At 37.2% G+C, this 72,089-nt stretch overlaps 6 protein-coding genes across 6 annotated transcripts; 2 read left to right on the top strand and 4 right to left on the bottom strand.

The window, feature by feature from the left end:
- Positions 1 to 41,325: 41,325 nt before the first annotated feature.
- On the top strand, positions 41,326 to 43,167 carry LOC118491428. The gene is made up of 5 exons (XM_035989208.1): positions 41,326 to 41,466; positions 41,539 to 41,654; positions 41,734 to 41,887; positions 41,970 to 42,161; positions 42,977 to 43,167. Exons 1-5 carry the CDS (start codon positions 41,326 to 41,328, stop codon positions 43,055 to 43,057), a joined length of 684 nt encoding a protein of 227 aa, XP_035845101.1. The 3' UTR covers positions 43,058 to 43,167.
- A 601-nt stretch (positions 43,168 to 43,768) lies between these two features.
- Positions 43,769 to 46,816, bottom strand: LOC110932925 (receptor-like protein EIX2). Its single transcript, XM_022176177.1, has one exon. The coding sequence runs from the start codon at positions 46,814 to 46,816 to the stop codon at positions 43,769 to 43,771; it is 3,048 nt and encodes a 1,015-aa protein (XP_022031869.1).
- An 11,775-nt stretch (positions 46,817 to 58,591) lies between these two features.
- On the bottom strand, positions 58,592 to 59,638 carry LOC118491427 (LRR receptor-like serine/threonine-protein kinase GSO1). Its single transcript, XM_035989207.1, has one exon. It carries the CDS (start codon positions 59,636 to 59,638, stop codon positions 58,592 to 58,594), a length of 1,047 nt encoding a protein of 348 aa, XP_035845100.1.
- A 5-nt stretch (positions 59,639 to 59,643) lies between these two features.
- Positions 59,644 to 60,246, bottom strand: LOC118491426 (receptor-like protein EIX2). The gene has a single exon (XM_035989205.1). It carries the CDS (start codon positions 60,244 to 60,246, stop codon positions 59,644 to 59,646), a length of 603 nt encoding a protein of 200 aa, XP_035845098.1.
- A 4,064-nt stretch (positions 60,247 to 64,310) lies between these two features.
- LOC110935768 (probable CCR4-associated factor 1 homolog 6) lies at positions 64,311 to 66,120 on the bottom strand. Its single transcript, XM_022178115.2, has 3 exons — positions 65,982 to 66,120; positions 65,823 to 65,873; positions 64,311 to 65,368 (listed from the first exon to the last, which is right to left on the bottom strand). Exon 3 carries the CDS (start codon positions 65,261 to 65,263, stop codon positions 64,454 to 64,456), a length of 810 nt encoding a protein of 269 aa, XP_022033807.1. The 5' UTR covers positions 65,264 to 65,368; positions 65,823 to 65,873; positions 65,982 to 66,120; the 3' UTR covers positions 64,311 to 64,453.
- Positions 66,121 to 69,069: 2,949 nt separating this feature from the next.
- On the top strand, positions 69,070 to 71,889 carry LOC110935769 (40S ribosomal protein S12). The gene is made up of 5 exons (XM_022178117.2): positions 69,070 to 69,151; positions 70,307 to 70,345; positions 70,484 to 70,772; positions 71,520 to 71,585; positions 71,697 to 71,889. Exons 2-5 carry the CDS (start codon positions 70,338 to 70,340, stop codon positions 71,754 to 71,756), a joined length of 423 nt encoding a protein of 140 aa, XP_022033809.1. The 5' UTR covers positions 69,070 to 69,151; positions 70,307 to 70,337; the 3' UTR covers positions 71,757 to 71,889.
- Positions 71,890 to 72,089: the final 200 nt, after the last annotated feature.

The following is a 72,089-nucleotide window of genomic DNA, read 5'->3' as shown; positions in this document are numbered from 1 at the left end:
TCAACATATGAGATATATACCTTTTATAATCAACTATGCACCGTAGGGGCATTTTGGTAAATTTACATAAGCTTTTAAGGTCAAAAATAGACTTCTGAGTTTAAAACTTTAGCTTACTGTAATATTACATATATTAGTTTAAAACATCAGTAGGTAATGGGTTTTATAAGCCAAATATAGTTTTGACCCATACTAGGTGCTAAAAACGCTTAAAAGTCGATTTAAAGGGGTATTTGGGTTAAAATAGGAAATCTGAGTTTTTGATAAGTTTATAAGGTTCAAAATATTCTATTTATCATATAGAATCAGTAGCAAAAGGTTTGGCATTGAAAAGTTATGAAAAACTCATTTTATGTATGAAAAGGGTAAAACCGACAATAACCGAAATTAGGCTATAATCCTATGTTATGCTCAACCTAAAAATAAATAAAAATCTTTAAAAATCCCAAAATATTATTTAGCATCAGTAAGTAAAATGTTGGGTATCAAAAATCGGGTTTAGATAGGCCTTATGCTAAATACGCCTTTTAATTACTAAAAAGTTTCTTAATTACGCTATTGAGCATAATTCCTATTCTAGACCTCAAATTGATGTCAAATTTTCGAGACTTGTCTAAATATCAGTAACAAGGTTCTAGTCCATTCACATTGCTAAAAATCTCGGTTTTATACAAAAAGGGCGTTTTAGGCATTCTTAAGCATAATCACGATCAAGTGCATATAATTCAAACTATTAGGCACCATGCAATATAACTCTAGAGGGTTATACTACTAAGTAATGTGGTCCTAATGGAAGCTTAAAATGTGGAAGAATTAAGCTTGAACGGGTCAGAACTGGAAATCAAAGCAAAAGTCAAGCTTTTGCGACTTTCGGTTATAAACTGACCTTAGACTATTAATTGTCGGATTAGGACAGATAAAACATGATTAAATATTAATTACCAAGTCATTAGAAAGTTAAAATATAATTTAGAACTTCTGGTTAATTAATTTTAATAGTTTGCAACTTCAGTCCAGTTTGACTTCTTGTCAAACTACTTTGACCCGACAATTAACCGGTCAAACGAGATAATTAGGAGACACCCTTTTAAGGGTTAATCAGCTATACTAATGTGGTTCTATAACCACTTTCAATTTGATCAGATACTAATCCATGAGTGATTAATATGAAAGTCAAACTAAATTTATTCTAAGTTTGACTTTAAGGTAATTAAGCTAATTAAAAGGACTAATCAGGTAATTAGGGGCTTACTACAAGTCCAAGCAATCTTTTCTACACTTGAGAGTCTTCTCCAAGTCCTTGCAATGCTCCAGGTGATGTGGATTAGCAAAAGTTGCAAGTGAAGTATGAGAGTTCTTGTCCAAGGTCCTTTATATACTTGTTCACAAACTCTAGGATCAATCCCAGCTGTTATGGAAGGCCCTAGGATCACCCCAGGTGTCCTAGTGGTTTATTTTTACTGTCCAATGATCCATGGTTTCAAAACAAGTTACCTAGAGTCTGTTAAATGGCAAGAACATACATCTGTCCAAAATTCTGCCCAGCGACAAGCTTACGGACCGTAAGCTGAAAGTCTTGTGGTCCGTAACCGAACTTAATTTACAACGCCCAGTTACCACTTTACGGACCGTAAGCCTAGAGCCATACGGTCCGTAACCGATGACCAGAGGACAAAAATTCTCAAATTTTCATATACTTCACCATGCATTTCAATTGTCCGAATCTTGACCCATAATTCAGTGCAATAGTCCATATGACCAGTTCTGAATGCCCAATAACAATGCCATGCAATTGGGTTTCCTTGGGGTTAAAGAAGTTGTCCAAAACATGAAGGTTTGTCGGCTTTTCATATGAACTTCATATTCTTGAATTGAAGTATGAACTATTATTAATAGCCGAGGTTTAACTTCCCTAATAGCCATTTATCAATGTGTCTAATATGATTCATAAAGCCTTCGGGAAATGTTCAAAAAGGTCGCTCAGAGGTAAACTTAACATGTTGACACGTTTAATTCCCGTAGCCTTATCTTTTCATATATATATACACAATGGCTTCTTATATTCAATTAACCTTTCGATTAAGAATAAATCATCCACAAAGTGTCAATCAGAGGCTCAAGTTTGGGCGTGTTGACATTTTAAGTCCTTCACAAAATTTCCACATGTTTAAAGTTCATGACACGTGTTTATATATAATTGGACACGTTTTTACGTGGTGTTACATCCTCACCCCCTTAAAAGAAATCTCGACCCCGAGATTTACTGGAACAAGTGAGGGTACTTCTGTTTCATAGTGGACTCGACTTCCCACGTATATTCGGGACCTCTACGAGCGTCCCATTTAACCTTTATTATAGGTACATACTTTCTTCGGAGCTTTTTGACTTGCCGATCCTCGATCGATATAGGTTTCTCAATGAATCTCAAACTTTTATCAACTTGTACGTCTTTATGAGACATAGCTAGCGATTCATCGGCTAGGCATTTCTTAAGATTACAAACGTGGAACACATCATGAATTCCACTCAGCTCCTCTGGCAATCTTAGCTTATAAGCTACACTGCCGACACATTCGATGATCTTGAATGGTCCAATATATCTAGGGCTCAGCTTGCCCTTTTTACCAAAGTGCATCACACCCTTCCAGGGTGACACTTTCAATAAAACTTTATCGCCTACTTCAAACTTTAGAGGTTTTCGCCTCTTGTCAGCATAGCTTTTCTGCCTATCTCTGGCGGCTTTTAGGCGATCACGAATCTGGACAATCTTGTCCGTAGTCTCAAGGACTATATCAGGTCCTGATATCTGAGCTTCTCCTACTTCTGCCCAACAGACAGGTGTTCTGCATTTCCTACCATATAATGCTTCAAAAGGCGCAGCCTGAATGCTGGTATGATAACTATTGTTATAGGAGAACTCGATTAATGGCAGGTAGTCATCCCAACTACCACCCAAATCAATAACACATGCACGAAGCATGTCTTCCAAGGTTTGAATGGTACGCTCACTCCGTCAGTCTGAGGATGGTAAGCGGTAAAATTCAAACGAGTGGCCAAAGATTGTTGAAAACTTTTCCAAAAATGAGAGGTGTATCTAGTATCTCTATCCGAGATAATAGCTACCGGTACACCATGAAGAGCTACAATCTTATCTACGTACAACTAGGCTAGCTTATCGGAACTGTGAGTCTCCTTGATGGGCAAGAAATGTGCTGACTTGGTCAGTCTATCAACAATAACCCATATAGTGTCATTTCCGAGCCTCGTTCTAGGTAACTTGGTTATAAAATCCATGGTTACCATTTCCCATTTCCATGTAGGGAGTTCTGGCTGTTGTAGAAGACCTGATGGCTTTTGATGTTCAGCTTTAATCTGAGCACACGTCAGGCACTTAGCTACATGGGTGGCATAGATTTCTTCAAACCTATCCACCAATAATTAGCCTTCAAATCTTGATACATCTTGTCACCTCCAGGGTGAACCGAATACTTAGAGTTGTGGGCTTCCTGAAGGATCACATCTCAAAGTCCTCCTTGAATAGGAACCCAAATTCTTCCATTCATTCTAAGGATTCCATCCTTCCCAGGTGTTAACTGTTCAGCAGTTACACCTAGCTTTTCATTTGGAAAATTATCTTCCAAAACAGCATCTTTTTGTGCAGCTAATAGTCTTTCATTCAGACTATTCTTCAACTCAATACTCTTGGCATTGATCCTAATTGGTTTAACTCTTTCCTTTCGGCTTAAAGCGTCAGCAACCACATTTGCCTTACCCGGATGGTAGCGAATTTCACAATCATAATCATTCAGAGTTTCCATCCAATGGCGTTGTCTCATATTGAGCTCTTTTTGGTTGAACATATGTTGGAGACTTTTGTGGTCCGAGTAGATTACACATTTTATTCCATACAAATAGTGTCTCCACAACTTTAGTGAGATTAAAACGGCTCCCAACTCTAAATCGTGAGTGGTGTAATTCTTTTCATGCACCTTTAGCTGTCGCGATACATAGGCAATTACATTGCCCCGCTGCATAAGTACACACCCCATGCCGGTGTGTGATGCATCGCAGTATAAAACAAACTCTTCAATTCCTTCTGGTAAGGATAGAACCGGAGCATTGCTCAATCTTTGCTTTAGAGTCTCGAAAGATTCCTGTTGCTTGGGACCCAGACGAATTTTACATTCTTGCGGGTTAAGGAGGTTAATGGTGCAGCTATTCTTGAGAAGTTCTCAATGAACCTTCTATAATATCCTACTAAACCCAGAAAGCTGTGAATTTCTGTAGGTGTCTTAGGTGCTTCCCAATTCATAACAGCTTCTACCTTGGCAGGATCTACTTGAATACCTTGTTCACTGACAACATGTCCAAGGAACTAGACCTTACGAAGCCAGAATTCACACTTGGAGAATTTGGCATACAACTTCTCCTGTCGAAGCAGTCCTAAAATACACCGAAGGTGCTTTTCATGCTCCACTTGGCTACGTGAGTAAGTAAGTATGTCGTCTATAAAGACAATGATAAACTTATCTAAATATGGCTTGCAGACTCTATTCATGAGGTCCATAAATGCTGCAGGCGCATTTGTGAGTCTGAAGGGCATCACTAAAAACTAAAAATGTCCATACCTTGTTCTGAATGCCGTCATTGGGACATCTTCAGTTCGAACCTTGAGTTGATGATATCCAGATCTCAAATCAATCTTTGAGAAATAACTCGCTCCTTGGAGTTGATCAAACAAATCATCGATCCTGGGTAAAGGATAACGATTCTTGATCGTTACCTTGTTCAGTTCACGGTAATCAATGCATAAGCGCATCGATCCGTCCTTCTTTTTCACGAATAAAATAGGAGCTCCCCAAGGCGAAGAGCTGGGCCGAATGAAACCTTTTTCCAATAAATCATCCAATTGAGTCCTGAGCTCTTTCATTTTAGTAGGCGCTAGACGATACGGAGCTCGTGCAATAGGCGCAGATCCAGGGAGGATGTCTATCCTGAATTCTACTTTCCTCTCAGGAGGTAATCCAGGTAACTCATCAGGAAAGACATCAGTATACTCTGAAATGATCGGAATGTCTTCAATCTTCAGCTTTGGATCATTCACTGTCACCTGTGCCATGTAAATGACACATCCATCATTTTTCAAGCACTGAGATACTTTGAGAATAGACACATTGCTGGGTAATCCGTACTGTGTATCTCCTTGAATAGTGACTGATTCACCAGAAGGGGTTTTGATAATGACAAGCTTTTTATCACATGCAATTTGGGCTTGGTTATGCGACAACCAATCCATGCCTAAAACTATATCAAAACCAGCTAATTTCATTGGCAGAAGGGATAGCGGAATAGAATGATTCTTAATGGATATGGAACATCCATCCAACAGAGTTGAAGTTGTTTCTAAGGTACCATCCGCAAGTTCTACTTCATACTTTATGTCTAGAGTCTTAATAGGCAAATTCAACAACTTACAGAACTTATGGTCTACAAAGGACTTATCAGCACCGGAATCAAATAAGACTCTAGCATAATATTATTGATGAGGAAGGTACCTGTTATGACGTTCTCGTCATTCACCGCTTCCCCCGCCTGCATCTGGAACACCCTGGCGTTGTTCTTCTTAGCCTCCTCAGGCTTCTTCATATTCTTGGGGCAGATGTGCCCCTTTTCATTGCAACCGTAACAGGTTGCATCCTTAATATTCTGGCACTCGACAGAGTTGTGCCCCTTTTTCTTACAGATCCCACATGGTTTGGCCTGTGGGTCTTGGTTGCACTTACCAAAATGCCTCTTGTGGCAAGTTTTGCACCTGGTCTTATCGCCAGATTGCCCCTTCTTGGAACCAGAGTTCCCTTTACCTTTCTTGTTTGACTGAGAAGACTGATCATCCTCTCTCTTCCTCTTCCTCTTCCCTTCTTTAGAAGTCTTCCTCGCCCGAACGAAGAAATGATCGGGACTCACGAAGCAGGACACACCTCCACAGATCACGAATTGTTTGAAGGCACGAAAGATGTTGTAGGAAGGATGTGTTGTTCTCCGGCTCATGTCGGGGACAAGGGAGCCGAAGAAAGAAAACTCGAAGATACCCCCGAGATCGGAGAATATCCTGAAGTCTTCCTCGAAGACTAGCCAGAATTATCTCCTCAACGACAAGTTGAATTTCGCATCGATTTAATTCCAGACGCAGCGTCTGCTGTTGATGCACTTTAGCGACATACACCTTCGGAGATGCAGGGATTGCCAGTGTAACCTCAGTGGTTGCTAAAGAAGGAAGATAACAGACCAAGACTCCCTGTTGGGTAACCCCATTTCTGCTCGTCAAAAAGAAGGATGATGATTTTCAAGTAAACGTCAACTACCAGGAGCCGAACGAGCTAACCCACCAGAGTCAGTGACTCTTGCTAAGGATTAATGAACCTCTTACATAACTGACTATGAGGACCCAACTACTACTACACGACTGATCGACGATAGAACATCGTTAGCGGAGAAATTCAGGGAGTATACCAGGATGAAATTGTGGGACAATGACTGTGCTTAGACATAACCAAAATGGAGCTTCCTACCAGTGTATAAACCAGATCCACAAGGGATGTAGAATCCGGAGAAACTAGAAGCCTTACATCTAGGAACCATATCTGTCAACTCAATCAAACATCATTAACTTGACCAACTTGTCATTGCAGTTAACGAAACCGAAAGTACTTAAATTTGCTTCCGTTGAAGTCTTCACTTTCACTTCTAACAAGTAGAAATTTGCATTTCTACTCCCCTCAAGTAGTTGCATCACGTTGTTTTCCTTCGCTGAGAGCGAACGCACGTTTGCTTCGTATATTTGGTCACTTCTTCGTTTTGGTAAGAACGCATCGCTTCATCACTTGAAAACTTATGTATAACCCATGCACCGTTTGCTACGCATGCGGTTTCATTTCGAATAAACGCTCCATTAAAGTTCAGATATTACGTTGCCAAAGCTAATTACTAGTTTGTGATTCGAATGACCTACATTTTTGTCACTGTTGACTCTTTTGTTATCAAGTCAACACACTTTTGAAACTACCTTCTTTCAAGTTACATGTTTGCTATCATGCCAAGATTTCCTTGTTGATATGTATGTTTATTGTTTGGTTACGTTGAAACTAGGTTCAACTGCTTGAACTTATCCAGTTCACGTGTTTGATTTGAGACGCCATATGATGTATTGAGAGCATCATATTCTAATACTTTGGCACAGATTCTTTTGTTTCGAGTAGTAGTAGACTTGTTTGGTCTATGACTCCACTAAATCGCTGATAGATTTCGATACCTTACAGTGATACTTTCACAAAATTGAAGCTTGAGCTATTCTGACTACTCACTTCGTACACGGATTTAATTAATTATTTGACAACTTGCCCTAAATCCGTTTTGTTTATCACAATTAAACCACTCTCAATACACTTGCGTGCTGAGTCAAAGGTACATAAATTCATTTCATATCATGGTGTACCTCCTAACGATTCTTTCGTTATCAATCAAACGCCTTGCAGTACTTAGTTTCATCTTCCAGCTTGTTTCAGTACACCTTCATCTGGTCTCAAACTCGGTGAAATTGTTCAGTCACCGCTATTATGGAATCATGTCGTTGCGATACCTTGTGGTGTCATTACAAACTTACAGCTTGTGCTAATCATGGTCAACCGTTCTACACCAAACTGCATATCTTCTTGTTTGACCTGCCATTTAAACATTTCCGATGCAACTACAAACCAAAGCAAGAATACCCCAGATTCGTTTGTATTCATACGGTGTATTCCCGCAGTTCAAAATGTTCAACACACTAAACTTTACCATTCACCTACTCGGGAGTTGACAGATCAATATACCATTTCGTTTAAGTTGATAATTTTTGAATTTATATAGCAGGCGCTCTGTTTCGTGAAAACTCGCTTGGATACTGTGATCGATCGTTTGAGGATCTTATTAGTTGAAACTCCTCTCTTGTGGACCCCCCCTGCTATCTGGTTTACACTAGGCTATACGTCAAGTACGTCTTGTACCTCTGACACCAACCGCTATGAGCACACACCTTTTTAACCCTAGGGTAGGGGTTGTTATATATTCTTGGACTCACCAAGTGTGAGTAAGGTTTGATTCGGTTTGATGATTATCTACCTTGATGTTATTTATATATATACATGTGTGACGTGACCATAAGAAGTTAAGGCAGTACAAATTTCGGGGACGAAATTTCTTAAACGGGGGGAGAATGTGACAACCCTCACCAAACCAGGTATCCGTACGGATTAATTAGTATTTAATTACTGCTCAATTACTGTGCTTGCTTACAATTGTGGTTAAACTGTTTCTTGATTTCTGATACATACATGTACACTGTCACTCCATTATTTACACCCAAACATCAGTGACAACCTTGATGCACAAAAGCACAGTGAGCACACTATACGGATAACCCAGTAAACATGCTGACATAGCCAGCATCAGACAGACACTGTCTCTAAGGCCAGTATGAGCCGGGAATAGATTACTACACTAGTAGGGAGTGTAGGGAGGTGAGGATTGTAAAACTGCGTCACTAGGAGATAGTTATAGTGACCGGATGTGCCTAAAACGTACTTTAAGTACAAAATTCTGCACTTTAAACAAAAATTCAGCATTTAATATAACTATTATGGTGCGAAAACATGGGAAAATAATACTAGACACTTTCCAAAATGTCGGGAATTCATTGTGTCACTAAAACAAATATTAACGACACTTTAAATGCTTATGTAGCACTTTAACGGATTAATATCCAACCGAACAACCGGACTTTACCCGAAACATAAAAATATTGTCCATGACACTATTTTTCCTCTTCTGAGCCAGTTAGGGTCCCCGAATACCCTAACACCCGTTATAAATTACAACACACTAATAATTTGAGTAAAGTCCCTAATTAGTCTAACTAGTGCTTAACCTTGTCATCAAAATCCAACTACTAACCCACCCCCCATAACCAATCGGTTACCCCAAGGGGACATACCCCACCCATTTTTATTATTTTATTCCTTGGTTGTCTAGTATCTTGGCTACACATTACACTAAGGATAATTGTATGGAATGGTCAATAAGTATATTTAGGGGATTAGACTTTCAATTATATCAACAACACAAAAGAAAAATTTTCATCTTTCTCCTATCCTTTGATACCTACGGCTGAAACCCATCACCCACATCCACCCAACTTCAAATTCCAATCTTGCAATTTCACTTACATACAAAGGTGCACGAGTTCATACAAGGAGGCCCGGTTCTTACGGAATCTCAAGGACCTCTCTACATCGCTATTAACCACCTTGTTTTCTCTTCGATTCTTCCCTAGCCTCGAGCTAGTAGTAAGTGACTCTAAACGCCTTCTTGATCTATTCTAAAGTGGTTAAAATGAACTTTGTCGGTTAAAAATCATGAACATACTAAATCACCTACTAAAAGTCTTGTAAAAGAATGAACATGATGGTTAATAAATGGATAATTGTGTAAAACTTGTGAGACTTGTTTTATTATGATTATTTAGTGTTGATTTATGCTAGTAGTAGCTCGGATCGTCATCTAACCCGGCTAAGTCATGTTTATGTAACATGACCTAGAGTATGTTAAAGTGTGAAAGAGGTTAGATGAAGAACACTACTACTATTAAACATGAACTTGTGTAAAAACAATATTTCTTATGAAATTGAGTTCTAAACTAGTAGATCTAAGGATCTACAAGTGGTATCTTTGAAAAACCAAGTGTCAAGTGAAATCATATTTTCTAAACCGGATCTTTCATAAACAAGGGTGATTTTTGGGAACACACGAGTGTGTAGACACTTGTGAAACAAGAAGTTTTGACAAAGAATTATTTTTGTAAATTTTGACAAGAAGTTGTGGAAATGTATTTTCTTTAAAAACGAGATTCACAAGAAACCGAGTTCATTTATAAAAAGGTCTACTAAAATTATGGGGAAATTACTACATATTTTACGCAAACCACAAGTTCATGTATTTTTGCGATTTATATCTATTTTGACTAGTTTGATGGTTTGAATATTGTTTATTGTTGATTGAGAAAATTGTTGATTTGAATTTTAAAAGAAAATGATACGCTTGAAAGCGTGGCCACCTCCAGTTACAGGGGAAACTCTGGCAAAATTTTTCCAAAAATCTAACACTTGTAAATATTTTTATCACAAGTGTTATGACTATATTTTTAACTTGTTTTCCCGAATAACTTTCGCCACGATTTTTGTTACAAAACTTTTTAAGTGTCGGAGGTGGGATTTTCACAAAATAAAACTTGCTAAAATATATATTTAGAATATATATTTTCATAACAACACTTGTGAGATTTTTATGATTATTTTGTGAACTATCTAAATATTATTTTTAGAATAAAAATAATATTACCGAATGTTAACGACTCCAAAATAATACGAACGCCTTCACAATAAATATTAAGCTACAACGGTATTATTAATACCACCCGATCTTTAAACGTAACTTTCGCACTTTCGGAAAAATACTAGTGAACGCGTATATTGACAAGAGTATTATTTTGGGGAAAAATTATATGTAATAAAATATAATATTTTTGGGAAAAATATTTATATTTTGGAGAAAGGATTAAAATATAATTTAAGTGAGACTTAATAGTACATTTCGAAAATTTACGAACGCACATGTATTAAAGCCCCCATCCTTGGGAAGGAAAATGTTTACCAAATATTTGCAAAGAGTAATTACGAAATAGTTGTCTAACTATTTCCCAAAGACATTAAACCTTAAGCTAAGGCATGGCCGTCCGTCTAATAGAAGTTAGTACGTGTAGGTCGTCGTACAGCAGATTTTCTGGGAGATACTTTTTAGAGACGCACTTCGGTGAGTTCATGTCCCCCTTTTCTCTTAACTGTTTTCAGTTTTTAAACTGCGGGGGTGAAATACATGTTACATACTGTTTACAAACGCTTTTATACATGGTATGATTAGCTAAGGAATTTATTACCTAGATCATGTGAATGGGTAGGCTATTATCGTAAGACCATTAATCCTTGTATATGGACCGAGAGGCATGAGTGAAAGATCTATCGGGTGTTGCGAGCCCCACACATGAGCCAGTGTGTGGCTGCATGTGGTGACTATGTCGTTCCGCCGGAAGGACCGGTATGAAATACGCGTTACAGGTTTGAGTGCTTCCTAGGCCATTTCACTTATTAATGTATTAGCTACACATTAATTGATCTCTTTTTCCTTATTGCTTCATACCAGGAATTTTCATACACACAGACATTTTACAAAGGTTTATATCAACTCACATACACATGAACTCGCTCAACTTTATGTTGACTTTTCAAACTACATGTATTTCAGGAAACTAACGGATCTGGCACGGTATGCATATATATTTCAAGCTGCGTTTGAATAAAGAAGTCATTCCGGGTTTAGAAGGTGTAACTTCTTCCTGGACGGGTTCCATAACTCTAAACCTAGTATCGTTTAAAGTCTTTTGCTAAGTTTTTACGAACTCATTAAATCAAGCCATGGGTTGTAACTTATTTTGGCGATTGTTGTTTTAAGACAAGTATAATATGGTATTTTTCTAAACTTTATTTATGGGTGAACATCTTATGTTTTTAATCATATAGAAATGTTATGATTGTTGCAATGGTAAGAAGAAGTCACACCAAATAACCCACGCTTCCGCAAATCCAGGGTGTGACAGCTTGGTATCAGAGCTCTGATCATAGCGAACTAGGATTCTTTCTCGAGTCTAGACTATGATCACTAGGGCTCTCACGAAAACATTTTTACACTACATACCACTTAAGTCCAAATCCAAAACGTTTTCACAAACAAATGTTGAGCACATTTTATTTATTATTTATAGGCTTAGTCTGGGAGGCTGAGGCTCGGTCTGGGAGGCCGAGGCTCGGTCTGGGAAACCGAGGTAGTTGTCTAGTGGGACTAGGAAGAGCAGTCTGGGAGGCTGGGAGGCTAGTGGGACTAGGAAGAGCAGTCTGGGAGGCTGGGAGGCTAGTGGGACTAGGAAGAGCAGTCTGGGAGGCTGGGAGGCTAGTGGGACTAGGAAGAGCAGCCTGGGAGGCTGGGAGGCTAGTGGGACTAGGAGAACTATTTGATTGCATATTGGTGACTAATATGTTTATTTGACTATGTGATTGATTATTTGTGCATATGCGTGTTTGTATTACAGACGACCTGCCTTCATCCGGCCTTGGAGAGTCGGACACCACAGACCCCATGCCCATAGTATCAGACGGCATAGTCTCATCAGAGCACGAGGTGCATACCTCAGATACTACCAGCACGGACAATGATGATTTCCAGCCATTTGCGCTGCCCAATAACGTGGCTGAGCCCGCTGATGGCCCTATCACTAGGGAGTTGCCGCTCGCGGTGATCCCTGCCCCTGTACCCCTTGCCGCTTACCCTATTGTTGATATGCCCTTGACGTAATCACTGACGACAACGTCATGAGGACCCACTCGAGGATGACTTGGAGGGTGAGGCCCTTATTGCTGCTGGTGATCTCCTACTTCTTGCTGATGCTCTTGCGAAGGAGGCACCCATCCACTCACCGACCCCGACTCCTTTGAGTCCGTGACATCTGCACCTTCACATGCGCAGGGAGTACAGCATCATTCGCACGACACGGACCCTGATATGGCATCATCCGCTGCACCTGCCCCTGCCCCTAGCTTTGAGTATGGTCATGACATTGATGACGATTCGGACCCTATTTTCCCACCGGGCTTTGACCCCGATCATGACATTGAGTTTATTCACTTAGATCAGCCCATGAGGGACCCTGTTGACCCCATGTTTGCTGATCCCGCAGATTTTTTTGAGATGAAGTTTGACGATCCGGAGCCTGCAGTGGCCCCGAGCCAGTAGTTGCTCCAGACCCCGTATTCGAGCATGACCCTATTCATGCTGATGTACCCGCTGTTGATCTTTTATTGATGATGTACCTATCGATGATCATCCTATTGTTGCTCCACTGTTGGAGGATGAGCATGCTGTTGATGCTCATGTTGATGCCCCTCACATTGCTGATATTCCTGCTGATCCTGTTATTGCCCCTTTTCCTGACCCTGTGCCTGTACAGTTCGATCATGCGCCTTTTGCGACCCATGTTGATCCTCGATACGCACACCCGAAATGGGTGGGTAGACGATGCTAATGGTCACCCACTTTTCGAGTTTCCTGTGACGCCCCCTTGTGACTCCTGTTTCAGTTCCTATGGAAGCACCTTTGATCCCACACTCACCACTGATACTCACCACACCGCTACATGACCCGGAGCCTGCACTCGAGCCAGCTGCTACACCATTTGGGTCAGCTTGATGTTGCGCCTGCTGAACCTACACCTTTATGTGATCACGATCCTGTTTCTTTTTGGTCTGCCATACATTGCACCCCTTATATCTACCTGCATCGGCCAATCTCCTCATTTGTGAGATATTCGTTTTTACAGCCGCAACCGCTGACATTGCTCCTTTCCCCTATGAAGAACAACGTCCATTGCGCCAAGATGCCTATAGCTTCCATTCAGAATATAACCGCACCTCGGGGAGGTACTTCAGGTCAGCACCCGCATAACGATTCATCTGCTACAATAGCATATTCCCAACTGCACAGGTCGCACCACTTGCTACATTCACCTCTACAACGTCGGACGAGCCATCTCGATGATTCCTATTGTACACTGTGCTGAATTTAGACCCTTACATTATAAAGGCCACACGCGAGATGAGTTGCTCCTGTAACATCAACTACAGTTAAGGATATGAGTCACAGAATGTTGGAGCTTGAGCTGACGCCACAATTGGCAACTTCAATTGCGAAACATTACATAACCGAAAACATGACTTGAGTGTCTACATCACAAGACCACATATTTTCTGAAAAGTTTATGCAAAATACCACGTTCTCCAGCCTGTCTATCACCAGCATGCTTTGATTTGCCGCATACATCAAGACTCCTTTGTGCTCTTGACCTTTGTTTCTTCACCATTCCCAGGATTCTGATGTTCATTTCTAAACTATCGAGCAGCAGAGCAAATAATTACTTCAACGTATATACAAGCTCGAGGAGGGACTCACGCATGTTAACAGTATACGTTTCTTTCCTCCTCCACCTCAGTCATCAGTATAGTTGATTTCTGGATTAAGCGGATTACATTACGCTTGGGAAAAGACGCTAATGATAAGCGAGGATTGCGGAGACTTTTGAGGATCACTTCTGACCACGTAATTGTGATGCACTGATATACTTGTTGGACAAGGGTAGGGTGACCTTGTGTCCCTTCTGATGTGATACATTTTGGTAAGACACAGTGATTGTGGCCGGAGGATAATGAAAGCCCGATCATCTTTAAACACACGACAATACTTATGAATAATGACTGACGAAAAATATCGTCGCTATGCTCTCACTAAGCACGTTGATGATCTACATATTTGTGCTATAACTATAATACCACATGTTTACTTGCTACGTTCCTATTTGCAAGTTGTGCTATAACTGTGATGATATGTGATTAATTGTTAAACAACTGCGTATTTACGTAAATGTAATATACCTCTGAGGTCTTATTCGTTAAATAGAGACTTATGTGCTCGTGTCCTTACTAAGACCCGACCTAACCGACTTTCTTCTAAGAAGATGTCGACTCGAGGGAACACCGATACCAACAACCCTCTGCCGACGACAGAGGCAGAATTTCAAGAACGCCTCTTACAGTTCATCGCACAGTACGAGGCCTTTCGCTCCGAGCGCAACGGAGGTACCTCCGGAAACAAACCACCCAACGGCTGCACCGACAAGCAGTTCTTGGGCTGCCAGCCCCTGCATTTCGACGGCACTGGGGGTGTCGTAGCCTTCATGTGCTGGATTGAGAAGACAGATTCTGATTTGCGTGCGAGCAAATGCGCCCCAGAGGATCAGGTCACGTACATTTCTGGGCTGTTCCGAGATGGGGCCCTGTCATGGTGGAAACTTCAGGTTCAGACGATGGGCGAGGCTGCTGCATATGCCTTATCATGGGACGAACTGAAAGAGCTAATGCATAAAAAGTACTGCTCAAGAATAGAAAGCCAGAAGGTGGAAACTGAGTTCTGGAACTTGAATATGGAAGGTCCAAAAATAGCTGAGTACGTGGAGAAGTTCCAAGTTCTGTCGCGTATTGTTCCATACATGGTAGATCCAGAGTTTAAGAAGATTGAGCGTTTCATTTGGGGATTAGCACCTCAAATCATGAGCATGGTGACGACATCAAAGCCTGCAACGATCACTGAGGCCATCAATCTAAGTGTGGCCTTGACTGAAGAGGCAATCAGGATGAACAAATTTTCAACCTCTGAGGAGAAGAAGGAGACTCATGTAGAGTCATCTGGGGATAACAAGAGAAAGTTAGCAAATTTCAAACAGGGTACCCAAATGAGTAGCGACAACAAGGCCAAAAAGAGAAAATAGTACATGGGTAAACTACCTAAATGCAACAGGTGCCGATGCCATCATACTGGGCGATGTAAAAATGGGAAGTGTGACAACTGTTGCAAAGTGGGAAACAACAGGGAAACGTGTTGGCGTGAGACGAAGCGTGGAAAGAAAGGAAAAGGAAAAGATAAGGGATGTTACAACTGCGGGGATATGAAGCACTATAGGAAAGATTGCCCAAGGGAGATTAAACAAAATTATGGGAAAGATGTCTAACACCGGGCTAGGGAAGCACGCCAGGAATCCACGCATGGATATCGGTACGTCCCATATTACTCAATGCTATGCATTTGCGCTACTTTATACTGCTGTAAATTTTAGCTTCGTATCTCTAGAGTAAGAGTATACTTAGTTTAGTAGCAAGTAAGATAAATAACCTGCACACGATAGTACTAGCTAACGGGAAGCTAGTGGAAGCCAACGAAGTAGGTGGAATTGGCAAGAGAGAACTTGGAGAGCGTAGGTTTACACTAGATCTATTGCCAGTTGAGTTGGGAAGCTGCAACGTGGTAACTGGGATGGGTTAGTTGCCAAGCGATCGAACAAAGATTGATGTTCGCTACCAAATGACGAACGAAGAAATGATCGGGACTCACGAAGCAGGACACACCTCCACAGATCACGAATTGTTTGAAGGCACGAAAGATGTTGTAGGAAGGATGTGTTGTTCTCCGGCTCATGTCGGGGACAAGGGAGCCGAAGAAAGAAAACTCGAAGATACCCCCGAGATCGGAGAATATCCTGAAGTCTTCCTCGAAGACTAGCCAGAATTATCTCCTCAACGACAAGTTGAATTTCGCATTGATTTAATTCCAGACGCAGCGTCTGCTGTTGATGCACTTTAGCGACATACACCTTCGGAGATGCAGGGATTGCCAGTGTAACCTCAGTGGTTGCTAAAGAAGGAAGATAACAGACCAAGACTCCCTGTTGGGTAACCCCATTTCTGCTCGTCAAAAAGAAGGATGATGATTTTCAAGTAAACGTCAACTACCAGGAGCCGAACGAGCTAACCCACCAGAGTCAGTGACTCTTGCTAAGGATTAATGAACCTCTTACATAACTGACTATGAGGACCCAACTACTACTACACGACTGATCGACGATCGAACATCGTTAGCGGAGAAATTCAGGGAGTATACCAGGATGAAATTGTGGGACAATGACTGTGCTTAGACATAACCTAAATGGAGCTTCCTACACAGTGTATAAACCAGATCCACAAGGGATGTAGAATCCGGAGAAACTAGAAGCCTTACATCTAGGAACCATATCTGTCAACTCAATCAAACATCATTAACTTGACCAACTTGTCATTGCAGTTAACGAAACCGAAAGTACTTAAATTTGCTTCCGTTGAAGTCTTCACTTTCACTTCTAACAAGTAGAAATTTGCATTTCTACTCCCCTCAAGTAGTTGCATCACGTTGTTTTCCTTCGCTGAGAGCGAACGCACGTTTGCTTCGTATATTTGGTCACTTCTTCGTTTTGGTAAGAACGCATCGCTTCATCACTTGAAAACTTATGTATAACCCATGCACCGTTTGCTACGCATGCGGTTTCATTTCGAATAAACGCTCCATTAAAGTTCAGATATTACGTTGCCAAAGCTAATTACTAGTTTGTGATTCGAATCACCTACATTTTTGTCAGTGTTGACTCTTTTGTTATCAAGTCAACACACTTTTGAAACTACCTTCTTTCAAGTTACATGTTTGCTATCATGCCAAGATTTCCTTGTTGATATGTACGTTTATTGTTTGGTTACGTTGAAACTAGGTTCAACTGCTTGAACTTATCCAGTTCACATGTTTGATTTGAGACGCCATATGATGTATTGAGAGCATCATATTCTAATACTTTGGCACAGATTCTTTTGTTTCGAGTAGTAGTAGACTTGTTTGGTCTATGACTCCACTAAATCGCTGATAGATTTCGATACCTTACAGTGATACTTTCACAAAATTGAAGCTTGCGTTATTCTGACTACTCACTTCGTACACGGATTTAATTAATTATTTGACAACTTGTCCTAAACCCGTTTTGTTTATCACAATTAAATCACTCTCAACACACTTACGTGCTGAGTCAAAGGTACATAAATTCATTTCATATCATGGTGTACCTCTCTTTCGTTATCAATCAAACGCCTTGCAGTACTTAGTTTCATCTTCCAGCTTGTTTCAGTACACCTTCATCTGGTCTCAAACTCGGTGAAATTGTTCAGTCACCGCTATTATGGAATCATGTCGTTGCGATACCTTGTGGTGTCATTACAAACTTGCAGCTTGTGCTAATCATGGTCAACCGTTTTACACCAAACTGCATATCTTCTCGTTTGACCTGCCATTTAAACATTTCCGATGCAACTACAAACCAAAGCAAGAATACCCCAGATTCGTTTGTATTCATATGGTGTATTCCCGCAGTTCAAAATGTTCAACACACTAAACTTTACCATTCACCTACTCGGGAGTTGACAGATCAATATACCATTTCATTTAAGTTGATAATTTTTTAATTTATATAGCGGGCGCTCTGTTTCGTGAAAACTCGCTTGGATACTGCGATCGATCGTTTGAGGATCTTATTAGTTGAAACTCCTCTCTTGTGGACCCCCCTACTATCTGGTTTACACTAGGCTATACGTCAAGTACGTCTTGTACCTCTGACACCAACCGCTATGAGCACACACCTTTTTAACCCTAGGGTACGGGTTGTTATATATTCTTGGACTCACCAAGTGTGAGTAAGGTTTGATTCGGTTTGATGATTATCTACCTTGATGTTATTTATATATATACATGTGTGACGTGACCATAAGAAGTTAAGGCAGTACAAATTTCGGGGACGAAATTTCTTTAACGGGGGGAGAATGTGACAACCCTCACCAAACCAGGTATCCGTACGAATTAATTAGTATTTAATTACTGTTCAATTACTGTGCTTGCTTACAATTGTGGTTAAACTGTTTCTTGATTTCTGATACATACATGTACACTGTCACTCCATTATTTACACCCAAACATCAGTGACAACCTTGATGCACAAAAGCACAGTGAACACACTATATGGATAACCCAGTAAACATGCTGACATAGCCAGCATCAGACAGACATTGTCTCTAAGGCCAGTATGAGCCGGGAATATATTACTACACTAGTAGCGAGTGTAGGGAGGTGAGGATTGTAAAACTGCGTCACTAGGAGATAGTTATAGTGACCAGATGTGCCTAAAACGTACTTTAAGTACAAAATTCTGCACTTTAAACAAAAATTCAGCATTTAATATAACTAGTATGGTGCGAAAACATGGGAAAATAATACTAGACACTTTCCAAAATGTCGGGAATTCATTGGGTCACTAAAACAAATATTAACGACACTTTAAATGCTTATGTAGCACTTTAACGGATTAATATCCAACCGAACAACCGGACTTTACCCGGAATATAAAAATATTGTCCATGACACTATTTTTCCTCTTCTGAGCCAGTTAGGGTCCCGGAATACCCTAACACCCGTTATAAATTACAACACACTAATAATTTGAGTAAAGTCCCTAATTAGTCTAACTAGTGCTTAACCTTGTCATCAAAATCCAACTACTAACCCACCCCCCCCCCATAACCAATCGGTTACCCCAAGGGGACATACCCCACCCATTTTTATTATTTTATTCCTTGGTTGTCTAGTATCTTAGCTACACATTACACTAAGGATAATTGTATGGAATGGTCAATAAGTATATTTAGGGGCTTAGACTTTCAATTATATCAACAACACAAAAGAAAAATTTTCATCTTTCTCCTCTCCTTTGATACCTACGGCTGAAACCCTTCACCCACATCCACCCACTTTCAAATTCCAATCTTGCAATTTCACTTACATACAAAGGTGCACGAGTTCATACAAGGAGGCCCGGTGCTTACGGAATCTCAAGGACCTCTCTACATCGCTATTAACCACCTTGTTTTCTCTTCGATTCTTCCCTAGCCTCGAGCTAGTAGTAAGTGACTCTAAACACCTTCTTGATCTATTCTAAAGTGGTTAAAATGAACTTTATCGGTTAAAAATCATGAACATACTAAATCACCTACTAAAAGTCTTGTAAAAGAATGAACATGATGGTTAATAAATGGATAATTGTGTACAACTTGTGAGACTTGTTTTATTATGATTATTTAGTGTTGATTTATGCTAGTAGTAGCTCGGATCGTCATCTAACCCGGCTAAGTCATGTTCATGTAACATGACCTAGAGTATGTTAAAGTGTGAAAGAGGTTAGATGAAGAACACTACTACTATTAAACATGAACTTGTGTAAAAACAATATTTCTTATGAAATTGAGTTCTAAACTAGTAGATCTAAGGATCTACAAGTGGTATTTTTGAAAAACCAAGTGTCAAGTGAAATCATATTTTCTAAATCGGATCTTTCATAAACAAGGGTGATTTTTGGGAACACACGAGTGTGTAGACACTTGTGAAACAAGAAGTTTTGACAAAGAATTATTTTTGTAAATTTTGACAAGAAGTTGTGGAAATGTATTTTCTTTAAAAACGAGATTCACAAGAAACCGAGTTCATTTATAAAAAGGTCTACTAAAAATATGGGGAAATTACTACATATTTTACGCAAACCACAAGTTCATGTATTTTTGCGATTTATATCTATTTTGACTAGTTTGATGGTTTGAATATTGTTTATTGTTGATTGAGAAAATTGTTGATTTGAATTTTAAAAGAAAATAATACGCTTGAAAGCGTGGCCACCTCCAGTAGTTACAGGGGAAACTCTGGCAAAATTTTTCCAACAATCTAAGACTTGTAAATATTTTTATCACAAGTGTTATGACTATATTTTTAACTTGTTTTCCCGAATAACTTTTGCCACGATTTTTGTTACAAAACTTTTTAAGTGTCGGAGGTGGGATTTTCACAAAATAAAACTTGCTAAAATATATATTTAGAATATATATTTTCATAACAACACTTGTGAGATTTTTATGATTATTTTGTGAACTATCTAAATATTATTTTTAGAATAAAAATAATATTACCGAATGTTAACGACTCCAAAATAATACGAACGGCTTCACAATAAATATTAAGCTACAATGGTATTATTAATACCACCCGATCTTTAAACGTAACTTTCGCATTTTCGGAAAAATACTAGTGAAAGCGTATATTGACAAGAGTATTATTTTGGGGAAAAATTATATGTAATAAAATATAATGTTTTTGGGAAAAATATTTATATTTTGGAGAAAGGATTAAAATATAATTTAAGTGAGACTTAATAGTACATTTCGAAAATTCACGAACGCACATGTATTAAAGCCCCCATCCTTGGGAAGGAAAATGTTTACCAAATATTTGCAAAGAGTAATTACGAAATAGTTGTCTAACTATTTCCCAAAGACATTAAACCTTAAGCTAAGGCACGGCCGTCCATCTAATAGAAGTTAGTACGTGTAGGTCGTCGCACAGCAGATTTTCTGGGAGATACTTTTTAGAGACGCACTTCGGTGAGTTCATGTCCCCCTTTTCTCTTAACTGTTTTCAGTTTTTAAACTGCGGGGGTGAAATATATGTTACATATTGTTTACAAACGCTTTTATACATGGTATGATTAGCTAAGGAATTTATTACCTAGATCATGTGAATGGGTAGGCTATTATCGTAAGACCTTTAATCCTTGTATAAGGACCGAGAGGCATGAGTGATAGATCTATCGGGTGTTGCGAGCCCCACACATGAGCCAGCGTGTGGCTGCATGTGGTGACTATGTCGTTCCGCCGGAAGGACCGGTATGAAATACGCGTTACAGGTTTGAGTGCTTCCTAGGACATTTCACTTATTAATGTATTAGCTACACATTAATTGATCTCTTTTTCCTTAGTGCTTCATACCAGGAATTTTCATACACACAGACATTTTACAAAGGTTTATATCAACTCACATACACATGAACTCGCTCAACTTTATGTTGACTTTTCAAACTACATGTATTTCAGGAAACTAACGGATCTGGCACGGTATGCATATATATTTCAAGCTGCGTTTGAATAAAGAAGTCATTCCGGGTTTAGAAGGTGTAACTTCTTCCTGGACGGGTTACATAACTCTAAACCTAGTATCGTTTAAAGTCTTTTGCTAAGTTTTCACGAACTCATTAAATCAAGCCATGGGTTGTAACTTATTTTGGCGATTGTTGTTTTAAGACAAGTATAATATGGTATTTTTCTAAACTTTATTTATGGGTGAACATCTTATGTTTTTAATCATATAGAAATGTTATGATTGTTGCAATGGTATTAAGAAGTCACACCAAATAACCCACGCTTCCGCAAAGCCAGGGTGTGACATCATAGCCGTCTTCAGCCCTCACATGGCTGGAACTTGGGACACTTACTTGTCCATTTTTTTAAATTCTGGGAATCCTTATCGATTCCGTTCGCTATTCAACGGTTCTTCTTGCAGTCGTAATTCATTGTTGGAACATCTTGTTCCAATCGCATCCTCCTTCTTTTTTCATTCATTTCATCGAAGTGTCTGCATGGCATCGTTTCTCGCTTCATTCTTGCAAACATTCGTGTGCGATCGGGGTTGAATTCGTCTCCGTCTCTATATCCTCTGTTTCGTTCTTCATCCGGTTGTGCCCGGAATCGTATAATATCGATCGATTTTCTTCGATTTCCCACCGAGGCTCTGATACCACTATGTTGGATATCCGGTTTCACATCAGCGGAAGCGTGACCGGAATTCTTTGAATTGGTTTTCATGGTGAGTCACAATTGAACAATAGAACAGAGTGGGAATATGGCAACGAAGGAGAAATAGTTTGGACAATTCGTATGAAATGAAATTGTCTTAGTGCCCGGCAAAGATTGCCGGCAAGTTTCTTATATACATTATGAAAGACGGTTATGTGGCGGTTACATTCTGCGGGAAACGGTGTAACACCAGCCATCATACCTCTTCGTTAATATTGACCCATATACATATAATCCTAAATTTAATAATACATAACATATAAATATAATTAAGTTTATTTACTAATGGTTTTGAGGAATCATTTTAGGTTTGGTAACTCTTATAGGAATTGATCAAAATCAAATATAGTTTTCATTAACACCCTATGAACAATTGTGAGTATGGAGCGAAAGTGCGAAACCACACCTTTGGCTTATGTGTAATTAGTTATTGTATGTGTGTGTATTATGTCATTTCTAAGCGTAATAACTAAACATATGGTTTAGCAAAGAAACCTTTACGAATTTTAAACAAAGCAATATTATTACTTTGAATGAAAGAGGGAAACAGTAGATGTTTTCAAAGGGCTTTGTGTTTTAGTTATTTAGAAAAAAAATACAACCTTCACTGGTTATATGGTTTTACTAAAGCAACCAAGACAACATTGTATATTCGTCCAAAATACAAGCTTAAAACTTTATTAAATTCAAGTATACAACGTTATTATGACTTATAACATGAAACCTATTACAACATCTCCAATCTTTTTCATAACTTAGAAAACATGTGACAACAATACTTACGCGTAACATTATAAACCATATAGCTCAATCTACTTAAGAAATTAAAATATGCTATCCTCCATGATCTCTTCACTATCAATGGACCCAAAATTATCCAAAATCCAGTAACAAAACCAACCACTATACTAATAATTAACCCCCACTACTAGAAAAGTGGGCTTTTTGCTACAAAACTTTTTGACAAATTTCTCACAACTTAATTTTGGCGACAAATTTCCCACAAATTTTAGACAAATATTAAAAACCATAAATTTTTTCACAATTTTTCGACAAGATAGTCACCAAACCTGTATTTGTGGCAATTTCGTTGCAAAGTTAACTATGTTTCTAACAATGTTCCAACAAAACTTTGTTTTTTTTACATTTATTAACTTTATTATTACTTAGTGCAATTTATAAAATTAAAAAAATTTAAAACAGTGCCAAATTTGTGGCAACTTTTTGACAAATTTCCCACAAATTTTAGACAAATATTAAAAACCATATATTTTCCCACAATTTTTCGACAAGATAGTCACCAAACATTTATTTGTGGCAATTTCGTCGCAAAGTTAACTATGTTTCCAACAATGTTCCCACAAAACTTTGCTTTTTATTTTCATTTATTAACTTTTATTATTAGTTAGTGCAATTAAAAAACTAAAAAAATTCAAATTAGTGGCAAATTTGGGCAACTTGCAACAATTTTCCCACAAAATTTAACTATATTGTTTATCATTTTTTGTTAACTTTTTTTTTTTTTTTTTGGAGCTGCTTAATTTTTGTCAATGGGATTCAAACCCTCTTTCATATGAAAAGGCAAGGCCTTATTCAATGCCTTGATATAGGTAGACCAAAGGCTCTTTGGTTGTTAATTGTTAGTACGATAAAAATAAACATATTTAAAAACTAAAATATCAAAATACGTGTCAAAGTTGTTGCAGCTTGCCACATTTTACCCGTAGAACATTACTATTTTTTTTATTTGATAACTCATATTATTTGTTCATGCAATATAATAAACAATTTTACAGACTAAAAAATCTAAAATCATGGCAAAGTTGTCGCAACTTGCAACAATTTTTCCACAAAACATTATTTGTATTTTAATAATCTTAACTTTCACTCATTGGTCTACATGAATCTCAACTTGTACGAATTTGACCCCGTCGGTCCTTTTTCTAACATGACAAAAACATAGTTATTGGCTGATATGGCTACTTATGTGTACGCTTATATGGCACAAACCTAATTATTGGATTCTAATAATCCTAACTTTCACCACCACCATCAACAACCACCACCGTTAGCCACCACCACCATCACCCACCACCATCAGCCGCTACCACCACCCCACCATCAACGACCACAACCACCAGCCGCCATGGTGGTGGTGGTGGCGGTTGGTGGTCGTGGTTGTTGATGGTAGTGGATGGTGGTTGTTTATGGTGGTGAAAATTAGGATTATTAAAATCCAATAAGTAGGTTTGTGCCATATAAGCATAAACATAAGCATACACATCAGCAAATAACTACGTTTGTACCACGTCAGCGAAAAAGTAACTTGGTATGGGCTAATTTCTTACAAGTTAGGATTGACAGGCGGAATTTTTTAAGTTGAGATTAATATCGTTCAATGGGTGAAAGTTAAAATTAATAAAATACAATAACCATTTTTTCTGTTTAATAACTGATTATTTTTGCTAGTAAAAAATAAAACAAAATTAAAACAAATAAATCGAAAAGTGAGGCAAGGTTACCGCAACATGTGACAATTTTATCACAAAACTTTATTTCTTTATTTCTTTATTAAATTTTGTTATACGTTACTACAATAAAATAAACAAATTAAAAACTAAAAAAAATCCAAAGTTTTTGCAACTATCCACGGTTTTCCCACAAAACTTGACTTTTTCCATTAAATTATGTTATTTGTTAGTACAATTAAACAAATAATTTAAAATCTAAAAAAATAAAAAATTTTCCCAAACTTAAAATGCTATTTTATTTATTAATTTTTCCTTTTTTTATTAGTATAATGATATAACCATTTTAAAAACAAAAAAAAAATCAAAATTTGTAGAAAACTTGCCCCAAGTTGCAACAAGTTTCCCACAAAACGTTATTTTTTAGCTATTAAATTTTATAAGTACACTAAAACAAACAATTTAAAAAAAAAAATCAAAAGTCATGGCAAAGTTGTCGCAAATTGCGACAATTTCCCCCACAAAACGTTTTTATTAATTAAAATTTTCTTATTTTGTTAGTATAATGAAATAACATCTTGATGTGTGTAAAATGCAACATATAAATTACATCAAATGAGGCATAAAACTAACCCTTTTTAAGTACTAATGTTGGAAAAAGAGTGTTTTTGTCTTCCTTTTGTATTTTCAGGATGAAATGAGCTCAAATTCACAAAAGAAGCAAAAAGACAGCTAATTCTAACAAAAATACAAGGAACAAAAGTGGATTGCCCGAACCCTCAACGGCATCCTCCCAAGCAGAGAAGAGAAGTCAGAAAACTGAACACGCCCCGTGCTCAGCCAGCACGGGGCCGTGCCCAAGAATCAACATAAAAGACAAACCTATAGAAGCTTCTATTGCCCACCACGGGGCCGTGTCCAGTGAGCACGGGGGCGTGGCGAAAGTACAGCAGGCGCATTAATTGTAATTGTGAATTACAATTAATGAAGAGAGAGAGTGTCAGACGGGCACGGGGGCATGTCCAGCGGACACGAGGCCGTGCCCAGCCTTCTGTTCAGCCTATAAATAGGAGTGCTTGGTTTCATTTCAACCCATCCCTTGGCACACCACCTCTCTCACACTTCATCCACCATCCACCACCATCACAACACCATCATCCACCACCATCATCCATTGTCCATCATAGAGTGTGTGAGTCGTCTCGGGATCCAAGATTGATCGTAAGAGTTCTTGACAATCAAGGCCATGTTTGCCTAAGTCTCTTACATCACTTGGTGAAGACAAGTGTTTAGTATAATACTTTTTATTTTTAATCTTTTGCACTTTTTATTTGGTGTTGTATTAATGACTTTAATAACTAGTTGCTTATGTTGAAGGTGATATTTCTTTATCATTTGTCCATGGTGTCTTGGCATTATTTTACTGTCTATATAAAATAAAAGATTTTCATCATTCATATCTCCACGGTCTATATGGAGGTATGTTGGCTACCTGGTCGGGGGTTAAGGGAATGGTTTGGTAAGGGTCTTGCCCTTGTTCAGCGTTTAGAGGTCCTGCAAGGGACCTGGGTCAAATTTAGTAGGATCTCCTTCAATGCCCATAGGTATTGGATGGCGGGGATCCAAACTCTTTGACCCCCTCATAAGTTAACAACTATTAATACTATAACCCGGCTATTTAGGACTGTATCCCTGCTGACTCAGACTACTTAGCCGAGGGTAACGTCACCGCCAAAAGCGGGGCCTACCACAATTTGCATTAATAACTTAATTCATTATCTTCCAATAATCCAACCCTTTAGGATTGTATCCTTGCTGACTCAAACTACTGGGTTGAGGGTAACGTCGCCTTCAAAAGAGGGGCCTACTACAATAAATAAGATAATCTCTTAAACAAGTGCAAATGTGCGAAAATAATCAAAGGTTATACTAATACACGAGTCGGATCCAAGTGATTCATCTTGTCTATCTGTTTTTATTTTATTTTTATTTTTCAGCATTTAGTTAGTTTTTATTTTCTTAGTTTAAAAACATTTTCTACTTTTTGATTTGATTAGACGTTGAGGATAAACCGGTACTAAAAGCTCTTGTGTCCTTGGACGACCTCGGTATCTTACCAACACTATACTACGTCCACGATGGGTGCACTTGCCCATATGTGTGTTTAGTGTTAGTAAATATCGTGTTTTATAAATTTAAAACTTGGCTAAAAGTGTAAAAAGGGCTTAAAATATACATCAAAAATATACTACACTTCACACCCATCACATCTCATAAATCCAAAAGTTTCCATAAACCTTTATTTTTTTATTTATTAAGATTTTGCATGTAACTTTACATGTATATCCGTGTATACATGTTTTTATCTACGTATGTATATATCTAGAGTAAATTACAAGTTTTGTCCTTTATATTTGTACCAAATTGCAGGCGGTGTCCTTTGCCTTTAAATTTAACGAGTTTTGTCTTTAACGTTTCATAATCTTGCACGTTATGTCCTTTAGCCGTAACGCAGTCAACTTTTTTTTTGTTGAATTTGGTAATTTATCTTGCACATGAGGGTATTCTTGTCATTCTACCTCATCAGGTACTATTGTGTAAAATAAGTTATAGTAAGGGATTGTTGTGTAAAATCTAAAAAGATTTACATTTATAAAAAATCTGCAAACATCTCTCTCTCTGAAATTTCCTCTCTCTCTCTTTCTCCCCTTATCTCCTCATTCTCCAGCCTCAAGATGACGGTAGTGGTGGTGGTTTCATGGTAAAATCGGCGGCAACGATGACGGTGTGGTGGTGGTTTCAAGATGAATCGGCGACGATAGTAACACTGGTGGTTTCAAGATAAATTGGTGGTGGGTGCAAAGCTTCAAGATAACGGCTGTGGCAGGGAACAGTGGAAATGGATCGGTGAACCTCGTACAAACAAACCCAGAAAACAACTTACACCCAGAAACCCTAACACAAAAAAGATCAAACCCATTAGCACCCTACCACTATCCTTCATTTCCGGTGGTCAAGTGTAACACCTTGTAAAATCGTGTCCAATGAAGTATTGACACGTGTCCGTAATCCTAATTATGTCAAATGTTGACTAGAAGGGACTATTGTTGCCAAATAATGAAAGTATGAATGTGGAGGAACTAAAAGTTGTCATCATGCTTAAACTATGCCTCTGAATGACCTTATACGATGTTCGTATTCTCTTAATGGGCCACTTGTTGGACGAACGAAACCGTTTGTGCTTTAATTCAAAAGATTGTGGGTTGAAGGGTAAAAAGCGTCAACATGTTAATTTATACCTCTGAGTGACCTTTTACGAGCCCGGAGCCTAATAATGTTCGGTAATACTCCCGGGTGTGCCTAATACTGATTTAGAAGGGTTAAAAGTGCCATAAATGAAAATTATTTTAAGTTTGGAGGTTGAGGGGCTGAATGTGTCAAAGTTACAAAGTTGTTGGCTGAAACCGGGGGCCTTCGCGGGGCGCGACCCCCTTGGTCATTCTCGGTCGCAGGGCGCAACGTACGTGTATGGGCAGAAAGTTTATCTAATATGCTACAAACGTGAATAATACATAGATTATCTGTTGGTGCACTTGTGTCTGTACTTTGTCTGTATTCGGTCTTATGTAACGATGTCCTGATTTGTGTTGTAAGTTGACCAAGTCAACCATCCTCCGGTTTGACTTGGACAACAGATTGTATGTTGAGAGATGTTCTGATCGAAGGATGATGTAGAGATCGAAGGATAATTTGGATCCTTCGATCTCATCGAAAGATATGCTTCGAACGATAGACCTCGAAAGACTATCCTTCGAGGTCCCTGCTTATCCTTCGAAAGCATTGTATCCGAAAGATGATCCTTCGGCCCATCTTTCGGATCCTTCGAGCAGACCTGCTGAGCTGGGTATATATACCCATGCATGTGTTGAGTGTGAGTTAGTTCTGGAGTTCTGGAGTTCTGCCATTTTACACACCAAGAGATAGAAGCTTAGAGAGCCTTCTGCCCAGAACTCACACACACACTTAGAGAGTTTATAGAACACTTCTGTAAACATTGAGCTTGTAACCGAACCTTCATTTGCATTAATACGACTAGTGTTAATCGGTGAATCTTTGTGTGTTTGTTTCTCTACTTGCTACTAACTCGGTTTGCTTGCTAGCTTGGATTCCGCACTCGCTAGTAGGTTTATATAACAAGGTTTAGGTTCGTAATCCTCCGCGAAACAGGGACCTACAAGTGGTATCAGAGCTTGGCTCTTTACCTTGTTTAAAACCGGGTTTTTACAAGTTGTGGTGTGTTGAAACACTTGGTTTTGCACCTGTTTTTACTTGTTTTCTTGTTTTTTCTTTGAGTAAAAACGTGTCTAAACTAACCGGGAGTGTTTAAAGTGGGGTTGGGTAACTTGAAAAATTGTTTTAAGTGATTTTGAATTTTCCGGCTATATTCCGGTTCAAAATTCCGGTGACTGGTGTTGTTGTCATTTTTGGCAAACTTTCAAAGTTGGTGGTGAAAGGACAGCCTGCACATCCTTTCTGCCGAAAGTTGACTTACCTACCCATCACCTTTTCACCAACCCGTCACATCTGTGTCAGTGTGTCAGTGCCCATTCGAAAGATATCCTTCGACATCGAAAGATATCCTTCGACATCGAAAGACAATCCTTCGATCAGTGACAGCTCGATAGATAAACATCTTTCGAGTAGTCCTTCGAAGTTCGAAACATATCTTTCGATCAGGGAATCTTTTCGAAAGATAGTTGTTTTATCTCGAAAGATAAGGATCTTTCAAGTGTGAATCTTTCGAGATTTTGAGTCTTTCGAAGCCAGTGCTCGAAAGTCAACAGTGATCCTTCGAACACTGTTGATCATTCGAACAAGTGTGATCCTTCGGAAGTTAGCTATTCGAAAGATAAGTGTCCGAAAGATAGGGATTTGACTCGAAAGATAAGGATCTTTCAAAAGGGAATCCTTCGAGTTCTTGAATCTTTCGAGATCATTGTTCGAGAGTCAACAGTAATCCTTCGAGTACTGCTGATCCTTCGAACAAGATTATATCTTTCGATTGTGATCTGTTTATTGTTAACAACTTTCTGTGATTGCAGATCTTTCGACCAGGAACCTTCGGTTGTGTGATCTCTCGGATTATTCACTTAGAATTTATTTTTCTTGTCAAAGATGAATCCGAGTTGGTGGAATCCTGCCCCAGACAGTGGTAAATATACAAGTTCAGGAGTTACTCCTTCATGGTGGGGTACACCGGCTCCTGATAGTGGAAAATACACGTGTACAAGTCTATCACCATCATGGGCCGAATCTCCAGTATCTACATCTTCACAAGCAAATGCTTTACCATCAAATCAATGGGCATTAGTAACGGGTCAAACTCCGAGTGTACAAAGTATCTTATTAAGCGAAAGCGAAACAGGAAGTTTGAATCGACCCCCAAAACTGATGAGTTTGAATGAATATCCAGGATGGGCTGAGAGGTTTAAAACATATGTTCTTGGTCAAAATACGGAACTGTGGATACGTTTCACCACAGATTTCGATCAAGCCATAGAGGTTGCTGCTTCAGAGACTGCGTCATTTGCTGATCTTCCCGAAGATAAAAAGAAAACGTATGATCTGGAAAAGAAAGCATACGCCATTCTCACCCAGGCTTTGAGCAAGGATATTTATCACCAGTTTGTCAGCTTCAAGACAACTAAGAAGTTGTGGGACGGGTTGAAAACAAGAGGAGTAGGGAATGAAGCAACACGTCAGCTGCGTCATGACCTACTCAAGAAAGAATTTGACAGCTTCGCTTGCATGGATAAGGAGTCTCTGGGAGACATGACAAGTCGTTTCTATCACCTGCTTACTGAGTTGAACAATTTTGGAGTTACAACAACTCAAGCAGAGGTGGTAAAGAAGTTTGCTGATGCCTTACCTCCTCAATGGAGTAGTTTCTTGGAAATCCTTAAGTATAACGGAGCGTTGAGAACTACAACTTTTAACGACTTCGTGCAGCTTTTGGAAAACAAGGATCAGGAGGAAACATTGAAGGCGAAGAGAGTTCCATTGCCACAGAATCCAGAAGTGTATTATGGAACTTCCAGCTCTTCGTCTGCAAGAACTGGTTCACATGCTCCAATTCAAACGGCGTTTGTCACAAGTACAGATTGTTTTGGCAATCCAATACAAGTTCCTGTTAAGCCACCTCCCACCACAGACATATTTGGAAATCCAATCCAACCACCTCCACCTCCTCCTGCTCAACAACAACGTGCATGTTATGGAGGAACATCATCTGCTGGTCAACAATCAAAGCCAAGTACAGTACAGCTCGACACTTCAAGCTTCTCCAAAGTCAGTGTAGAAGTAGCCAAGGAACACATGGAGCTACTTAACACTATAGTGAGCGCGTACTGTGGGTTGATAGAAGGTCAGATTGGTAACATTAATCTGACACAGGAAGACTATCGGCAGATAGATAAAGAAGAGATGGACTTGATGGATATCAAGTGGGCCTTTGCTAGTGCTGTGAGAAGAGCAAAGGATTGGATGGAAAGTACTGGCAGAACCAGCTTGGAAAGTAAGAGAGACACCAAGTATGGGTTCGATAAACAAGCAGTAAGGTGCTTCAACTGTGGTGAACGGGGTCACTTTAAACGGGAATGTGCAAAGCCAGCACAGCATGGAAACCAGAACCCCTTCAGAAACCAGGGCAACCAGCAGAACCAGAACAGAAGTAATGAACGTACATTAGTGCCTGTCAACAATCAAGCCAACCGGGCACTTGTAGTTCAGATGGATGAAGGTTGCGACTGGTCAATCCAGTTTGGTGGTGATGGTCCTAATGGTACAGCTTGCTTTGCTCAAGTTGTGAAGGATGTAGTTAGCACCAGTGGTGGAGAATCTTCCGCCAGTGGTGGTGAATCTTCTGAGGATGAAGACTCTTCTGGGTACAGCAGGAGTGTTGATGAAGATTCATCTAGGTCAGGCGATGAGAATATGGGCGAGACATCTGGTGTCTCAGTTGATGCTGATATTGATGAACTTTTGGAGGAAGCTGCAGCAGAAACTCAAAGAAGATCTGTTCTGGTGGATCAAGCTGCTTGTACTTCGTCTTCTCTCCATTCAGCCTTTATGGCTAATGTCGACAGTTCTTCAAGTCAGGTATGTGTCGATGAACCCATTGCTGTAAACTGTGATAACTGTGATAGCTTGCAGGCTAAATGTGCTGAGTTTGAGGCAAACATGTCTGAGTTGCAAGCCAAACATGATGCTTTACAAGCTAGTTTGTTTGACTTGCAAGACAAACATGATTCCTTGAATGCTGAGTGGTGTGCATTGCAAAGCAAACACGAGGCTTTGCAAGAAAAATATGATGTGACATTCATCCACAATCAGAAGTTGACTGTGGATCTTTCAAAATGCACAGAAGCCAATATGTTTTATGAAAACCATGAAAAGGAATTTAAGTCAATGATTGAGACATTAAAGAAAGACAAAACTGAATTGACTAAAATGGTTTCCAGAAAACAAACGGACATTAATTTGTACATCTCACGTCTTGAGGCAATGCAAAAAGAAATGGTCTGTGTAAAAACGGAAAGTGAGGCAATCCAACTCAAGCTAGACAGCTATTTGAGCTCTAGCTACGTGTTGGATCACATCATTGACGTTCAGAAAGAAAAACGGGATGTCACATGCATAGGATACAAAAAATGTCCACCACCAGTCAGACACAATTATGATGCCATGCCTGATGAGGAGGATAGAGTGTTCTTCGAACCATCTGTTCCTCTTGATGTGAAGGAGTTTGCAGCAGGACTCGGATACCAGAAAGAAGTATCCTCAGATTCGGATGTGTCAGCAGATACATCTGTAACTGCTGAACAGAAACAGGATCCTCCAGTTGAGGTTGAGGATGCTGATTCTTCAGATGATGAATCTGATGATGCTGCTCCAGCAAAGTCTGATGCGGTAGTCAAAAATGAGGACATACCTCTTGAGAATCACATTCTATGTGATCCCCCTGCCACACCCGCTAAGACTGTTGCAACTGAGTCCTCGTCTGAGAAGGAGTCGGAGAGTGTGACCTTGCTGTACACTTTGGTTGGTGATGATAAAATTTACTCAGACAAAGATTTTCCTATTAAGAACGTTAATCAATCCTTAATCGATAAAGTCTTTGAAAATTCGACAAGTAAGTTTTTGGGGAAGAAAGGACCACATGTTACAGTTACACAGTGTCCTCCAATCCCAAAGGCTGAAGTTCGAAAACAATTTGGCAACAAGAAATTACCAGCAATGCCAAAACAGCAAAATCACACCAAGCCCAAAGGAAAGGCACCGGCTCAAGTCCAGAAGAAGCCGAATCAAAAGAAGAAGAAAAATGTTAACTTTGTGAAATCGACGGGAACGGACAAAATTGAAACGTTTGAAAATAAATCTAACTTAGATTTTGTCAAGAAAGCTACTGTTTTGAAAAGGAATGAACAAAACAGCTCAAAGCCTAGTACCTCGAGTTCACAAGGTTCAACATCATCGGCTAAGAGAACACATGATTCTTCGAGGTATGTTGAACGAAGATCATGTTTTGAGTGTGGAACCATTGGGCATATAATTCGAAATTGCCCTTACCTTCATAAGCAAAAAGGGAAGGTTGATGATCCCCGTGACAAGACTGACCGTAAGCCATCTACTTCCACAAAACAAGATCCCCGACTTGTAAAAGAAAGGGAGAAGAAGCAGAAACGCCAACAGGTCAAAAGGATTGAAAAAGCAATTAGAACCGATGTGGTTCAAAAACAATCTGTTTCTGTAAAATCAACACATTCAAAAACTTCAAACTGTAATGAAGTTAAAATGTTAAAGAATGACACTGATAAAACAAAACAGACATGGAAACCTAAATCGGTTACTGAATCAGGGGGACCATCACAATTTACAAACCATCAAAGACAAGAAGTTATTGTCATTGATGAAAATGGAAGACCCAAGACCACAATGGCTTGGGTCCCCCTCTCCAACTAATCTCTGAGTGAGTGTGCAGGAAGTTCCAGGAGGAACTATTGATAGTCTTAGGATTGTTGATAGTGGAATGTCCTTGCACAAGATAGGCGACAGAAGAAATTGTTGCCTTTGATGGAGAGAGAGGAAAGAAAAAGAGAATGTGTTTGAATGAAGTTGCAAAATTCGACCAACTGAAGAACGTGCCAAAAATTTGGTCATTCTGGTTTTTGATCGGGTCCACAGGAACGAATGAAGTGAAATGTGTGTCGATGCCTTGGAGTGCATTGAACATCCGCACACCATTTCTGAAAGAGAAAGTCAAAGACCTTCGCTGGTGAAATGTGGAAGACCAGCCGGACCCGGAGGTTTATGAGCTTGTTGCTGTCAAGAGATTTTTCAGTAGTTGCAAATTCGACCTTGAAGTCCACACCGGGTGGATATCCAGTTGGGAGAGTGCTTAGATTCCTTGCAATGCACGGAACAGTTGCAGGATACGCCTTTAAATTCTTAATCTCTCCTATACTTGTCGATATTTTAACTGCTTTCTGAATTGTTATTGTCTCGTACAGCACTCTTTGACCTGACACGTTGATCTCGGATATCACCTCACAAGTGATTGTTTCAATATGAAACTCATCAATGTTGTCATGGTCCGCACCGCTTACCGACATGCCAACTCATTTTTCCAAAATTTGTTAAATCTTTTCTGATAAAACTTAATTTTGGTAAACGGCATTAAGGTCAAGCACAAGAGTAAACCAACATCGGAAAATCATTTTTGTAAATACCTTTGTGTTTTAAATTTATCTTAGTTTATTGATTTTAGGGGGAGTAAATCCAAAAATCTGAAAATCCAAAAACATCGAAAAATTCAAAAACACAAAAACAATAGAAAATCAAAAATGAGTTTCCTGGCGAGCAAAAGAGAAAATGATAGTACATCAGTGGTCTATCCAAACCTCTTTAAACCTTAAATGCAAAACGATAAGCAGCTCTATATAAGATGTATCGGTAGGCTCACAATCATTTTAAAGTGTGCAGGGTGATATAAATCTTAATCGACTGAAGATCAGGTGGGAACCATTCATTGGCATATGGTCTTAGTACCGAAATTTCGTTTGATAGATTGCCGAGGTTCTGAGATATTCGGTCTTTATGCTGCTTATCATCTGGGTATCATGGTTGTATCTTTTACCGAAATATAACGGGGACGCAAGTCTAGATCTTCCATGATACTATACATACGTGTACATATTGCATACTGCATTCGACCTCAATAAGTGATAAACAATCACATGTCCAAATCAAATAAGTGATAAAATATCACATTTATCCGGGTGTCAAGTTCGTCTCTCTGCTGTACGGAAGTACTGACCTGTTCACGGACTTGCACCTGTGCCCTCATGCATACGAAAATCAAGTTCCTCATCAATAAGTGATTATATCACATAGGGCTTGTTTTCAAATCAAAATAAGTGAGTATCTCACAATTTTATACGGTCAAACAGATGATAATCGGTATACTCACCGGTAAGATGAACCCTCGTGCATACCTTGATACGGGAATGTGTCGTGATGTGGATGAACACCGGTTGGTAAGTATAAATCATACCTTAACGTATCCTCTAAACATGATTACATCTGATAAGTTGAGCTTAAGTGGACAACAATACCGATAATTGTTATAGGATGCTTATCTTAATGTTAACTAACTGAACAACAAGAGTGTTTTGGCATGACCGTACACTGATATGATTCTCTTACCCTCGAAACTCGCAAAAAGAATGTTTGTATATATTTATTTATTTACTGTTTAACTTTTATTATTTCTTTTAAACAGTTTCGTCGTTTGGTGCATATCAGCACGACATTAGCGGTGATGTCGTTTGATAACACTCAAAGGATTTTAAATTGTTGTCTTTTAATTTCAAAAATACCAAAAAGATTTTAGGCTTGTTTTAATATAAACTTTATAAAAGCCAAAAAGATTTTATTTCTGCTTTATTTTCGATCGAACGATGTTGGAGCTCAAGTCTTCGTTACCTGAAACCTGACTGAAAACCGAACTGACTAAATCTTCATAAACGGTCAAAATTTGCAGATTTTGAAAGTTAGAATTTAAAATTGATAAATTTATTAAACTTTCAAACTGTCGGACGGTGTTTGATTTTGACATGGTCACTCGTGTGTCATTTGTTTTTACTATTCCAAGCAGTTGTTCTCATTACGCGTTTAGATTTCTTGCATGTGCAGATTCTAAAGGCTAGGAGAACATGGTCGATGACGAGCTTTGGAATGAAGACACGAAGGCACTCAATGAATGAAGGTGATCGAGTCGCCGCTGGCCATCATCATCACCACAAGGATCTCACTTCATAAAGATAAAGTCTTTTCACGAGCATAACTCAAGGGGGAGCTTATGTTAAGGGGGAGTTTGTCAACACACTTCCTACATGATACGGGTAGTTTGTTGATACACTTTCTACTTTCAAGACGTGAAGACTTTGAAGATCCTCCGACATTGAAGACATGATAGGACATCAGAGTTTTGAGAACCTGAAGACCAAAGACCGTCGAAGTTCAAGACGAGTCTACACTTTTAGAAGAACAAGACAAAGCTTAGAGATCAAAGACAAAGCTACAGCCAAGGGGGAGTTTGTTGGTGCACTTGTGTCTGTACTTTGTCTGTATTCGGTCTTATGTAACGATGTCCTGATTTGTGTTGTAAGTTGACCAAGTCAACCATCCTCCGGTTTGACTTGGACAACAGATTGTATGTTGAGAGATGTTCTGATCGAAGGATGATGTAGAGATCGAAGGATAATTTGGATCCTTCGATCTCATCGAAAGATATGCTTCGAACGATAGACCTCGAAAGACTATCCTTCGAGGTCCCTGCTTATCCTTCGAAAGCATTGTATCCGAAAGATGATCCTTCGGCCCATCTTTCGGATCCTTCGAGCAGACCTGCTGAGCTGGGTATATATACCCATGCATGTGTTGAGTGTGAGTTAGTTCTGGAGTTCTGGAGTTCTGCCATTTTACACACCAAGAGATAGAAGCTTAGAGAGCCTTCTGCCCAGAACTCACACACACACTTAGAGAGTTTATAGAACACTTCTGTAAACATTGAGCTTGTAACCGAACCTTCATTTGCATTAATACGACTAGTGTTAATCGGTGAATCTTTGTGTGTTTGTTTCTCTACTTGCTACTAACTCGGTTTGCTTGCTAGCTTGGATTCCGCACTCGCTAGTAGGTTTGTATAACAAGGTTTAGGTTCGTAATCCTCCGCGAAACAGGGACCTACATTATCATAGCTACTAAACTATTACGATAACTTTTTTTATATAACATATGTACATGTATTATTATGATATCAATACATATAATAAAAGGAACCAATTAATGGACACGTGTTGATACGAGAGACATCTATTTTTTAGTTTCCCGCCATATATCTATGTTTATTTTTATCTTAAAAATACAATTTTTAAAATAATCTATCAAATTATCCCATATTTTTAGTCGACGTTTATCTATAACTATATCTCTATATTTATAAACGTCCTTTATGTTTCCTCGAACTTGCAGGTTCCAGCCTTAATGTTTAAAACTTGCTAAAAACATTCTTTAAGTTTATTTTTGTTGCTGGTTTAATCCTTTATGACTAACCAAGTTAATTATCTCAGTTTATTTCCCTCACATGTCTAACATGTGAGGGTCCCACTATCGTTTGATGACCGACATCAACTGTCTCGCAAATTGGAACAGAGATGTGGTGCAAAAGCAAAATTGCCTGAAACCCAAGCAAAATTGCCTCTGTTTTCACTGGAGACGTAGTCCAAACACAAGTGGATCTCTTAAATTTATGGGGCCATTCACATGGAGCAAGCCCCTTTTCATTCCGAGCTACCAACATCCACTCGGAGGAGAGATCCAGCCCGCGTTTTGCTGACTAAATGCCAAACAAGCCATATTTGCAGGTTGATAGCCTCACGTTAGTTCTGTATGTGATTTCAAATTGAAAAGTGCATATCATTTTTGTAATTGTTTTCCTCTTTAGTTTTGATTACTTGATTGAGATTACATGTATTAAATAGGGAAGAATAAAAACTAATATTTATGTACCAAGCAATGGGTCATGAATGGGGAAAGAAAAAATAAGTGGATTTAATAGACTAAATGTATATTTGGTACAAAATTTGCGTTTCTTTTAACTGTGAATAGATACAATTCATACTCAAAAGTCTCTAATGGCGGTGGCTGAGGGCCTGAGGCTTTTTATTTTTTATTTTTTACACTTAATAATAATAACTATTTAATATTTTATTGATCCGACCACATGTAACACAGACGTTTTTAGCCTGTTAATAAATTAAAAAACAACAAAGTAAAATGTTATAATTTTTGTAATACACAAGTTTATAACCTAATAATAGAAAAATAAAAAAACAAGGTAAAATGTTCTAATATGTAAATAGTATATCAAAGTTCTTTTTACCAAAAACGTATTTTGACGACTGTGTGTGTTAACTGATTACATTATATTTATTCAAGTCGTATACTACACATGCTTATTCAACTCATGTTATACACGGGTAATTAAAGATGTAACTTTTTATTATACAAAAATTTATTTAATCAACCCGTGTAATACATGGGGTTCTAACCTAGTTAATAATAAATAATGAAATATAAATATAATGTTATATTTATGAATAGAAATTAAAAAGCCCAAAATTATATAAGGCCCTAAATATATTTTTCCCGCTGATTGTATTTTGGCGCTATACCATCCCCATCTCTTTCGCTGCTTCTATACTGGTGGACGGAGTGGTGGTTTTAGGCAGTTTCCCTCTTTGTTTCAGAGCGACGATTTGGAGCAACAATTCAAAGTTCGATCCAAACCGGTTAGTTGTCATTTATTCCCTTTGCCAAGATATAAATCTCCATACTTTAATCAATCCTATCTAAGATTCGAGTTCACTAGCTAGGGCTAAGGACTGTGCGACTGCTACTAGTGGTTTTCGGCCATCGTTAGACTCCGAGTTGGTGGTTTTTGGCGGCGCTTCTTTACAACAGGTATGAATTGAACCCATCTTATTAAATCAATTGTCATTCCCGTTTGAGAATTATATTGGCTTAATTTTAATGCGACATCTATCTTTATTATTGTTGATTTTGTTGTTATGAATTACGAAACACATAAAGGACTTTATTTTTGCTATCTGTATATGTTATTATTGATGATAAATTGATAATCTAACTGCTACTTGATTAGAATCATCCATCTCTGGAAACATGTTGTGCACTTCATTCTTTTTTTTCTCTTCACTGTCTTGTTTTGCCATTTTGATAAGAGTTGTATTCTAATGCACCCTTGTGTTGATTATCATTCTTTAAATTAAAGTGTAGTGCATTTGCTCAAGTCTTGGTTTTCCTTCTTCCTTTGCAGACACAATAGCTATCAAGTGATCACTTGATCTAACTTCTTTTTGAGATCCTTCTTCATCATCTCTCACAAAAGCCAACACACGAACAAGCTACTAGCTTGTACACATTATATAAAGTCTTGTATATGTTGTCTTTAGTCTTCCAATGTCATATTGCTATCAATTCTTTGTGCTTTGGAGTTTTTTTTTTTTATCAGAAACCTTTACAGCAATTAATCACGGATACGACTTCCACATCCCCTATGCCACCATTTTTCCAAGATCCTCAGATGCAAGTGTACCCTCACCATCACTTTCTTCGCTAAAATATACCTTCTTGTATGATTTTAGAGAGCTTGCATTAGCCGATACACACACATCCTTGATCATCAACCCTATCATGTTGAGAAACTACATACTGAACCTTGGAATTTTGCTGGTACTGCCATCAACAAGATCGGTCTCATCATTGCTATCTTTTTGTCACCTGATATTCTTGATGATAGGGACGATACAACGTTACAAAATTTGCCACGTGATATCCTTGATGATAGCGACAATGGTAATCCATATAAATTACTAATTTTTTTTATCAGTTATCATTTTATTAAAAGTAAATTTCTGTTTTCGTCCCTGAGGTTTGTCCATTTTAACTAGTTTAGTCCAAAAATCTAATTTATAACAAAACCATCCCTAAGGTTTGCCTTTCTTAACGCTTATATCCCTAAGGTTTGCATTTCTTAACGCTTATCATCCCTAAGGTTTGCATTTCTTATCGCTTTTCATCCCTAAGAATTAAATGAAAAAGCACCCTTAGGGATGAAAAGCGTTAAAAAATGCAAACTTCAGGGCTGGTTTTCTTATAAATTAGATTTTTGGACTAAACTAGTTAAAATTGACAAACCTCAGGGACGAAAACAAAAATTTACTCTTTTATTAATTTTCATTTTTAACTTCTTAGATGATGACGCTGGTGATGATGGTGACTATGACGACGGTGATGATGGCTACGATGGTGATCGTGGCAACGACGACGGTGACGACTTTGAGGGTGGTGGTGACGACTTAGAGGGTGGTGGTGAAGGTGATGGGAGACAATTCATACAAAGCAACGGGAAAAAGTATGTTTTTAGTTTTAAGATTTTAATATATATTGTTTATTGATGTTATAACTAGTATTGGTAGTAGGGTTGTGCAACGGTTCTGAACCGGACCCAACCGAACCGGGAATCGTTACATGCTAAATATAAGAACCGGATCGTTTAAAAACCGGTTTAGTTCGGAACCGGGTTAAACGGCTCTTGTCAGAAAATTAATCTCAAAATTAACAATTAAATAAAAAAACAATCAAACCATTCAAAACATATAACTGAATGCCTTATGTTTGGTGTGTGTCGTTTTCTCTAAAATCCATGAATTCTATGTAAAGATCAAGTCAAAAGAGGACACAAGGTTTTAAAACGATGCTGCAGAATTTAAAACTGACTTTAAGAGGCCATATCTCGGTCATTTCAAAACCTTTTTGAGGGGGTTTTAGCCTAAAATGTAGTACATTGAGCGGATTATTCACCCACAAAGTTTCGTAATTTTTTAATACCAGGTTTTTCCAAAACTGAATGTCAAAGCTGCCAGCTTTGGACAAATTTTGCGTTAAAACAGCCAGCTTTTGACAGATTGTGCATTCATTTTAAAGTCTACAAGGAAGCCTCCTACTCTATACTATATTTACCTATATTCATGCGGGTAAACTATGATCTGTTTCGTATGTTTTATCATACATACTATACTGATTCTCAAATATCTTTTCAATATTGTAGGTTTGTATACCAAAGATACATATACGTGTAAAGGAAATACTTGAACAATGTCTTAATGGAGATTGGGTCACGTTTAAAAAGATCCCCCAAAACATAAAGACACGCATGTTTGACCGCTTCCAGGTAATTTATCAATTATTTATTTGTATATGTTATGATTATATGTATTATTTATTGCAATTTTATCTTTATTTTGTAGACTATGTATAGATGGGATCCAAAAGCACATCAGAGCATACGTCATTCATTTATTTGCGTGCTCAAGGATTGATTAAGAGGCATAATGAGCGATATGAGGAAAAGTTCTAAAAAGAAAGCCTTAAACGCGAGGGAACGTATTCCCGATGAAGGATACAATTTTGAGATACAATGCAAATATCCGCCCGATAGAGTGCCTCGTAGGAAATGGGAATGTATGTGTATGGTAAGGGTTTTAATAATTTACATTTTTTTGTCTTAATTATTTTTATGTATTATATATCTATTACCACTATAGTCTTGGAACACTGAAGATCGAAAAAGAAGTATAAAGCAGGGAGAGAAAATCGCAAGAATGACTTATGTCGTCATTCAGACGGGTCAATCGGGTATGACGAACACCACCGCAACTTGGTAAGCTATTCATAATTATTACTTTTAGAAACCTATATGAACACTTAAAACTTATAAATTACTACTTCTTTTTATGTAGGAAAAAAATAAAGGGTAAAAAGGTTGGATTCGCAGAAGTATTACTTCATACCCACGCCACCAAAGAGTGTAAAAAGAGATTACATGATGGGGAGATCAATGCAAATGACTATGATAAGTTAGAGTTTGTTACTGATCGTTCAAAACGTTCATATGTAAGTTATCTTTTATCATTTTTTATAACTATTGTATCAAATTTTATTACAATATCAAGCAATTTGTTTTGATAAACTGTAGGTCTCCTACATGAAAAAACTTGAAAGGGTGTATGGGAACACAAATTGCGATGATATGGAAGTGTGGGAGAGTCTGCATCCCGAGTGTCAGGGCCACCAGTTGTTCGGGGTGGGATCTTCTGATCCACATTTTGTGCTGACTGGAACAACATCTTCCATAGCTAGTATTCTAGATGCCCGGCAATCACATGAGGTATTGTTACTATTATGATTGTTTAGCCAATGTTTCCGGGCTAGTCGGACCGATTTAGGGAACCATTGTTTTTTAGACATCGCAAAGAATGTATCTGCATGTATGTGTGTGTTCTAAATAATATATGTAATTGTGTGTAAGAATGAATGTTGTATGTGTGTTTTGAATAAATGTATACTAGATGTAATACTGTTTAAATATACGAAGTGGGGATGGTTGTAAACAAAAATCTATTGATCATATAGGTTTTTAAGCTTTAACCGATTTGAGTAACAATGTTAGGTAGGGAGATCAAGTTTTCATTGGTGATGGTGTTTTTCACATTTAGGCTATTCCATGGAATGTTTTATCTTTTACATTTTTTTATATTCAGGTTATTCTTTAGATTCCTTAGTACATAATTGTGACAAAATATTGAATATGGGCTATTTGTAGGTCATATGATGGTAGATTATATTAAGCAATCTTCTGTTTTGTAAGCCCTTTTTGAGTTGTGGTAAATGGTTAACCTGTTGCTTATGTATATTCATCATTTAGTTTCTATTATATAATGATGTCAAGTTTATGATAAAAATGGGTAGGTGATCACAAAGATTTGTTATTGATATTTAATTGTATATATTATGTATGTGTATATATAAATGCATTTTCTTGTTATATATATGTGTGTATATAAATGTATGAATGTATTTGATATATCGTGTGTGTGTGTGTGTGTTATCTGATATATACTTGTATGTTTGTGTGGGTCATTTTTGGGATTGACCCGTTACTTGTTAATATGTATTAATTATATTCGTTTTGGCAAACTTTAGCTCCAAAAAGTTCAAGCAGAACTAGAAAAGGAACGAGAGGCTCGACAAAACATAGAAGTCCGTTTTGAACAATTTGAATAAGAGCGGGGACAAGAAAGGGTTGAACGTGAACCAGAACGGGAACAAGAACGTGTTGAACGTGAACGAGAGCGGACCGAACATGCTCGATGGCAAAAAAACATGGAAGCAAAGTTTAATAAATTCAGAAAAAAGATTTTTTTTTTTTTGTGTATGTTAAAGATCCTGTTAGTTTTGTTACAAAAGCATGTGTTTTGTTTTTTTTTATTCTAAGATTATAAACATGTTTTTCTGTGGAATCTTTTAGGATTTTCTGCAATATATTTAAAAGATTTTGGTTTTTAATTTTTTATTTTAAAATAAATAATAATTTGATTTATAAAATAATGGGAATTTTGCCAGAAAGTTTAAAGGAACTTATTTTATTATTTATAACCGTGGGAAATTTGTCACAGAGTAAATTTAAAATCCGTGGGAAATTTGTCACAGGGTAGATTTAAACCGTGGGAATTTTGTCACAAACTTCAGAAAATGATTGTTAGAAGCGTGGAACATTTATTTCAAAACCGTGGGAATTTTGTCACCAGATTAAAATATTTAAAATATATTAAAAATATATGTTTTGTGCAAATTTGTCATTAAATAGAAAGAAAAAGTTTATAACCAACTTTGTGGGAATGTTGATGCAAATCTTGCGACGAGTTTAGTTTGTGGGAATTTTGCCAGAAATTTTGTGGGAAAATTGTCGCTCATGCCATTTCCGACGAAGTTTTTTCACACCAAAAAAATTCGTGGGAAATTTGTTACTACTACTTGTTTCCCACAAATTTGCCACAAAATACGCCGTGAGAAAAGACTTGATTTTCTAGTAGTGCCCCAATCTCCCCCGCCGTCTTCTTTTTCTTCTTGGCTTGTATTAGTTGTTGAAGTACGAGGTACACAACCTTTATTTTGAGTTAGTGGAGCTCCACAAAGTTTGTTACCTAAGAAGCTGGACTCTTTCATGCTTTGGAGCTGAGTACTCGTTGGAATTCTTCCACTGAAATTGTTGTTGGACACATTGAAGCTACTCAAGAAATTCAGCATTGACAAGCTAATGGGAAGTTCCCCATAAAGATTGTTCAATGATAAATCAAATGATTCAAGTGACTTCATGCCACCAATCTTCTCTGGGATCCTTCCGGTCAAATGATTTCTTGATAAATTCAATGATCTTAACTCTGTCAGAGATGTTAGTTCACTTGGAATATGCCCAACGAGATTGTTACTCGAAAGGTCCAGCAACATCACTAGTCCAAGAATGGTGTTATATGTGTCTTCTCGTCCCTTTATCACCAATGAATCACCAATAATAGTATAAGCTGATCCACGGCCAAAGTTGAAAGCAAAAAGATCACTTGGGGTAGCTTCTATGCCGGAAAGGATGCTAAAGTTGTTAAAACAACTTGGAATATTTCCATCAAGATTATTATGAGCAAGATCCAAGATTTGAACATCGTTAAGATAACATATCTCATGAGGAATACTTCCGTCCAAATTGTTAGCTCTAAGGTTGAGTAATCTCAAAAGAGTGAGTTTTGTCCCAATCCATGTTGGAATTCTCCCAGTAAGTTCATTTCTGCCAAGTTGAAGGACCTTTAATTTCATCAATTTCATAAGAGAAGACGGTAAACGTCCTGAGATCTTATTCCCGCGCATGCTTAAGAATTCTAAGGAATCTATAGAACCCAATGTTCTTGGAATCTCACCAGACAAATTGTTATTCTCCAAGTTTAAGACTCCTAAACTCGGCCACTTCTCCCAGCAGTCTGGAATGACGCCAGACAAATTATTATTTCCCAAGTTAAGAAACTTTATTTTTGTGACACCATTGGAACACAATAAATGTTGTAGTGATCCTAGCAATTCGTTGAAGCTTAAGTTGACTTCCTCAAGTGTTGCAGGGATAACCAACAACGTTATATTTCCTTGGATGCGATTTTCTGACATATCTAAGTAAGCTAGATTGGGAAATGAATCAAAAAATGACTCCGGCATGGGTGATGAAATGTGTGTGTTACTTATGTCCAATTCCGTTAATTTCTTTTGTGATTGCAACCACAATGGAAAGTCAGGCCCTAAAACCCAAGAGTTCAAATAAAGTTCCCGCAACTGGAAAGCGGGAATCCAGCTTTCAACTTGCGGTCTGAAAATTAAGTTGTTTCCTGCTCCATCTAGATAATTCAAGCTCACTAGTTTTGCAAAGTGAGATTCTGTCACAACACCCGTCAACGAATTGTTAGAAAAACCTAAAGAATTCAACTTTGAAATTTGACCAAGGCTATCAGGAAGGTTGCCATCTAGTTGGTTATTTGAAAGAATTAACTCCTTCAATGATGATAGTCGTCCAATCCAATTGGGAAGGCTGCCGTTTATGCGGTTATCTGAAAGATCCAACACCTCCAATGAAGATAATCGCCCCATTGAGTATGGTATGGGACCAGAAACTTGATTTAGACTAATATCTAACCTCCTTAGAAGAGATAATTGTCCTATAGTAAGAGGAATTATACTATCTATATAGTTCCCACGCAAGGACAATGACTCTAAGGCAGGTGATTTGCATTCAAGAAAACTTTTAAGAAGATATGTAAGAGTAATATTACCAAAACTATTCCATGACAAATCAATCTCTCTTACATTACAAAGATTACCTAATGATTTAGGTATTATCCTGGTGAGTTGATTGTATGAAAGGTCAAGGCTAAGAAGAGAGGTTAAGTTGTGAAGTGAATCGATAAGTGTACTTGAAATACCACAAGAACTAATACCTAATGAGATGAGGTTACTATTGGACAATTCTTCTAATACTAATAAGGAGTTCATCAAATTGTTACCATTCAGATAAAGAAATTCAAGAGATGTCAAATTGCGGAAGCTAGGAAGAGGGCCAAGAAAGCCCATACTTAAATCTAAAGAAACCAGACTGGTCATACTAGATATCCACTGTGGCGGCGCGGATATATAAAAATAGTTACCAGAAAGATCAAGTAAGGAAAGGGACGTTAGATTAAGACGATGAACATATGGATGAATATCTGAGAGTGCACAACTAGATAAATGTAGTTCAACCAAAGAAGGAAGTGTATTGATCACCTGAAGCCAATCAACTGCTTTGCTAAGGTCCACACCACTCATATCCAGGTGATGCAACATACTGAGACCAGACAACCACTGCATATTCATCACGCTTGTTGATTCCTCGTTGAATTCGTGAAAACTTCCAAGACAAAGGACGTTCAAGTTTGAAAGATTCCCTAGTTGTGGAGGGATAGTTCCACCAAATTTGGAATTCGAAAGGTTAAGATATTTAAGGTTTTGAAGAGAACCAATGAATTTAGGAACCTGGATCCCTCTAAAATCATTGCAACTCAAGTCCAAATGCTTGAGTTGCTTTAGGTCCAACAAGGATCTACTTATATCCCCTTCCAATCTCTGTTTTGATGCGTCTGTGTATTCTTTTTCAGTGAAGTAACTAACTGAATAAGCAGGACAATGACCACCATGTCCAGGAAGATGAACCCGATGAACATGACCTGTAGAATTATCACAAGTAATCCCATACCAGTTGCAACAATCTTTGTTCTCGGCAACCCAGGATGCAAGTCGATGAGTTTCATCAGTCAAGCCATGCTTGAACCAGAGAAGTGCTTGTCTCTCGGCGTCAATGCATAATACATGTTCAGAGTTTTGTTTGGATGAGCATGAACGAAACAAGGCCAAAACAACAAGAAGGCACAAGTGAAAAGAAGAGAAACTAGAAAACGAAAGTCTAGGAGTCATATTGGTTGAGTAAAAATTGTCTCTTGATTGTAATTTACAAGATAAATTACATTTATATTCCAGCATTTGTATTCCAAGTATTTATATTCCATGTAAAGGCAAAGTCAAGTAAACACATAAGTCAAATCCAACATTTATTGACGCTGAATTAGTCAAGTAAACTCTTGAAGGTGCCCGGTAATTTCAAAATCAATATATGTGGACATAAATGAGATCTTTGAATGAACAAATAAACTTATTGACGCTGAATTAGTCCAAGTAAACTCTGGAAGGTGCCAGGTAATTTCAAAATATATGTCACCTTTCGGTGTTTGAAATTTTGAAAAATTATATTTAAATGTCTTTTTTTAATGACATGCTATATCACGTTTTTAGGTTGTAATATTTAAGTTATATTGTAATGTTTAAATTATGTTGTAATGTTTTATATTATATTGTTATATTAAATAGATATAAATATTTGATAGAATTAAAAAGAAATGTGAGGAGTCAGCCGAGCAATGGGAGGAGTCAGCCAAAATATGAGGAGTCCGTCAAGCCGTTGGGAAGAGTCAGCCGAGCCAATGGGAGGAGTCTGCCAAGTATATGGGAGTAGTCTGTCGAGCCAATGGGAGGAGTCTGCCAAGTATATGAGAGGAGTATGTCAAGTATATGGAAGGAGTCTGCCAAGTATATAGGAGGAGTCCACTGTCGACACATCACCTTTGTCGGACACATGTAACCTCCTTATTCATGAACTCTTCAAGTTGACAGACGGGCGCATCCCATGTCGCAGGAGTCCGTCCATAGACGTAGGAGGGTGACATTTTGGTAATTTTGGTTGGTCAAGTGACATTTGGGTAATTTTCCCGTTTTATTAATTCAATTAAAGTAAAGGAGCATGATATCATCAGCTATGTATAAAAAGAGATACTGTTACAGATTTTTTTTATAAAAATTAAAAAGTGGACACCAAAAAGAATTTACATGTCAACCCATTTAACGAATATATTAGGCATATAAAAATTAAAAAGTGACACCAAAAAGAATTTACATGTCAACCCATTTAACTGAACATGTTAGGCATATATTGAAAATGACTTGTTATCTAATTTGCCAAAGTTGCCATCACTACCCAAAGGGTAAAGCAGACTTCAATAATGAATGCAAGAAGAGCCTCTATAAGGCTGGTAGGTATGGGATTATGGGATACGACCACCAAGATCCCAATACCATCCCCACGGTCCTAGGCTCATCATGATCGGGAGATCTTCACGCCTACAACGATCTATCCACATCTCTCTTCTCCTTCTCTCTTCATTTAATTGTGATGATGGGTGACGTGGAGGATTATCACCACATCCCATAGGGTGATAATGGCGGATAGTAATAGAGGGGATGAAAATGTGTAGGATGGCTATAGAGTTTTGGTTCATCACAATACCTAGTAGCCTAAGCAGCCATTAATCCATTATTGATTTTGAAGACTAATTTGAGGCAATTAATTATGCCCCAACTTTAGGCCCCACAAATTTTATTTTATTTGATTAACTTATTATATTATGTTATAAGTTATATTCTTAATAAACACATTTTAGTTTATCGTTCGCTCTAATTACGTAGTGGCGAATCCGAGAATTTTCCACAAAGGTCGGGTTTTTTCTATGCTTGTGTGTCTCTTATAAGTTATATTCTTAATATACACATTTTAGTTTATCGTTGTCGGTCCAATTACGTAGTGGCGAACCCAAGAATTTTACACCAAGGTTGGGTTTTTTCTATGCTTGTGTGTCTCTACGCCTGATATTTTGTTTGGATTGTCTTACACAAACTATAATAGCTTGTCATTGTAACCTATAAAACTAAAAGCTACATTGAACTTTCGGAGATAATCATGACCACAAAAAGGTAATACACTGAACACAACATTGTTTAACCATTTAGAAAGAATAAATAAGTTGACTTAAACGAATATGATACTCATTTTCTTTTGCTTTGTTTTTCAAATATATCATGTATAGATTGATCTTTTCAAAGAAAAATTAAAAATCTCAGGGGTTGGTACTAAAAAACTAGTATGAAGTCCACCCACACAGTTAGGGATAAAAAAGAATTATTAGTTAGAAGTTTTGTTTATTTGTACCAAAAAAGTCTCAAGATTGAATTACGTTTTAGGCCTCAAAACAGTGTTACTCGGCCAAATTTCAAGCAAGCCCCGATCAATGATCACTAATCACTTAAAGAATTTTATCTTGAATTAAGGAGATAGGATCAAAGATGGGTTATAGAGAGTGAATTATTTATTGAGTCTTTTATATTTTTTTTTTTGAACGGCAAATTTGGATCACTGACGGACCACTGGAGTATCATCGTGCCACCAGCAGAACCACCCGATCATATCCATCTCCACTAGGCAATAATGCCTATACACCAATTCAGGAGGAAACCCAATAAATCTGGGAAAAACCCCCTTTGTGAGAATCGAACCCATGACCTAATGGTCATAAGCCTTATCCCACCACCAAGATACCACTAGGCTATAATGCCATGGGTAGTCTTTTATATTTTAACTAGGTTAGAACCCCGTGTATTACACGGGTTGAATAAATATAATTTTATATATACTAAGTAATGAAATAGTTACATCTTTTAAAAACCCGTGTATTGCACGATTTAAATAAACACATATCTTACACGAATAATGTAATCCGTTAAAACATTTAGTCATCAAGATGTGTTTTCTAACAAAAGAAACTTTGAGGTATTATTTACTTATTGTAACATCTCACTTTATTTTTTATTAGGTTAGAGAGTTGTGTATTACATGATTTATAACATTTTACTTTGTTTTTTTATTTATTATCAGGTTAGAAACTTACGTATTACTTGATGTCAGATAATCAGCAGAAAAAAAGAAAAGAAATATTTTAGTAAAAAATATTAAATATACAAGAGATAAGCTGGATATTATGATTTAATATTATTATTTCATTGGAGTGTAAAACGGGATAATAAGATCCTTTATTAGAAATATGATTCTTTTTTTTAACGGCTAACTGTTTTCCACGTGTAAATCCACCCTTTTGGAGCTATATCCAAAGGCCGACTACTTCGACCACCACTAGAAATGTATAAAAAATATATATGTTCTATATATATTGAACAAATCCTTTTAACGAAACAGTTGATTAAAATAAATATTTTTATTTTAATATGTGATTATCAGTTATCCTTTTTCTTATTATCAAAATATAAAAACAATTGAAACTACAAATTAAATAAAATCTTTATCTTTATAAATATTTAAAACGCTAATATATTTTTTTATATTTTAATAATTAATATACGATTATAATAATTAATATATATTATCAGTTATCTTTGTCTTTATCATTAAAATCTCTTTTACAAAATTTAAATTTAATATTATCAATAAACGACTTTCCATAATAAACATTTAAAAAAATAATTAAGACTGCATCATAGAACGTCATGTGTCCCTAACATGGTTTCTTTTATTATATGTGGAGATTAGAGATAATTATTGATTTATTAAATATGTGAGTAAATTACAAAAATCGTCATTTATGTTGACACTATATTGCAAAGTGTGTCTTTTATCTTCAAAAATTACAAAAGACGTACTCGATGTTTGCAAACCCTTGCAAGTTATGTCCTTTAGCCCTAACTCAGTTATTTTTTATGGTTAAATCTGACCTAGTGATCCCCCTACCATTAGTTGCGTAGACTTAAGACTCACTTTGCTTTCACGATTTGACCTTGACATTCTACCAATGAATTCATCTTCTGCTTTGCACTGACCCCATTCCTAAAGTTCGTGGTCTTCGATCATAAACTATCTCTCCCTCTCTTCGAGTAAGGATTTGTTGCTTTCTTACTCACATAAGGGTATTTTGGTCATTTTACTTTAATTAATAAAATAAACAATTATAAAAAATAATAAATAAAAGAATTTTGATTATATATTAAACAAATACATATATTATCTCTCTATCTCTACAATCTTTCACACTCTAACCACCCATTCCCCCCCCCACCACAACCACCCGACCACCACTCACATGTCGTCGCTGCCACCACCCACCTCTCCCACTGCCTGAGAACCTCTCCTTCCACTTTCGTCTTTTTCATCTCTCTCTCTCTCTCTCTCTCTCGATCGAGATGGATGCAACAGCAGGGGAACACAAGTTACGCTGGTAACAGCGACAATGGAGTCCTAATCCAGAAGATCGGTCTAAAACACATGCTATTGATTCTTCCTTCCAATACAAAAAAAACTGCAACACAAATTTCTAATTAACAACCAATTAGACGGTCAAACACTCCTTTGCTTGACCAATTCAAATTTCTAATCAACAAGTTTTCAATACAATTAGACAGTCGAACACTCTTTTAGTTGAGTAATCAAACATCAAAGTTATCCTAAAAACTCAAGATTATATGTTACGGAATTACCCATATCTTTGTAGATATATTGAAGAGTAAATTACCCACTCAGTTATAAAAAAACTCTTCGGTCCTATTTGAACCTAAGAACTCAAAAAGCTTCATCAATGGCGGAACAATAGAACAAACCCTAAACCCCAACTCACCAAATCACAAATCAACACAAATCGTTCAGCCAATGGAGGCAGGAGGAAGAAAGGACTCGTCTAATCCGGCCACAAAGTTCGTCGTGTACCAGAATCCAGCTCCCGCCGCTGCCCAAACCAAAAACAGCCTCCGTCCGTCGAAGTCTACGTTCCTATTCTCTCTCTCTCTCTCCCATCCGCTCCTGCTTTCTCTCTCATCTCCTTCGTTTTCTTCACCATCAACAACTACTGGTAACCGGCGCTGCCGCTATCCCTACCTTTCGATTTCATCACTGGATCGGAAGAAGATGAAGTAGCAACCGATGATGAGAGCTATGGCGGTGGTGCCGGCGCCGGATTTGTGGAGAGTTAGTTCTGTGATCTGTGTGTATATATAGAGAGAGTAGGGGTGCAAACGAGCTGAGTCGAGCCTGAGCTCGACCAGGTTCGAGCTCGGGCTCGAGCTCGTTTAACATATGAAAGCTCGAGCTCAGCTCGATTCAAGCTTTATTTCTAAAGCTCGAGCTCGGCTCGAAGGTAATTTTTCAAGCTCGAGCTCGGCTCGGGCTTGACTCATTTAGTGTTTGTTTATTAATTTACAAGGTTGGAGAACTCGCTAGTCGCTAGTCGGCCGGTGAGGTGGGGACTAGCGACTACTCGGGATTACTCAGGATTAATCGGATCGGAACTTTATATGTAAATTTTATTATTTTTATAAATATGTTTATATATACTCACACATCCATAGGGGTGCAAACGAGCCGAGCGGCTCGCGAGCTACTCGAGATCGGCTCGAGAAAAAGCTCGAAACGAGCCGAGCCTTATCGAGCCCGAGCTGAGCTTGAAAATTATTCATGGATGTGTATCAATATAATACTTAAAAAGGTAAAAGTAGTTCTGTCACACCCCCAAAATCCACATGCGGAACACCACCGCTTGGAGGCGTGACTGACAAGGATCCAACCACTAATCATACTGAGCATTGATTTAATAGTAGGAATATTTACTATCCAAAGTAGTTAGCAACATCGTAGTTTAAGTTCGATGATTAGTTTAACAAAACAGCGGAAGCATAAACCAAATAGTTTAAAGATAGTTCTTAGTTCAAGATAAGTAAACCCAACACACGGGTTTTGACGAACACTACACATCCCCAAGCAGCAGCTCCTCCGTCACTGGTTACCTGCAAAGCATGCAGTAAGGGGTCAACAATAATGCTGAGTGAGTTCACTAGTTGTCCAGTTTTAGTTTACCAAAAACTTAAGTTGTTTAGATAAAGCATTTATAATCACGTTGTGGGGAGCTACCCCATCTGTAAGCTCACTAAACTGTAGATACCGAAACTGTTGACGGAAAGTTGTTGTGCCCCGAGTCAATGTCTATCGTCATTGACCATGTTGCAAGGTCTACTAGTTCACGCCCGATCTCCCCCGGTCACGGTGTGAGGTTGTCAAACCTAATAGCGCTATCAACTAATAACCCGTTCGCCCCCGGCGATTAATCGGTACTGTAAGCAGGGACTTAAAGTGATAGAGTTTCGTTTAGCATGGCTAGTTGTGATTCATAAATAATATCCAAACGTATCTCCCCCGGAGATAGTAATTACCCATTCTGTTTTCCCCCGGAAGTAATGGTTCAAAAGTGTTTTCCCAAAGTTGGTAGTTGGTCCGTGTCCCTCCACGGGACGCATGCTTTTAGTGTGTGAACTCACCTTGGGTTGCTCGGCAGATTAGGTTACTTTGTCAAACACGCTGGTCACCACGTCCTAGCATGGTCACTAGTAGGTCAGGTTTGGTATACAAGCGTTCACGTATAATCTACACATAACTAACACGTAGCATGCATACAAACAGTCATAGGGTTATTGGGTCGGCCCTAATATTTACGAAATCAAATAGTAACACATAGTCCAGTCAACAGGTAGCCCATATCAAACACATTATGGCCCAATAACCTAAGTGGACAGCCCAGTCGCAACCAGGTGGTCTCGAGTCGCAACCAGGAGGTCTCGGCTTGTGCTGGCTGGTTTCGAGTCGCAACCGTGTGGTCTCGAGTTGTCACGCTGTGGTTGCGAGTCGCAACCGTGTGGTCTCGAGTTGTCACGCTGTGGTTGCGAGTCGCAACCGTGTGGTCTCGAGTCGCAATGCTGTCCTTTTCTTGTTCACGTGTTGATTCAGACTTAATCAGGCTAATGGTACAAGGCATCAGGCCCAAATCAGGAAACAACCAATAAGGTTTCACTAACAAGTTTTCCTAATCTGTCTATTAGTAAAAATAGATCAAACATTGCCCCTTTTTGAAATCTTCAAACCATCTTCAACAAGTTCATCACAAGTTCATCATTTTAGGGTTTTCATATCAAACATAATCATACATTTTTATGAACCAAAATCACATATTTTAACAAGATCATTTTGCAAAAACAATGATGCATAGTTTGGTTGGCCATAATCATTCTTAAACTACCATTTGTTAGTCATTTTAAACATGTTATCAAGCTTTCATACAAAAGGGTTTACACATATTGTCAAACTTCACAAATCATCCTAAAAATCATGCATAACACTTCTAACTAAGCACTTTCTAGTTCATTCAATACACATAAATCCTATACACATAATAGAACACTAACCGGTTATGAAGAAGGAGCCGAAACAAAGGAAAGGAACCGAGAAAATGAAGTGTCCGAGTGATGATGATCTTGACCGAGATTTCTTGACCGAGATCCCTTGTTGTTGCCGGTTTGATTCCAAGCTTGAACCGAGATTAAGGAGAGAAAGTAGTGTTGTTGAGGGTTTTTCTAGTGAGAGAGAGGAGTGTTTGTGTGTTTGTGTAACTAAAGAATAAAGAATGAGGGGAAGTTGGGATTTAAATACAAGGTTCCAAAATAGGCTAAGGGGTTTCGGCCCAAACCGGTTACGGCCCAAGAGGCCCACTCGAGACCGAGTGGTCTCGAGTCATGGTCTCGACTCACATACACATATATATATAATATATACATACCACACATATCATGCAAAAAGTCACGTTTCCATTTAATAATATTTATATATACACAATGATAATACAAGATGTTCGTTCGGAAAAACCTAGAGTGTCACAAGTTCAAAATACAAACTAAATTTACATATAAGTCATAACATAACAAGTCTCAGTTCTTAAAATTCAAACATTAACAAATAGCTCAAATGTAATCGTCATCCCCGGAGTGTTCAATGATTTCGACACCATCCGACTCGTATTCAATCTCCTCGTCTACTTCGTCCTCTTTCTCCGACTCAAATTCGTCATATTAGGGTAAGGGATAAGGAGAATGGGCTAAAGTTGTAATCTTGGGCCTGTTTTGTAAGGATTTCAAATGGGCCGACTAGGGCGGCTTTGACCGACTAGCGATTTTTTTACTAATTAGTGAAAAATTACTCGGTAGGAGGCCGACTAGCGACTAGTCGGCGATTAATCGCCGAGTAATCGCGATTTTTGCAACACTGTTAATTTATATTAATTATAATTATTATTGTGCATATAATTTAGTTATTTTTTATATTTATATAAATGGTAATTATTATTATATAAATATATGTTTAATATATATTAATAAAAAATATATAAACAGAAAGCTCGTTTAGGCTCGCGAGCCGGTTCGAGTTCGATAAGCGAAGCTCGGGCTCGAACTCGTTTAGTAAACGAGCTTGTTTTTAGGCTCGGGCTCGAGCTTGTTTTGCTCGGCTCGTTCGAACTTTTTGAAACTGGCCGGCCGAAAGTATACGAAATAGAACGATCATGATTCATGAAACCATATTGAAGATCGGTTTGGACAAATTTCGGTTTTAAACCGAACCATATACACCACTAGTTGTTCTCTTTTGTTAAAGAGAGAAAAGAGATTGAGCTTGCTTTCTTTCACGGGTTTATTAAGCTCGACATATAAAACTATTATATTTGGCTCGTTTAACCTCACGGGTTTATTAAGCTCGACATCTAAAACTTTACTCGGTTCAAGATGTATCGAGCTTTTTTCGAGCCGAGCTGGTGTAGTTTTGCCAGCGGAACACCTAAAAAAACCTAAACTCTGAAGCCAGCGTGAGTCCAGTAAAGACTACATAGCCTGACCAGGGTGGAGCAAAATAAGGCTTTTCGATTTGAGGGGTGTGATAACCCTATACATAAAGTTCAACACACAATGTCATACGTATAAACATTGTAAAATAGTTTTCTTTGTCCAAACACTCCAGTCCATCTTGGACATCATGAAACCATACCTGGATATGAATGACAAACAAAACCAATAGACATCAAATACCAGCTGCATCTTTTTATTATAACACATAAAAAAATGTAAACCATGAATATATCGCAAACAAGAACAAACAAAACCAACATATCGATATCTTTTTTAACAAATCGTTGCTTATTTCCTCTACCATTGTCGTCAATTATCGACACCTAAACCATACAAGACACCAGCATACTTCTCCAACGACCCGCTGAAGAAATTATCCTTCAACTTCCTGAAAGTACACGCAGTAAGCAGACTATCCGAACCCGCTTGATGACAAACACCAATCCTTTCGACTTCCAATAACTCAGCTAACTTATTCAACCCACCATGAAGACTGTTGCAGAACTTCATCAGATGTTTAATATCGAAAATGGTGGGAAAATACATATTAATCAAACTAAAAAATCCAGATTGTGTATCAGGCAGATTCTGACATGTTAACACTTTCAACAAATATCCGAAATCATATCCACTGTGAAATGTTACCCAATACACACTATCATTCAGCACAATCCCTGAAGATATCAACAACTCACCAAATCTACGCGCATCGATTCCGTTTTCGTTATTTTTCTTAAAATCGATACCGCTCTGTTTCAACAGCTCAACAGAATCATTTGCAAAAACATCGTCATTCACGTTAAACTCACGGAAATTGAACTGCCAGATGCAAAAATTATACGAACATATTTATTGTTTTTCATTCAAGTCTAAGCATTCGACTTCATCCCGCTCAGTGGCGGATCTTGCCCGTTGAACGTGCCAGAAAGACACGGGCACTAAAAAAAACCCGGGCAAGCCCGGGCCAAACATAGTATATATAAAAATTTTCGATCGAAATACGGAAAATTAGCACTACGGCCGAAAAACTTGCCCGACCGTGGCCCTGCCACAGCCCTTCTAAGAACCGCCCCTGAGTATAATGAAAACATATTTGTTCAACATTAACATATCATAATATTTACCATAGTTTTTAGGAATCATTTTAGGTTTGGTAACTCTTATAAGAATTAATTAAAATCAAATATCTTGCAAGGTTTTCATTAACACCCTATGAACAATTGTGAGTATGGAGCGAAAGTGCGAAACCACACCTTTGGCTAATGTGTAATTAGTTTTATTGTATGTGTGTGTATTATGTCATTTCTAAGCGTAATAACAAAACATATGGTTTAGCAAAGAAACCTTTACGAATTTTAAACAAAGGAATATTATTACTTTGGATGAAAGAGGGAAACAGTAGATGTTTTCAAAGGGCTTTGTGTTTTAGTTATTTAGAAAAAAAAAAAAAAAAAAAAAAAAAGCTTCACTGGTTATATATATGGTTTTACTAAAGCAACCAAGACAACATTGTATATTTGTCCAGAATACAAGCTTAAAACTTTATTAAATACAAGTATACAACGTTATTATGACTTATAACATGAAACCTATTACAACATCTCCACTCTTTTTCATCACTTAGAAAACATGTGACAACAATACTTACGCGTAACATTATAAACCATATAGCTCAATCTACTTAAGAAATTAAAATATGTTATCCTCCATGATCTCTTCACTATCAATGGACCCAAAATTATCCAAAATCCAGTAACAAAACCAACCACTATGCTAATAATTAACCCCCAATCTCCTCCGCCGTCTTCTTTTTCTTCTTGGCTTGTATCAGTTGTTGAAGTACGAGGTACACAACCTTTATTTTGAGTTAGTGGAGCTCCACAAAGTTTGTTACCTAAGAAGCTGGACTCTTTCATGCTTTGGAGCTGAGTACTCGTTGGAATTCTTCCGCTGAAATTGTTGTAGGACACGTTGAAGCTACTCAAGAAATTCAGCATTGACAAGCTAATGGGAAGTTCCCCATAAAGATTGTTCAATGATAAATCAAATGATTCAAGTGACTTCATGCCACCAATCTTCTCTGGGATCCTTCCGGTCAAATGATTTCTTGATAAATTCAATGATCTTAACTCTGTCAGAGATGTTAGTTCACTTGGAATATGCCCAACGAGATTGTTACTCGAAAGGTCCAGCAACATCACTAGTCCAAGAATGGTGTTATATGTGTCTTCTCGTCCCTTTGTCACCAATGAATCACCAATAATAGTATAAGCTGGTCCGCGGCCAAAATTGAAAGCAAAAAGATCACTTGGGGTAGCTTCTATGCCGGAATGGATGCTAAAGTTGTTAAAACAACTTGGAATATTTCCATCAAGATTATTATGAGCAAGATCCAAGATTTGAACATCTTTAAGATAACATATCTCATGAGGAATACTTCCGTCCAAATTGTTAGCTCTAAAGTTGAGTAATCTCAAAAGAGTGAGTTTTGTCCCAATCCATGTTGGAATTCTCCCAGTAAGTTCATTTCTGCCAAGTTGAAGGACCTTTAATTTCATCAATTTCATAAGAGAAGACGGTAAACGTCCTGAGATCTTATTCCCGCGCATACTTAAGAATTCTAAGGAAGGTATAGAACCCAATGTTCTTGGAATCTCACCAGACAAATTGTTATTCTCCAAGTTTAAGACTCCTAAACTCAGCCACTTTTCCCAGCAGTCTGGAATGACGCCAGACAAATTATTATTTCCCAAGTTAAGAAACTTTATTTTTGTGACACCATTGGAACACAATAAATGTTGTAGGGATCCTAGCAATTCATTGAAGCTTAAGTTGACTTCCTCAAGTGTTGCAGGGATAACCAACAACGTTATATTTCCTTGGATGCGATTTTCTGACATATCTAAGTAAGCAAGATTGGGAAATGAATCAACAAATGACTCCGGCATGGGTGATGAAATGTGTGTGTTACTTATGTCCAGTTCCGTTAATTTCTTTTGTGATTGCAACCACAATGGAAAGTCAGGCCCTAAAACCCAAGAGTTCAAATAAAGTTCCCGCAACTGGAAAGCGGGAATCCAGCTTTCAAATTTGCGGTCTGAAAGTTAAGTTGTTTCCTGCTCCATCTAGATAATTCAAGCTCACTAGTTTTGCAAAGTGAGATTCTGTCACAACACCCGTCAACGAATTGTTAGAAAAACCTAAAGAATTCAACTTTGAAAGTTGACCAAGGCTATCAGGAAGGCTGCCATCTAGTTGGTTATTTGAAAGAATTAACTCCTTCAATGACGATAGTCGTCCAATCCAATTGGGAAGGCTGCCGTTTATGCGGTTATCTGAAAGATCCAACACCTCCAATGAAGATAACCGCTCCATTGAGTATGGTATGGGACCAGAAACTTGGTTTAGACTAATATCTAACGTCCTTAGAAGAGATAATTGTCCTATAGTAAGAGGAATTATACTATCTATATAGTTCCCACGCAAGGACAATGACTCTAAGGTAGGTGATTTGCATTCAAGAAAACTTTTAAGAAGATATGTTAGAGTAATATTACCAAAACTATTACGTGACAAATCAATCTCTCTTATATTACAAAGGTTACCTAATGATTTAGGTATTATCCTGGTGAGTTGATTGTATGAAAGGTCAAGGCTAAGAAGAGAGGTTAAGTTGTGAAGTGAATCGATAAGTGAACTTGAAATACCACAAGAACTAATACCTAATGAGATGAGGTTACTATTGGACAATTCTTCTAATACTAATGAGGAGTTCATCAAATTGTTACCATTCAGATAAAGAAATTCAAGAGATGTCAAATTGCGGAAGCTAGGAAGAGGGCCAAGAAAGCTCATACTTAAATCTAAAGAAACCAGACTGGTCATACTAGATATCCACTGTGGCGGCACGGATATATAAAAATAGTTACCAGAAAGATCAAGTAAGGAAAGGGACGTTAGATTAAGACGATGAACATATGGATGGATATCTGAGAGTGCACAACTAGATAAATGTAGTTCAACCAAAGAAGGAAGGGTATTGATCACCTGAAGCCAATCAACTGCCTTGCTAAGGTCCACACCACTCATATCCAGGTGATGCAACATACCGAGACCAGACAACCACTGCATTTTCATCACGCTTGTTGATTCCTCGTTGAGTTGAATTCGTGAAAACTTCCAAGACAAAGGACGTTCAAGTTTGAAAGATTCCCTAGTTGTGGAGGGATAGTTCCACCAAATTTGGAATTCGAAAGGTTAAGATATTTAAGGTTTTGAAGAGAACCAATGAATTTAGGAACCTGGATCCCTCTAAAATCATTGCAACTCAAGTCCAAATGCTTGAGTTGCTTTAGGTCCAACAAGGATCTACTTATATCCCCTTTCAATCTCTGTTTTGATGCGTCTGTGTATTCTTTTTCAGTGAAGTAACTAACTGAATAAGCAGGACAATGACCACCATGTCCAGGAAGATGAACCCGATGAACATGACCTGTAGAATTATCACAAGTAATCCCATACCAGTTGCAACAATCTTTGTTCTCGGCAACCCAGGATGCAAGTCGATGAGTTTCATCAGTCAAGCCATGCTTGAACCGGAGAAGTGCTTGTCTCTCGGCGTCAATGCATAATACAGGTTCAGAGTTTTGTTTGGATGAGCATGAACGAAACAAGGCTAGAACAACAAGAAGGCACAAGTGACAAGAAGAGAAACTAGAAAACGAAAGTCTAGTAGTCATATTGGTTGAGTAAAAATCGTCTCTTGATTGTAATTTACAAGATAAAATGGAGTGATGTTTAGTTAAGCTCCAAGTATTTAATTATATTCCATGTAAAGGCAAAGTCAAGTAAACACATAAGTCAAATCCAACATTTATTGACGCTGAATTAGTCAAGTAAACTCTTGAAGGTGCCCGGTAATTTCAAAATCAATATATGTGGACATAAATGAGATCTTTGAATGAACAAATAAACTTATTGACGCTGAATTAGTCCAAGTAAACCCTGGAAGGTGACCGGTAATTTCAAAATCAATATAAGTGGACATAAATGAGATCATATGTAGCACGGAACCCGGCCCGACATTCACGCGGTTCCTTTTCAGCCGTTCAAAAAAAATTAGCACGGAAACGGGTACGGGACTGGGGTACGGGGACTATACGGATACGGGGAACGGCAAAACTCAAAAATCAAGATACGGGTACGCTGAATGTACTGCAAAAAAAAATTAAAAAAAAATATTTTTTATGTAAAGATTTATAAACTTAATGACCAAATGTAAACTAGTAAAAATAATGGGGGTTAAATGTTAACATGTACTCATTAATTTTACACTTTTTTATGTAAGTTTTACAAGTTTTAGGAATGAGTAAACTGCCATTTTGGTCCCTGTGGTTTGGTCACTTTTGCCACTTTAGTCCGAAACTCAAACTTTTTGCATCTGGGTCCCTGTGGTTTCAGTTTTATTGCCATTTTGGTCCAAAAATGAAATCAGGTCATATTTGTCTTATAAAATCTTGCAATTTTGTCACTTTCCTCAAGGGGAAATCAGGTCATATTTGTCTTATAAAATATGGTATTTATTTATAAAAATGAAATGATCATTTTGCCGCTGTGGAAAATGACAAAATAGCAGGATTTTATAAGACAAATATGACCTAATTTCATTTTTTGGACCAAAATGGCACTAAAACTGAAACCACGGGGACCCAGATGCAAAACGTTTGAGTTTTGGACTAAAGTGGCAAAAGTGACCAAACCACAGGGACCAAAATGGCAATTTACTCTTTAGGAATAAATAAAAACTAGTGAAAGATAGAGGGGCTATATGTCAAAATACGTAAAGTTATATGACCATAAAGCCAGTGGCGAAGCTTGAAAATTTCCACCGGGGGGTCGGAAGGTACCAGACCTAAAAAAAATTTCTATCGCGTTGTTTCGAGGTGATATGTTCGGGTCGGACGTCGGTGATTCGATTCGGGTCAGGTCGGGTCGGACGTCGATGATTCGATATGTTAGGCATATATTTATAAAAATAGTTTATTTTATGAATCAACCAAGAATAATGGGATTAAGACAATGTCAGACTATGTCCCTCCATTTGTGGCCTAGTGGTAGGACTCCACCTAATTCAGTTTCTCACTTGTGTCATTTTGAGGTGGATATAGGCAATGAAAGATTTGAACTAGGCCATGTGTGAGGTTGTCAGTTCGATTCCCGAGCCTAGTATTGTAAGAATCATTAGACGCTATGCGCTAGTCGGACGGTGAGGCACCGCCTAGGGATTAATCGGATTGGACTTTTTATGTATAACTTTACAAATTTATATAAACTAGTTTTTGCCCCGCCCGCGTTGCGGGGAAATAAGCTGAATATTTCTCTCTCATAGCATGTATGTCTGTATAGAGGGTAAAATCGTAATTATATTTTGAACTGGAGGCGAAATTATAATTTTAAATTGAGAGTAAAATCATAATTTTGAGCTAGGGGGAAAACATAATTTTATTTTGAACTGTGGGCAAAAACGTAATTTTGAGCTGAGGGCAGAATCGTAATTTTGAGCTAGAGGAAAAACAACATTTTATTTTGAATTGGGGGCAAAAACGTAATTTTAAATGGAGGGCGAAACCGTAATTTTAAATTGGGAACAAAATTAAAAATGAGTTTTTGAACCGAGGGCAAAAGCGTAATTTTGAGCTAGGGGCAAAATTATAATTTTATTTTGAGCTTGGGGCAAAAACGTAATTTTAAACGAAGGACGAAAGCGTAATTTTAAACTAGGAATAAAATAAAAAAAATGGGTTGGTCCAATAGGGAAGTACGAGGCAGCTTGCCTGGCACTATTCCCTTAACTTGAAATACTTGAACTGTGGGTAAAAACGTAATTTTGAGCTGAGGGCAGAATTGTAATTTTGAGCTAGAAGAAAAAACAACATTTGATTTTGAACTGAGGGCAAAAACGTAATTTTAGACGGAGGGCAAAATCATAATTTTAAACTGGGAAGAAAATTAAAAATGAGTTTTTGACCCGAGGTCAAAAGCGTAATTTTGAGCTAGGGGCAAAATTATAGTTTATTTTGAGCTGTGGGCAAAAACGTAATTTTAAACGAATGACGAAAGCGTAATTTTAAACTGAAAGTAAAATTAAATTAAAAATAGGTTGGTCCAACAGAAAAGTACGAATACATAATTGTATATGTTATGAAATGTTCCCTCAACTTATAAATGTATATGTGGTAAATGTTATGTTGTTTCTAACCAATATATAATTATATAATATTCTAATTTTCAACATTTTGTTGCATTAAAGGTTGTACACCATGCTATGTTGGTGTTTTGTGCATTCAATGGTTGTACAAAGCATTATTTATAATAATAAGTAGTAATATATGTTTGCATTATTGTTTGTACCATTTGTATTGAAATATGTATGGTTGTTTTGAAGAAACAACCATGGGTTTGTTAATTTCCGTTATTTTACTAATTTCGTGAAAATAATGTTAAAAAGCGAGAGATGGTTAATCATGCATCATGTGGTGACATTGATAGCCGAAAGATAGGGGGTACATGCACTAATTGGTTTTGTCCGAATTGCTGAGTGTTTTGTGCCTTATGTCCAAGACTTAATGCAAAAATACTATCGAGCGGGGTTTCACTGGAAGCAGACTCTTTATTTTTACGGTGTAGAGGTAAGACTATCTACATCTTACTCTTCTTAGACCCTACCTTGGTTGATGTATTTTACTTTCTAAAATTGGGTTACTCAAACGTCTGATATGAAGTTGAACCCCGACCGCAACGCGGTGGATGCTCCTTCTAGTTGTATATGTTATGCAATGTTGCAAAGATAGAAATTAAAGAATATGTAAATTGATATATATAATAATGTTGCAAAATAGATACAGATGGATAGAAATTAAAGAAAAGAAACTGAAGTGGCTAAAACATCAATTTTAAAAAAGTGACTGGCGCAAAACCATGATGTAAATTGATATATATAATAATATAGAATTAATTTTATACGTTTTATATAAAAATTTATAAGTTTGGCAACGATATGTAAATTAGCGAAAGGCATTATGATGAACGTAGGTAGGAATTAGGTTTTATTAAGTTTGGTTTTTTTAACATTTAACACCCTTCCCTCTTCATCTTTCATCAGATGCAACAACAAAAATACAAACCCTATCCCTAAATTCGCTTCATCTAAGCAATTTTTTCTTCAATGGAGTTCGATCTTGAACAATTGAAACAGATGCAGGTCCGATTTTGCTTCGAATCGAGGTAAGAACTCATTCCACTTGACAGATTTGGTCCGATTTTGACCTATTATGATCCAATTTTGAGTTTTTTTTTACCGATAGTCTGATTTCAGACGATTTAAGACCGATTTTGACTTTTAGCGCCTAAGTAGACCGATATGGAAAAATCGAGGCGGTGGACCTCCAATTATTGCCTAGACCGATTTCTACAACACTGTCCGAGCCCACTCGGGTTTTCGTCCCGCTGTGTGTTACGGCAGAGAGTTATGCTCGTGTGGTGGCGGTGTGGTTTTGCCATGGGAACACCAAAAAAAAAAAAGTAAACTCTGTAGCCAGCATGAGTCCAGTCAAGACTACATAGTCTGGCCAGGGTGGAGCAAAATAAGGCTCTTCGATTTGGGGGTGTGGTAACCTTATACATGAAGTTCAACACACAATGTCCGACGTATAAACATAGTAAAATAGTTTTCTTGGTCCAAACACTCCAGTCCATCTTGGACATCATGAAATCATACCTGGATATGAATGACAAACAAAACCAATAGACATCAAATACCAGCTGCATCTTTTTATTATAAATCATAAAAAAATGTAAACCATGAATATATCGCAAACAAGAACAAACAAAACCAACATATCGATATCTTTTTTAACAAATCGTTGCTTATTTCCTCTACCATTGTCGTCAATTATCGACACCTAAACCATACAAGACACCAGCATACTTCTCCAACGACCCGCTGAAGAAATTATCCTTCAACTTCCTGAAAGTACACGCAGTAAGCAGACTATCCGAACCCGCTTGATGACAAACACCAATCCTTTCGACTTCCAATAACTCAGCTAACTTATTCAACCCACCATGAAGACTGTTGCAGAACTTCATCAGATGTTTAATATCGAAAATGGTGGGAAAATACATATTAATCAAACTAAAAAATCCAGATTGTGTATCAGGCAGATTCTGACATGTTAACACTTTCAACAAATATCCGAAATCATATCCACTGTGAAATGTTACCCAATACACGCTATCATTCAGCACAATCCCTGAAGATATCAACAACTCACCAAATCTACGCGCATCGATTCCGTTTTCGTTATTTTTCTTAAAATCGATACCGCTCTGCTTCAACAGCTCAACAGAATCATTTGCAAAAACATCGTCATTCACGTTAAATTCACGAAAATTGAACTGCCAGATGCAGAACTTATCGGTTCCACACATCGGTAAATTTCCTTGATCATCCGAAAAAGTTAGCCCTAACTGAATCAATTTGAGCATATCGACGTTATCCTTCAACGTCTGGTAATGATAGTCGTTACTGTTTTTGAAATTACCGACCGGACGAAGAACAATTCCAGGAAACTCAGTATCCATTGCGATGTACGGAAAATCATCAACGATTTCTCGAATCAACGCGAATTCTTCCTCGAGATTGTCATTCCACACCTCGCGAATCTGAATCGAATCGCTTTTTGACAAAAGCGACATTTCTCATAACAAAATCGTTCAATTTTTATCAAAATTTATCGAAATTTCGTGAGGAAACAGAACATGTATTAATATCAACAGTGCCGCTTGATTATCGATACGGATCTGCAAAATACACAATCAATAATCATTATCAGCATGAATTGAATTGAAAAAATGTATAAAATCATAATGTGAAATCGATACAGATCTGCAAAATACACGATAAATTCAGCATATACTTATTCGAAAAGCATATAAAATTATCATCTAAAATCGATACAGATCTGCAAAATAAACGAGAAATAGAGCATAAATAGATTCGAAAAATGTATAAAACTTAAATTTGAAATCGAAAATCAATGTGAAATCGATACAGATCCACAAAACATACGATCGATAATCATTATCAGCATAAATTGATTCAAAAAATGTACAAAATCACAATTTGAAATCGAAAAAATGTGAAATCGATACAGATCTGAAAAATAAACGAGAAACAGAGCATAAATTGATTCAAAAACGTGAAATCAAAGCAAGATGAATGAAATTAACGTAGGTTATGAACGGAATTGCATACCTTAACAACATGAATGAATATCAATGGAGCCGATTACGAGTCGAATCAGATCTGCAAAATTCACAATAAATGGACATTTTTAGGGTGAATTGAATTGAAATATGTGAAATTGAAGTGAGATGAAGGAGATGGACAGAATTTATTGACGGAATTGCAAACCTTTGCGGCGATGTAGATCTGGTAATCAGGGGATGGAGGCTAAAATTAGGGTTTCGAAATTCGAAGGGAAAGGGGAATTTTGGGGGATTGTTATTTTATTGGGTGACCGGGATATGGTCTACAAAAACACATGTAATAATTTAAAAACAAAATTGTGCTTTTAAAAAATTTTGTGATAAATCAATTTAAAATTATGTGAATTTTAAAAACTTTGTAATATTGTGTTTTTATAAAATTAAAAGTAGCATATATGCACATATATATGTGACATGTTAATAGGACTATAAACGAACCAAACCTTCGACGAACAGTTTGTGAATCGTTCGGCGGAAAGTTTCGTTCGTTTATTAAACAAACGAACACGAACAAAAAATTTCGTTCGTTTAGTTAAATGAACAAACATGAACAGAAGTCGTGTTCGTTCGTTTATGTTCGTAAACGTTCGGTAATGTGTCCGTTTGTGTTTGATAGTTTATCAGTTTTTTAGTTTTTATATTTATTTAAATACTTCAAAATTCCGACAAATTAAATATCTAATAAATGTCAGTGTATTATATATTTTGTTCATGAACAATTGTTTGTGTTCGTTTGTTTCCATTTGTGTTCATGGACATTAGTTTGTGCTCATTTGTGTTCATCAACGTTCGTTTTTGTTTGTTGCCTAAAATTAACAAACAAACACAATCGAATACGAACAAGTTCATTTCCATAACAAACGAACACAAACATAAAATCTCGTTCGATAAGCGTTCATGAACGGTTCGCGAACACATATATTTCTTAACAAACGAACACGAACAAGTTCGATTCGTTTGCAGCCCTACATGTTAACGTGTGTCATGTTAATGATAAGCTTTTTTATTTGTTTATTAATTTTTTTTTGGCAGTTATATTGGAAATCAATTAAATGATAAGAATGTCAAATTACTAATATACCCTTTTGAATTAATTAGGATAAAGGACACTTGTTATTCACAAATTATTTCTCACACTTCTCACAAAAGTTCCACTTTGTACAGGATCCTCTACCTGTATATCATTACCACTATAAAAACCGCAATGCATATATTACAACTATTGCATCAATATGTTGCAAACTATATTATATTTATATAAGATTTTGGCTAAATTAATTAGATTATTATAAATAATAATAATTTAAAAATAAAACAACAACTTTTTAAATGGATCAAACTGATTGAACATGGTAAGATAATGAAACCATTATTTGATTAGGGCACAACCACTTAAGCACAATTTACAACCATACATGCATACAAAACAGATTGAATTTGGTAAGGTAATGAATGAAACCATTATTTGATTAAAGTACAACCACTTAAGCACAATTTACAACCAAACATGCATACAAATTATTTGATTAAGGTACAAACATTTAAGCATAATTTACAATCAAAGATGCATACTATTTGATTAAGGTACAAACATTTAAGCATAATTTACAACAAAAGTGCATACTATTTGATTAAGTTATAAACATTTATGCATAATGTACAACCAAAGATGCATATACATGTTACAAATTAATAGTATATAAATATAAATATAAATAGTATTTTAATTTAATGTTCTAATCACCTATTTACAACGGGTACAAAATGACATTACCCAATTGCAGAATTGTATCTAATACTTGGTCTTAAGTTGGGAGGGGCGTTCTTGGGTAGGCCAAATCGAGTATGGTTACCAATTTTCATAACATTGTTGCCACCTATTTCGGGTAGGTGAATTCGTGAATGATTATCGAATAGGGAAGAGGAGAGAGATATAGAGAGACATAGAGAGTAAGGACTGTATATTGTATTGTAAAAAAGGTAGGGGCCATGGTTTAGGGTAGTTTTAAGAAGTGTTGTAAGTGATCAATGTGTTTTGGGGTGGTTGAGGGTAACAGTGAGGTGGCATGTGAGGATTGGTGGAACCCATGATACTATCATCGAGTACCCCTTCCAACCCTTACATTTGTGGGTACCCTGATTACTCACTGCACTTGGTGGTTTCTCGTGGAAATCGTGGATTCGTATGTATAATCTTATATGGCTAAATTCATGAGTTGAAAGTATGATTACCTATCATCTGATCTCAAACTCATCATAAAAAAATGACAAGATAATGTATCCCACATATAGTTCTAACTATTCCAAACTTTATATAAGCTTAAGTTAATATCAATATAAACAAACTTAGAATGTTATACCTAGTATATATGTTCATTATGTTATTATATATCATATTTTACTATACTTAAACTGTCAGTACTATCATTTTCAAAGTAAACGAAGTGGGTCCCTTCACAAGACAACTTCAACACTCATCACACTTCACAGACTCTTGACTAACGGCGCATTCTCAGGCTTGACCCAAACGGAGCCAATCTTCGGTACAGAGAGAGAGAGAGAGGTGATAAACGGCAGAGACGAGGCAACGACTGTCTTCAAAGAAGAAGAGATAGAGCTGTGGTGGCAGCGATTGTAGGCACAAATCAGATGGTCAATCGACAACCGTGGTTGTTCTTTTATTTTACATAAATGACAATGTGTTTCTTCGTTTTCATTTTTAGTTTCTTGTTATATTATATAATTTAGTACAACTTATATTGTTTTTGTTTTCTTCCCTTATAATAACGTATAATATAATCTTTATAATTTACGTTTAATTTTATTACACCCCAAACTTTATAAATTTAATTAACAATCATTATTGTTATTAATTCAAACCACTTCAATAATGTTTTTCCACCGTTTCAACTTACTTATTCCTTTATACGATAATGTTTTACGTTTAATTTATTTTATTGATTTAACACGCCACTAACACATACGTGGTTTAATATTCTTAAGTCTATTTTTTGTTCTACTTAACAATCCCAATATAACGCACGGGTCCAAAATACTAGTTTACAAAACATTTAGCAAACAAAGATAACACATCAAAGTCAAACAAGCATGTTATGTTAGCCATGTAGGATATGCAAAGAACATAAAAGATGCAAGAGAAAAAACCGAAATAAAAAAAGTAGAAGGACTAAAACACAAAAACTCAGAAAGTTAAGATAGAATTAGGGTTTAAGATCCCACACCCTTTATAATCTCTCAAACTTCCACACAGCCGTCTGTTCTTGCGTTTCTTCCATCTTGCAGCAGCAGAAGCAGGTATTCATCTCTCTCTCGATCTCTATATTTTTCATGAATCTACATCCTTAGCTCATGTTATGCACATTTGTTCACAAAATCTCACTCAATTACTGTAATATTTCCGCTAATTGTTGTTATCGTTGCTATAAACTACGCATCATTTGATTTTAGTCGATTTTGTTTGAATCTATCGTTTGTTCTGCTAGTGATTTCGGTTTTCATAAGATTTGCGAGATTATTGTTTTTGAAATCGGTTGATTGCTATATTTAATTGATGTATTGATCTGTACCAGTGTATATGATATGGAGTGATTAGAGAACTTGTTTGAGTTTATGAGGTGTTTTAAAGTAGTCATCTGGCTTAATTTAGGTTGGAGTTAGGGTTTGATTATGTATTTTGGAGATAGAAATGTATGTTAGTGTATCCAGATTTAATTAAATGTTTTTTTATTAAGGATAACTAAATAAAGAGTAGTTATATGATTATTTAATGCTGGAAAACATGTTTTAAAAAACTTTTGAGGTGTGCGCCTCAAGGCGCGCCTCGAGGCGAAACGGCCAAAAAATGAGTCTGAGGCGCGCCTCATGGTGTTTTTAACGTATATGCACCTCAGAGAGGCTGAGGAGCTAAAAAAGCTGCGCCTCAGGTGCGCCTCAGGGGATTTTGATAGTTGTTTTTGACTTTTTGTGTCAATTTCAAGCATTTCTTTAAGTGTGTTTTTGATGAATCTGATGATGAAATTAGTTAGTATTATTATTTTTATAATATATATAATTTTATATTTATTTATTAATACCGCCTCGGACTTACGCCTCGTTTCGCTTCGAGGCTTACACCTCGTGAGGCGAAGGGAAAACGCCTCGAAACTCGTTTTTGTTCTTTTAAACCTAGCAGGAAAATGACTGTTTTAATCAGCAAGGAACTGTGTTAACCTGAATTTCTATTTGTGTATCCGTTGCTGTTATTTTGTTGACTTGTTTATATTCATAACATTTTAAAGAGCCTTGAAAGAAGTCATTCCACATGCTTATGGCATAATTAGTTCACTAAAGCTTTATTATATACAAATAAAGAGTTGGTGCTTAATTTCACATGTTTATTTAGTTGCATACGAGTTATTAAACTTTTGCCATTTTATTTCTTTGCTTGACTTATTGTTTCTTTTTGAACAGTTAGACTCGAAGATCTTTTTCAACCGAAAACATGGCAGCGTAAGTTACTTTAATGCATTATTATAATTTGTAACCAGCACCTTTGAGTCTTAACTACGACATACCGTTGTTAAGACACTTGATATGGCACTTGTATAACTGATTTTTTGTCAAATAATATATATTTTGGTTGTGCAGTGAAGAAGGTGTTGTTCCCGTTGAGGCACCTGCTCCCGCTCTCGGTGAGCCAATGGACATCATGACTGCTTTGCAGCTTGTGTTGAGAAAATCACTTGCTCACGGTGGACTTATTCGTGGACTTCACGAGGCTGCAAAAGTGATTGAAAAACACGCTGCTCTACTTTGTGTGTTGGCTGAAGATTGCAACCAGCCTGATTATCAAAAGTTGGTCAAAGCTCTTTGTGCTGACCATAATGTCAGTTTGGTAACCGTTCCCAGTGCAAAGACTCTTGGCGAGTGGGCTGGTGTAAGTGCTTTTTTTTACCTTAATTTACAATTTTATTTAAGCATTATTTTCTTAAAAACTTAGAGGATGACATGTCATTTTTGTTTTTGTAGATTCGGGTCAGGTTAGGTTAGGCCCTAATCATTTTATGTCATTTTAAATAAATAGTTAATACATTTTTACACTTGCGATAAAGTATTATTAACATGATAATCTATATTGTAGCATTTAAAGTAGAGTTTGGATGACTTGCTTGACTCATTTTTTTAGTTAGTTTTTTAGAGTAAAATGCCATTTTCGCCCCTGAGGTTGGGCCAGTTTTACGACTTTAATCTAGTTACCTGTAAACGGGTCAGGTAATACGGGTAAAGATATAAGCTTTATTATTATAAGGAAGCGTTTCAAAAGGTTTTGGAATTCATCACAATTCTATTATAAGTAATTTTGATTTACTTGTAGAGTAATTTTGATGCAGAGTAATTTTGATACACTTGTAGAGTAATTTTGATAATTATCCCACAAGATCAAAATTACTCTACAAGATCATTTGTAGAGTAATTTTGATAATTACTAATAATTACGAAAATGCCACCACGTTTTTTCAGCAAAATCTTCAATTCATACGTTTTGTACGTTAAAATTATTTGTATTTGATCTTATTTGTCTACATTTGTAATAGTATATAGTTTAAGCAATTATATTTAGCACATTATTCACCTTATTTTTCCATTTTTGGTGATTTACTGAGAACATGAATGTTAAATACAGTTGTGCAAGATTGATTCTGAAGGAAAGGCAAGGAAGGTTGTTGGCTGTTCATGCCTTGTTGTGAAGGTATGTATAATTACATTTTTTGAAATGTAAAAGCTGTTATATTTTGATTAACAAGATATAGATTTTTATATACAATATTTGTGTTTAAATGAAAATTTGTTATTGTTTCAGGATTATGGTGAGGAAAGTGAAGGGCTTCACATTGTCCAGGAGTATGTGAAATCTCACTAAATATATGTTTTTGAGTCATCATAATGTTTTATGGGTTTCTGAATTTTGTAAGAGTGAAGATTGTTTGAGTGAGTCTCTTGTCAAACTTCATTAGATTTTAATTATCTGAATTTTGTCTGTGGGGTTCAGAATCGCTTAAAACCTGGATAAATGGAATGGCTTACAATGACATAACATGATATGGGTTGGGTTAAGGTTTAAGAATTTCAACAAGACAACCTGAAACGCATCAACCACCAACCTGACATTATTGATAGCCTAGTTACATATGAATCATTTTTACTGTCATTTGTTTTCTATTTTTTATACAAAAACTTCAAAGTTGAATTGAAA

The sequence above is a fragment of the Helianthus annuus genome, chromosome 4, assembly GCF_002127325.2.
Source record: "Helianthus annuus cultivar XRQ/B chromosome 4, HanXRQr2.0-SUNRISE, whole genome shotgun sequence".
Taxonomy (NCBI): domain Eukaryota; kingdom Viridiplantae; phylum Streptophyta; class Magnoliopsida; order Asterales; family Asteraceae; genus Helianthus; species Helianthus annuus.
Note: the sequence above shows the minus strand (reverse complement) of the source record. Positions and strands in the feature narration are given on the sequence as shown.

What these genes read in the sequence shown, in the direction of transcription:
- LOC118491428 (XM_035989208.1), top strand. Translation starts at nt 41,326, where the DNA reads ATGAGCGATATGAGGAAAAGTTCTAAAAAGAAAGCCTTAAACGCGAGG. An exon ending in ACGAACACCACCGCAACTTG is followed by an intron (nt 41,655 to 41,733) that starts GTAAGCTATTCA and finishes CTTTTTATGTAG; the next exon opens with GAAAAAAATAAAGGGTAAAA. An exon ending in ATCGTTCAAAACGTTCATAT is followed by an intron (nt 41,888 to 41,969) that starts GTAAGTTATCTT and finishes GATAAACTGTAG; the next exon opens with GTCTCCTACATGAAAAAACT.
- LOC110932925 (XM_022176177.1), bottom strand. Translation starts at nt 46,816, where the DNA reads ATGACTCCTAGACTTTCGTTTTCTAGTTTCTCTTCTTTTCACTTGTGC.
- LOC118491427 (XM_035989207.1), bottom strand. Translation starts at nt 59,638, where the DNA reads ATGCAGTGGTTGTCTGGTCTCGGTATGTTGCATCACCTGGATATGAGT.
- LOC118491426 (XM_035989205.1), bottom strand. Translation starts at nt 60,246, where the DNA reads ATGACTACTAGACTTTCGTTTTCTAGTTTCTCTTCTTGTCACTTGTGC.
- LOC110935768 (XM_022178115.2), bottom strand. Translation starts at nt 65,263, where the DNA reads ATGTCGCTTTTGTCAAAAAGCGATTCGATTCAGATTCGCGAGGTGTGG.
- LOC110935769 (XM_022178117.2), top strand. An exon ending in CTCTTGGCGAGTGGGCTGGT is followed by an intron (nt 70,773 to 71,519) that starts GTAAGTGCTTTT and finishes TGTTAAATACAG; the next exon opens with TTGTGCAAGATTGATTCTGA. An exon ending in GTTCATGCCTTGTTGTGAAG is followed by an intron (nt 71,586 to 71,696) that starts GTATGTATAATT and finishes TTATTGTTTCAG; the next exon opens with GATTATGGTGAGGAAAGTGA.